General features: G+C 44.5%; 1 protein-coding gene, 1 long non-coding RNA gene and 2 gene segments (V, D, J or C); 2 read left to right on the forward strand and 2 right to left on the reverse strand.

Annotated features, from left to right (window-relative positions):
* The first annotated feature begins 3,214 nt into the window (after positions 1-3,214).
* LOC137308013 (T cell receptor alpha variable 19-like) lies at positions 3,215-4,461 on the forward strand. The segment is given in 2 exon segments: positions 3,215-3,275; positions 3,817-4,461. Coding segments are annotated over 2 exon segments (444 nt in total).
* Positions 4,462-19,026: 14,565 nt separating this feature from the next.
* Positions 19,027-26,094, reverse strand: LOC137308031 (T cell receptor alpha chain MC.7.G5-like). The gene is made up of 6 exons (XM_067976983.1): positions 25,991-26,094; positions 25,084-25,259; positions 23,184-23,504; positions 22,445-22,516; positions 22,123-22,233; positions 19,027-19,322 (listed from the first exon to the last, which is right to left on the reverse strand). The coding sequence occupies exons 1-5, from the start codon at positions 26,092-26,094 to the stop codon at positions 22,124-22,126; spliced, it is 783 nt and encodes a 260-aa protein (XP_067833084.1). The 3' UTR covers positions 19,027-19,322; position 22,123.
* A 455-nt stretch (positions 26,095-26,549) lies between these two features.
* LOC137308012 (uncharacterized) lies at positions 26,550-29,790 on the reverse strand. The gene is made up of 3 exons (XR_010959366.1): positions 29,567-29,790; positions 28,696-29,425; positions 26,550-26,634 (listed from the first exon to the last, which is right to left on the reverse strand). It is a non-coding gene; the product is annotated as an uncharacterized lncRNA (long non-coding RNA).
* Positions 29,791-70,917: 41,127 nt separating this feature from the next.
* Positions 70,918-72,089, forward strand: part of LOC137308032 (T cell receptor delta constant-like) — a 6,768-nt gene continuing 5,596 nt past the window's right edge. Inside the window, 1 exon segment of the C gene segment in view lies at positions 70,918-71,041. Coding sequence covers positions 70,918-71,041 — 124 coding nt within the window.

Below are 72,089 nucleotides of genomic sequence, written 5' to 3' on the forward strand. Positions count from 1 at the left end.
TGTTCTGGATTTACAGAGTTTCCCTCCTGATTTATACTCTGATCTGCACGGATGTCAATGGTGAAGAAGAGGTGATACAGCTCCCTCGGGCGACGGTTGTTAGTGAAGAGGGAATCGTATCCGTGAACTGCTCCGCTACCGTTGCATTTGACTTATTGCACTGGTACAGACAGCACCCCAATCAAACACTCCAACATCTGGTAATGGCAACAAGAGGGGCGGATAAAAACGGGAGGATCTCTGCTTCAATCGGGGTTGGTAATAAACTCAGTACCCTGACTGTGAGAGACGCCAGCGTGACAGATACCGCTACCTATTTCTGCGCCGTGAGGCCACAGTGTAACAAACTTACAGACAGTCCGTACAGAAACCTGCAGTGAGGGGGAGCGCCGCTCTGCTGTGTTTTGAGTAACGGGATTGGGAGGGGTCCGTGTTTCATAATCGGAGACAACAAGAACAGAACATTAGGAAATAGAGAAGAGAGAGATTTAAATAAAGTCAGAAATAAAGAGAGTTGGAAACACAGTCAGAGGAAAACAAAGAAAAATCACTGAGGAAAGGATGAGAGGGAGAAAGAGAAAGAAAGCATTGGAATAATAATCGGACTGCAGATGACAGCAAATTAAGAAAGGAGTGAAAGAGCAATAAAATAATGCCAGAAATAAAGAGAATTGGAAACCGGTAGAGGTAAAGAATGAGAAAGCATTATGGAAAGAATGTGTGTGAGAAAGAGATAGAGAAATAAAGCATTGTAATAATGAGAGGGATTGAGACCAGCAATCCAGGAAAGAAGGGAAAGATAAAAGAAAGCGAAGGAAGTCAGGAACACAAAGAGAAAGGCGAAGAGAAAGCCATGAAGAAAGAAATCCATAAGAAAACTAAGACACGCTTCCCTTCAAAATCACTCTATTTGCACAGTTTAATTGTCTCCAACACTTCTTCCAATAACCTGCAGCTGGAAACAACCCGAGAGATAAACACCTTCATTCTCCCCATTATCCTGACAGCATAAAGTTCTCAGAGTCACCGCCAGAGGGCAACGTGGTCACATGTTTCACACCGCCCCCTGGAAACTCGGTCCGAGTTTGTTGCTCCGACAAAACCACTTCCGGTTTGTGTCAATATCTGAAAACCACCTGCCTTTGTGTTTGGAGATTTCAGCGAAGTTTTTATTCATTTTCCCGCTTTTGTTGGCTACGGTTCATCGCCAAGCTGTGTCTCCCCAAGGATATCTATTATTTCCTTTCAAATGGACCAAATAAGTGTGAAACTTCTGATGGTTTTGTCAGCGACGTTTGGAAAATGTATCTTAAATATTAACTGTATAGAGTGAAGAACAGGCTAATGGAATGATATGATGTGACTGTAACCCGGATGAGGATTTTATCCCGTGTCAATAGCCATTTTCCTGACCCATGTGATAATTTCAATGCAGTTTAATGACGCCCATTGTTAGCTTCGTTAAGGCTGAATCTAACGGTTTCAAGTCACATTTGGATCCAGTGATCTCGTCGCCGCTCTCTCCAGAAATAGTGAGAAGAATTTTTCTCAAAGTGACAAAAATAGAGTGTGAATGTAGATGAAGATGTTCAGTTTATTTCACTCACTGTCACGAATCAGACTGAGGTTCTTTGTGTGGGTGGGATGGGTTCATTCATTTTCTGCTGGGGACACACAAGGGGTAGATTTGCTCTGGTCTGTGGGATAGCGACATCTCGAACGGAGAGGAAAATCTCTTTTAAAATTGTTTCAACCAAACAGTAAACTCATTATTATAGAATGAATTGATAATTTCACTAGTAATAGCGACCAGAGGAAATCTACCACATCGATTGGAACCAAAGATTCATCAAAGTGACAGATTAAGGCCTGTTAAATATGATCCGAATCAAACTAATTTTAAAATTTTCCTTCAAAGAAAATATTTGCAGGGCTATGGGGAAAGAGCAAGGGGAGTGGTAGTAACGGGATAGCACTTTCAAAGAGCCGCCACAGGCACGATGGGCTGAATGTCCTCCTTCTGTGCTCTACGATTCTATGAACCGGACAATACGCTCATTCGGAGACTGACTGCATCTTGAACATCAGCCTCTCCGACGAAACCGGTTATCAATTGCAAATTATTGAGACAAACCTTGTGGTAACACTGCCTGCGGCAGCCGTGCACACGGCTTCTGTTCGCAACTCTCGCCTTGCCTGCCCTGTGTCATTGGAAAGATTGCTGCAGCTGTTGCCTGATTGGTTGGATTAACAGTGCAGTTGTGCGGGGATCTGTATTCCTGCTCCGAAAGAGGACTTCCTGACTACAAAGCTACAAACTCGAGGAGCATCATGCAGAACGGTATTGCACGGCACCTGAACATTATATCACTTCTCAGTAAGTATTTCCTTCCCAGTTAAAATCCATTCTCCCCCTGACTATTGTAACCCCGATGCTATTTTGGTGAAATGATGATGATGATGGTTGTGATGTTGGTGATGATGGTGATGGTGATGAAGTTGATGATGATGGTGATGGTAATGACGGGGATGATAATGATGATGATAATGATGGCGATGATGGTGATGATGATGGTGATGATGATGAAAATAATTATGATGGTGAATATTAATATTATTTTTTATTAGAATGGCGCCACCAAGACGCAGTTTAACCGTCGGTTCCTGATATGATGATTGAAGAGGAAAGTAATGTCACACTAACCTGCACCTTGAGAACAGGCCATCCTAACTCTTATGTGTACTGGTACAGTCAGCACCCCAGGAAACCTCCACAGTACGTGCTTTATATTTATGCAGGGACGCATATCCGGAACCACGATTTCACTCATCGATTCGCTCCCACGTTTAATACTGTCTATATCCTCCTTTATATCGGCTGTGGGTGTTTCTAATAGTCAGTGAGCCGCTCTTTTAATGGGAGCCTCCGGCACTGAAAACAGAACAACATTAAATATTTCCCACGTTTCCCTCACCTTACAGATTGACCCTGTTAAAGGGTGAACATTGGGCTTAATCCCCGTCGAGTGCTCTGCTCCCCCTCTGACGTCATGAAATGGAGAACAAAGGAGCTGTGAGCTGATTGGTTCTCACCTGCTGACTCGTTCAGGGTTGAACCAATCGGCAGGGTGCCCGGATATTACTCACCATCTTTCCGACTCTTGACGAAAATAATTCCAGGTTCAACCCTTCTGTTCAAATCCGCCATCAACTCTCCGCAAACATGTTGGGCGTGACTTTTTATGTATTCGTCGCTGCTGCAACTCTGTTAACTGGTAAGTTCGCAAGTTACCGTGTTTCACATCTGTATCATACATTATGTTTAACCGGTCGGTTCCTGTAACACACAAATATCAATAGATCGATCCGAAATGAAAAAACAACCCGGATCCACCTTGACTCAACACTGAAGACTCTTTCGTGATCTCCACAGACTTCCACGGTGAACGACAGCGCACGAGTTGAGGTGAGAATACAGGCGAATGGCAGACTTCCCCGCCTCGCCGGGGTCAATGACTGAGTTTGACATACACACGAGTCTTAAACACACAGATCATTTGGAGTTCTCCCTTCACATCACAAGAGGTGAAGACGAGGAACTGATCCCGTTTGGAGATGCAGAAGGTTCATTAAAGGACGTTTTGTTCAGTCGATCCAAGTACCTTCCCGTTGCAGCCATGAGTTGTGGGGGAATATATTTCTGTTTAGCTGCCCTGATTTACTTCTGAGGTAAGTGTTGAGTGTGACGGGCTGATTCCGTGGACAGACAGAGTGAAATGATTTTTTTAAATTTAATATCACTCTGGGCTCTTGCAGGACATTGTCGAGGAGACTCCGTTTTCCAGTCACCAGCTGCAACCACAGTTATTGAAGGAGACGATGTTCAGTTGTTCTGTAATTACACAGCTACAAGCACCAGCAACCCTTACCTACTCTGGTACCGCCAGTATCCCAGCGGATCCATAGAGTACCTTCTGCAGAGAAACAAATACAGCCAGAACCAAGAGAAAATTCCAGGGGATCGTTTTTCTGCCAAGCTCGATGATTCGACTCAAAGCGTTCCGCTGAATGTGTTTGAAACAGAGCTGACAGACTCCGCGGTGTATTACTGCGCACTGAGCCCCACAGAGACACGGAGCTGGGCTGAGCCTGTACAAAAACTATCAGAACTTCGCTCAACATATCGGCGCTTGGGGGGAGCTTTGTGATCAGGGGCGAGCCTGAGCTGGTCCTTGTATTTCTAATCATTATTTTAATCCATTCTCGGGATATGGGCGTCGCTGACAAGGCCGACATTTATTGCCCATACCAATTGCCCTTTGAGAAGGTGGTGATGAACCTTCGTCTTGAACCACTGCAGTCCGTGTGGAGAAGATGCTCCCACAGTGCTGTTAGGTAGTTAGTTCCAGGATTGTGACCCTGCGACGATGAAGGAACGGCCGATTTATGAGCAAGTCAGGATGTTTTGCTACTTGGAGTGGAAATTTGAGGTGACGGTGTTCCCGTGCAACTGCTGCCCTTGTCCTTCCAGGTGGTGGAGTTCGCGGGTTTGCTGGGTGCTGCCGAATAAACGTTGGTGAGTGGCTGCAGTGCATCCTGAAGACAGCTCACTTTGCAGCCAAGGTGCGCCGATAATGGAGGGATTGGATATTTAATGTGGTGGAGGGTTGCACTTTGTACTTTAATTCTAATACATATTTACCTTTACCAATAATAAGTATATAATATATATAAATGCAGGTAGATAATTGAAAGCCTTTTATAGTGGTAACCAGGCTGATGGCTGACCGACAGATGGACAGTGGCCTGTCTGGACATCGGTCACTTGTTCTCCCTGAGCTGGTGCACCAGATTGTATCAAAGTTATCCCAGTTCAGCCAAATACGGAAAGGAATAATCGAAAACCGGGAAATGCAGGAGGGAAAAACAAACTGATGACCAGAATCCTGTCCACAAAGGTGACGGAAATCCGGCACCAGTCTTGCAGTACACAGGAACAGAAAGGAGAAGGTTTCGAAATCCGTTTCTCTGCTGAGATCCAGTCCTCCGACACCTTCAGCAGTTTAACCATTTCTGTTATGCAGTTGACTGAAGCTGCCGTGTAATACGGTGCTCTCGGTGAGTCTCAGTGATGATAAGCATTTTCACCCCCTCCCATAAACTGCCACTGGAGTGTAGGTGAGAGGTCCTGTCTGTTGGGGGCGGTGTAGAATCGCGGGTCGATGCAGCCACAATGTGCAGCGCGCTGCCAGGTGCTCAAACGCACACCGAGAGGAAGCCGAATTTAACTGGGATCAAACTGTCACCCAACTGTTTTCAGGAGTGGCCGAGAAAATAAACTGCAGGATATAATCGATCCGAAAGATTGATCACAGAATGAATGGAACGGTTAAGCTGTCCATTCTGCTTCTGATCATTCGTTTTTCATTTAAATACATTCAGTTGCAAAACAGAAATACCGATCGTAGTATCAGACGCACTCACTATAGAAAAGTTATTTTATTCCAGCCTGTAACAGTGTGTAAATGCAGCAGGTAGAAGGGAGAAATAAATACTGATCATTGATACCCCTCTGTCGATCAACGAACAACATTTATATTCGTGCTTTAAATAACAAAGTAATGATAATAAAAGATGGAACTTCGGTGAGAATGGAGCCGTTACTTCAAATTGGCTTCTTGTGGAGTGAAAAGAATATATTGTTTGTAAATGCTTCATTGTTTCCGATTTCCCTCCCCGTTGCTCAGTGAACATCCACCCATCCTTCCCCGCTGTTGCAACTGGTTACCAAAACTAGGGGCCATAAATATAAAGTAGTCACTATTAGGGATTTCAGGAGAAACTTCTTCACCCAGAGATCGGTGAGAATGTGGAACTCATTACCACAGGGAGAAGTTGAGTCGAATAGCATTGCTGCATTTAAGGGGAAGCTAGATACGTACATAAGGGAGAAAGGAACAGAACGTTATGCTGATAGGGTTAGATTAAGAGGGTTGGGAGGAGGCTGGTGTGGAGCATAAACACAGGCATGGACCAGCTGGGCCAAAAGGCCCATTTCTTTGCTGTATCTTCTATCAAAATCCATGTCGCGCAATGCGCTGAGCATCCAAAAGGCGGTGCAAGTGTTTCATGCAAGACCGGAAAGAGAATTTCAAATTGGAAAGTACAAACAGCAAAGGCTGGGCATGCGCAACTTGTCGATCGATCTCCGTGACCAAAAGGAAAAAGTTCACGCTTCAGATAAAGATTCGGCATTGGAATTTAATTTCCAAATAAAGAGCGGACTCAACACAATTACTTATCGAGACAATGACCACCGGGGTCTGTCGATACCTATCTTGGAATACTTATTTTGCGAAAAAAATAATAAAGTTTAATTTGCCTTCAAGTGCAGGAATATGTTATTGTCCCTTTGAAGTAAAGCGTCAATATATAATCTATAAATTAATCTGATTTTAGAGTGTAACTGGAAGAAATGAAGATGGAAGAAAGAAGAAAAGAAAGAAGAAATCATATCTTTACAGCGATTATATGAAACTGTTTTAAACTCCAACGCATTACAGCAAAAATAGAAAGAAAAGGCTTTAAATTTTGTCATCGATTCTCACAGAAACCATTCAGCGTTCTTCAGAGACAATGGTTTACTTCGGAGTGCGGTATCAGTGGAAAGAGGAGATTTACTAGAATCGTACCAGGGAAGGGGGAATTCAGGTATGTGGAGATGCTGGAGAAGCTGGCGTTGTTCTCCATAGAGCAGAGAAGGTTAAGGGAAGAGTTGATAGATATGTTCAAAGTCATGTAGGGTTTTAATAGAGCAAATAAGGAAAAATTGTTTCCGCTGACCGGAAGGTCACAGCATTTAATGCAATTGGCAAAAGAGCCCGGGTTGAGATGAGGAGCATTTTTTTACCCACCGAATTATTATGATCTGGACATGCACTGCCTGAAATGGTGGTGGAAGCAGATTGAATGGTAACTTTCAAAAGGGAAGTGGATAAATACTCGAAGGGGAGATAATTACAGTGCTATGGAGAAAAGCAGGGAGATGTGGGGCTAAATGGATCGCTCTTGAAAAGACCCGGCACAGCTACGATGGACTGAATGGCCTCTTTCTGTGCTGTAAGATTCAATGATTCTATGATATTCGGGATAAAGTATAAACATTAATTGTATTTCTATGTAACATTTGCTGTATACATCTATCAAGTTCACTGTCCCTAAATTGGCAACACAGCAATTGTTTCCTACAGCACTCAAAGATATGAAGGGGCTTGATCGAGTGGATGGGCAGAAACTGTTTCAACTGGTAGGAGGGTCGGTAGCCAGAGGACACCGATTAAAGAAAAGCGCCCAGTCTGTTCAGTCTTTGCTGATAGGTATAATCTGATCGGTTACCATCGAAATGTACAACTTGTGAAGATTCAAGTGCCCACCTCCAGAGTGAAAAATATCACTTCAGGAGAAGTTAACAAAATGCATTACATATGTACGATCTTACTTTCAAGATGCATATTGTCCATAACAATAGGCGGCCAGTAGAGGGAGCCCAACATGCATACTTTTTTTTATTCGTTCATGGGATGTGGGCGTCGCTGGCGAGGCCGGCATTTATTGCCCATCCCTAATTGCCTTTGAGAAGGTGGTGGTGAGCCGCCTTCTTTAACCGCTGCAGTCCGTGTGGTGACGGTTCTCCCACTGTGCTGTTAGGAAGGGAGTTCCAGGATTTTGACCCAGCGACGATGAAGGAACGGCGATATCTTTCCAAGTCGGGATGGTGTGTGACTTGGAGGGGAACGTGCAGGTGGTGTTGTTCCCATGTACCTGCTGCTCTTGTCCTTCTAGGTGGTAGTGTTCGCGGGTTTGGGAGGTGCTGTCGAAGAAGCCTTGGTGAGTTGCTGCAGTGCATCCTGTGGATGGTACACACTGCAGCCACTGTCCGCCGGTGGTGAAAGGATTGAATGTTTAGGGTGGTCGATGGGGTGCCAATCAAGCGGGCTGCTTTATCTTGGATGGTGTCGAGCTTCTTGAGTGTTGTTGGAGCTTCACTCCTCCTAACAAATGTGGAGAGAAATCGTACAAGAAGAGTAGAGCAATCCAGAACTGATCATATATAAAAAAAAATCTTGTTACCCATAGTTACTGATCAGTTAGTTCCCACAATTCGAGAATAAAGCTCTGACTGCTGTTCTCTACCTCCTACCCCACCCCACCCCACCACCACCCCATATACTGGATACGAAAAACAAACTGTCAATAAAAGTAACAAAATTTGGGTTATTTCTTTTATTGTTAGAAAGGAACTTTGTGTCAATAAAGGCAGATTGAGAGTTTCAGATTCTTAATATATCTGCTTGCTTCATATAAGAGTTAGGATTCAAATGCATTTGGGCTTGAACGGGGCCAAGCTTATTAAACGGATGCTCAACTTTTATAAATCACTGTTTAGGCCTCAGCTTTAGTATTGCGCCCAATACTGGGCACGACACTTTAGGAAGGATGTCAAGGCCTTGGAGATGGTGCAGAGAAGATTTCTCAAAATGGTACCAGGGATGAGGGACGTCAGTTATGTGGGCAGGCTGGAGAAGCTGGGGTTGTTCTTTGATCAAAGAACGTAAAGGGGAGAATAGACAGAGGTGTTGAAAATTACGAGAGGTAATGATGGAGTAAATACGGAGAAACTCTTCCTAGTGGCAGGAGGGTCGGTAACCAAAGGATACAGATTTAAGTAATTGACAAAAAAGTCCATGGGGGAGAGAAGCAGAATTTTTTTTTAATACAGAGAGTTATTATGACCTGGAATACATTGCCTGAAAGGGTGGTGGAAGCAGATTCAATTTTAGCTTTCAAAGGGGAATTGGATGTATACTTGTAAAGGAGAAAATTGCAGGGAGATGGGGATAGAGCAGGGTAGTGGGATTAATGGGATAGCTCATTCAAAAGCCGGCACAGTACGATAGGCTGAATGGCCTCCTTCTGTGCTTTATGATTCGAAGAAGTGAGGTGTTGATATTTTATGCTTGGCACGTCATTCTACGCTATGACTGCCAATCAATGATATTGAAGATGGGGCACCGTTGCACTAAGCTATTTGCAGCAGCTGAGCTCACTGCACACTCTGTTTTAGATTAACTCTCTATGCACTGGACCATCACATCCGATTTCAAGTCAGACTCTCCTGCTGATAAATGAACAAACAGGAGCATGAAGTTGGATTGTTTCAATTGTTCTGGAAGAAATAGCACAATACTAAATTTTGCATTTTTTCTTCCTTCTTTCTTTCATTCATTCTTTCTCTCTATCTTTTTCTTACATTATTTCTTGCTTGCTTTCTTTTTGTCTTTTTTTCTTTCCTACTTTCATAATGTTTTAGTTTCTATTTTTATTTTTTCTTTCTTTTTATTTTAAATTTAACGTTTCAATCTTGCTGTTTTCTGGATGTCTTGGTGTCCAGAAGTAAAACCAAGTCACCGTGAAATTAAAGTAGTACTTGCAGATTAGAAAAGAAAGATTGAAGCAGGAGCTATTTTTATTGGAATAAAGAAGATCAAGTGCTGAAATGATAGAGCTTTTCAAATTAATTAGAGGCTTCAATAGGCAATGGCTAATATTTAAAGAACGTGTGCAGGAATTACAACAATTATTCATTCCAGTCTGGCGCAAAAATAAAACAGGAAAGGTGGCTCAACAGTGGCTTACAAAAGAAATTGGGGACAGTATTAAATCCAAAGAGGGGACATATAAAATTGTAAGAAAAAGTGGCAAGCCTGAGGATTGGGAGCAGTTCAGAATTCAGCAAAGGAGGACAAAGAGATTGATTAAGAGGGGGAAAATAGAGTATGTGAGTAAACTAGCAGGGAACATAAAAACTGACTGTAAAAGCTTCTATAAAAATGTCAAGAGAAAAAGATTAGTGAAGACAAATGTCGGTCCCTTACAGTCAGAAATGGGGGAATTTATAATGGGGAACAAAGAAATGGCAGAAGAATTAAACACATACTTTGGTTCTGTCTTCAATAAGGAGGACACAAATAACCTGCCAGAAATGTTAGGGGACCGAGGGTCTAGTGCGAGGGAGGAACTGAAGAATACCAGTATTAGTGAGAAAATAGTGCTTGTTAAATTAATGGAGCTAAAAGCTAACAAATCCCCAAGGGCCTGATAATCGACATCCCAGAGTACTAAAAGAAGTGGCCCTGGAAATAGTGGATGCATTGGTCATCATCTTCCAAAATTCTATCGACTCTGGAACAGTTCCTACAAATTGGAAGGTGGCAAATGTAACCCCACTATTTAACAAAGGAGGGAGAGAAAGAAAAGGGAATTACATACCAGTTAGGCTAACATCAGTCGTGTGGAAATGCTAGAGTCTGTTATAAAAGATGTGATAACATAACACTTGAAGGGCATTAACGGGATTGGACAAAGTCAGCATGGGTTTATGAAAGGGAAATCATGCTTAACAAATCTACTGGAGTTTTTTGAGGATGTAACTAGTAGAATAGATAGGGGAGAACTAGTGGATGTGGTGAATTTGGATTTTCAGAAGGCTTTTGATAAGGTCCCACACAATAGGTTAGTGTGCAAAATTAAAGCACATGGGATTGGTGGATTATACTGGCATGGATTGAGAATCGGTTGACAGACAGGAAACAGAGAGTAGGAATAAACTGGCCATTTTCCGGGTGGTAGGCAGTGACTAGTGGGGTGCCGCAGGGATCAGTGCTTTGGCCCGAGCTGGTCACAATATGCATCAATGATTTGGATGAGGGAACGAAATGCAACATTTCCTAGTTTGCAGATGACACAAGGTGGAATGTGAGCTGTGAGGAGGGTGCAAAGAGACTCCAATGTGATTTCGACAAGTTGGGTGAGTGGGCAAGAACATGGCAGATGCAGTATAACGTGGGTAAATGTGAGGTTATCCACTTTGGTTGTAAAAACAGAAAGGCAGATTATTTTCTGAATGGTAGTAGATTGGGAAAAGGGGAGGTGCAAGGAGACCTGGGTGTCCTTGTACATCAATCACTGAAAGCAAGCAATCAGGTGCAGCAAGCAATTCGGAAGGCGAATGGTATGTTGGCGTTCATTGCAAGAGGATTTGAGTACAGGAGCAGGGATGTCTTACTGCAGTTATACAGGGCCTTGGTGAGACCACATCTGGAGTATTGTGTGCAGTTTTGATATCCTAATCTGAGGAAGGATGGCCTTGCCATGGAGGGGGTGCAACGATTGTTTACCAGACTGATTCCTGGGATGGCAGGACTGACGTATGAGGAGAGATTGGGTCCACTGGGCCTATATTCACTAGAGTTTAGAAGAATGAGAGGTGATTTCATTGAAACATATAAAATTCCAACAGGACTAGACAGATTAGATACAGGGAGGATATTCCCAATGGCTGGGGAGTCCAGAACCAGGGATCACAGTCTCAGGATACGGGGTATGCCCTTTAGAACCGAGATGAGGAGAAATTTCTTCACTCAGAGGGTGGTGAACCTGTGGAATTTTCTCCTACACAAGGCAGTGGAGGCCAATTCATTAGATTTATTCAATAAGGAGACAGATATATTTATGAATGTTAACGGGATCAATGGATATGGGGAAAAAGCGGGAACATGGTACTGTGTTAGGCCATCAGCCATGATCATTTTGAAAGGCGGAACAGGCCCAAAGGGCCGAATGGCCTACTCTTGGTCCTATTTACTATGTATCTATGTTTCTACGTTAATAAATTAAATAGGGGCAAAATATATTACCAATAGCCAGTCTAAAACTAAATTTAACATCGCCACAAAAAATTAAGGAGAAACCTCTTGTCCCAGATAGTGGTAAGAATACGGACCTCACTCCCACGTGGACTGTTTGAGGCGTAGATCATTGGTGCCTTTAAGGGAAGCTCGACAAGTACATGAAGGAGATAAAGCAGGGTGAGAGGATGCTCGTGTGGAGCATAAACAACGGCATGGACCTGTTAGGCTGAATAGCCTGTTTCCGTGTTGTAAATTCTTGGAACAAAAAGAATGAAGGAATTCATTAAGGCAAGATATTCTGGCAGAAACAATGATGGACGTAGAATTCATAGTTGTTTTCAAAGGAAAACAGGAATAAATGTTCAAGCTAAAAAAAAGTGGCCTGAGGAAAATACAGGATAAATGGGACTTGGAGGATAACGCTTTTAAAATTCATAGATTCATTTCAAGGGAAGCTAGAGAAGTACATGAGGGAGAAAGGAATAGGAAGTTATATGGATAGGGTGAGATTAATAGGCTCGAGTGGAGCATAAACACCGGCATAGACCAATTGGACCGAATGGTACGTTGCTGCGCTGTATATTTTAGGGGAAAAAAACAACAGAGCGGACCGAATGACCATGTTATGTGTTGTAAAATGCAATGAATTTATGAAAAACTAAGGGATTGTAACTCAGAGACGTATTATTTCTGAAAAGCCCATAACCTGAACCAAATTATGATAGCAGAAATGCAATAGGAGGCATTAAATGTCATCGTGTGTCTGTTTCAAATCTTGATATTATTGTCATGTAGGTTAGCTTTCACTTACAATTAGCCAAAATGTTTCGATACATTCGCCCTTTGATCAGAAGGCCACTCTGGAGACTTGAACACCAAATCTAAATCGACAATCGCGGTGCAATCCAAGGCGAAGTGCTCCACTGTCGGAGGCGCCGTCTTTCGGATGAGACGTTAAACGGAGGCCCCGTCTGTCCTCTCGGGTAGACGTAAAATGTACCATGGCAGTATTTGGAATAAGTGATCTCCCCGGTGTCTTGGCCAATATTTATCCCTCAAACAATACCATCAAAACAGATTCTCTGGTCATTATCACGCTTTTAATGGGATCTTGCTGTGTGCGAATTGGATGCCGGTTTCTGACATTACAACAATGACTACACTTCACAAAGTACTCCCTTGGTTGTAAAGCGCTTTGGGACGTCCTGGAATAGTGAAAGTCGAAATGTAAATGCAAGTTCTTTCTTACTTTCTATCTTTCTTTTAACTGCTACGTCGTACACGTCTGGTCTCGGGGCAAATGACTGAAACCTACTTTCGGAGTACATAATAAACCTGTCTGTTGTTCGGATGCTCACTCAGGATGTACTTTAATCGGAGGGTTATGATAGGAGTAATCAACGCAAGTGGAATAATAGTCAACATAGTCTTGGAGTCAGCGCATTTCCCATTCGCGTCCATTCACCCACTGGTGTTTAAATTGAGGTCGAAGGCCCAAAGCGCTCTCTAAGTTCCATTCCCTTTTTGAAAGGAGGTGAAGAGAAGACCCGCTTGGTGAACAATTGGTGATAAAGTGAGAACAGGTTTGGGCCTGAAAAGCTCGTAGGCTGTCAGAGGAAGGGAAGAGTGTGGAGTGGACTTGCACATCTGAAAGCTCTGGGAAAGAATGAGACAGTATACCGTGATCCTATGAACCGTGGGCGATAGAAGTATAGAACATTCCAGTACAAGAGCAGAACATTGGGTACATGAACTCTGTCCCGGTGTTGTTTTCACACGACTCGGGGTCCAGCCGATTCTTGAGGGCGAATGTAACAGGTGCAAATCTACCCTGCTAAATTTCTGCCTAAAAGCGGTTTGCTCACTGCATTCTGGGCTAGTTTTTAGCCTTTAAGCATCGCCCGGACGGGGCACAACAAAAGACATCTGCAGGATTGATTGGAACGCCTCCTCCAGAACCTACCGGATTTTGTTCCGCTAATTTCAATGGAGGGATAATCAGGCGGGCTCTCTTCCTGATGTGGCTATAATTACTGCCCATCCAGAGTTCCCCGAGGACATTCAGAGCAAACCACGTACTGTGAGATTGAAGTCACATGTATGTCATACCGAATGGGATGGGCAACCCCTATCGACCGGCGGGGCGGTCCACACCCCTGGGATCCAACTGCCTTTCTTCCTCCACAATCTAGGGCCACGGAAGCCTTCTCCCCCTTGCCAGCTTTCCATGCTTCCCTCCACCTCTGCTATTCTACTCTAACCACTGACATCTCAGGATCTACCTTTTGTTTCTTTACTTGTCCCATTGCCTTTTCCCTTGCACCATAATCCCCTTTGTCAGTAAAAGATCTAAACATCTTCTGCCGCTCCATCCAGCACAGAGATTCCCTTTTGTTCTTTCCCTGCACGCACCCCCCCCCCCCCCGCCCCGCTTTTAACCCCTGGCTTTGTACTTTCTTAAAAGCTGTTGGTCTGTAACATGCTCCAGTTCTCGTGAAAGGTCATCGACCTGAAACGTTAACTCTGTTTCTCTCTGGACAGATCATGCCTGATCTGCTGAGTGTTTCCAGCATTTTCTGTTTTTATTTCAGATTTTCAGCATCCGCAATAATCTGTTCATGCATTGGGGCAGGTGGATGCCCTGAAAGGCATTAGTGGCCCATTTCTGCTATTACCACAATCCCGTTGTTTTCATTGTAATGTTATCTGGTACTAGCTTGGAAATTAATAGATGTTTTAAAAATTCAATTTCACAATTTCCAATGGTGGGATTTGTACTCATCACGTCTATATGGATTTTTGAAGGAAGGGAAGACTAAGGGGGCTGAGAAGGAATTGCTCCTAAATATCCTTCGTGGAAGCAGACGAACATGTAACAATTAAAACGTTAAATTCGGTGATAGCTTGTGTAAAGTATACAAACATATTGATCAAACCGGTACTGTATGGTTGCATTCACAATTTACATTTTAATGTTGATCCAGCCGACAAAGTCATAGATTGTGAAGAGACTAGAGAAACTGGGATTCTTCTCCTTAGAGCAAAAAAGGTTAAGGGGAGATTTGATAGAGGTGTTCAAAATGATATGGGGTTTTCATGAAGTCAATAGGGAGAAACTGTTTCCAGTGGCAGAAGGGTAGGTAACTAGAGGACACAGATTTAAAATAATTAGCAAATACATGCAGGGAGGAAATGAGGATGATTTGTTTACGCAGCAAGTTGTTAAGAGCTGGAATGCGCTCCCTAAAATGATGGTGGATGCAGTTTCAACAGTAACTTTCAAAAGTAACTTGGAAAAATACTTGAAAAGTAAAAATTGGCAGGGCTATGGGGAAAGAGCAGTGGGGAGTGGGACTAATTGGATAAATCTTTCAAAGACCCGGCACAGACCCGATGAGCCGAATGGCCTCCTTCTGTGCTGTATGATTCTACGATTTCCGGTAACAAACAAGTGCAGTCACAGGACTGCAACCGAGCCATTTTTTTGATGGACTTTTGTTGCATCCTAAAAACAGATAAAATTTATGCTGTAAAAAACTGCCCCAATCAGTGTTGCCCAGAAAGTCACTTGCTATTATTTTATATTCTTGCTTATTGCAACATCCGCCCTCCCCTCCCCCGCCTAACTGCCACCTCGCTGCTTTAGATTCCAGCCCCAGGCGATTAAACGGCAGTTGGCCTGTATGTTTAAACTGACAGATTACACGACCGTGTTCGCTGAAACCGCACCATCAACCCATTTCCTGCTGCCCTTGGTTGCCTTGTCAACGAGGCTCCGGCTCCTCCAGTGAAGAGGCAAATCGTGAATCGTTATTTCTTAACAGGTGCGGTCGAAACACATAGCTTAAAGTCAATTATCCCTCCTGCTGCCGCTTGATTTTTAAAAAAATTTGAAAAATTAAGTCTGGTGACTGATCCAGCGGCGGAGACTTTTGTATTGTACAATAACTTCAGATCAGAGACCCAAAAAGTTGCCCTGAAATTTAAAGAGAAAGGCAACTCATTCTATATGTCGACCAAAATTAAATCCTTTATTCACATTGCGTTACAAGTGGGAAAATAGATTTGAAACCGCGCATCATTACATTTACCAAATATATTGATGATTAATGGCAGTACATCCAAATATTCACGGAGAAAACGATTACAGTAGAGAAAAACAGTATCCACTCGCTGCCAATCGAGAAGAAAGAGCATCATTAAAGCCAGAACGAGAGAACAGCTACGGGATATTTTAAATCTCGCCTTCCTGGTAACAATTCAGACACGACTCTTGAGTTGAATGCTTTGCTCCCAAAGCAGACAGATGTCTGTCAAAGAAATCCATCTGGCGCTTTTAAATGATATGAAATAAAAAAAACTAAAATAACTTTCAAAGTAAAGCAAACATTTGCAGGAGTTTGGGGAAAGAGCAGGGTGAGTGGGACTAATTGGAAAGCTCTTTTAAAGAGCCGGCACAGGCACGATGGGCCCAATGTCCTCAGTCTGTGCTGTAAGATGCCATGATTCGAAGAAAAGCATGTCAAATTGTGTATTTATTTGAATCTAAAATGCTATTTTGAAAATGTTCTTTTGACTGATTCAAGCTTAAAACATAATTGTGTGCTCTACATATTTAAATCTATGATTTTCACGCATGTAATAAATTTGTTTACCTAGTATATTTTTTTATTCGTTCACGGGATGTGGGCGTCGCTGGCAAGGCCGGCATTTATTGCCCATCCCTAATTGCCCTCGAGAAGGTGGTGGTGAGCCGCCTTCTTGAACCGCTGCAGTCCGTGTGGTGACGGTTCTCCCACAGTGCTGTTAGGAAGGGAGTTCCAGGATTTTGACCCAGCGACAATGAAGGAACGGCGATATATTTCCAAGTCGGGATGGTGTGTGACTTGGAGGGGAACGTGCAGGTGGTGTTGTTCCCATGCGCCTGCTGCCCTTGTCCTTCGAGGTGGTAGAGGTCGCGGGTTTGGGAGGTGCTGTCGAAGAAGCCTTGGCGAGTTGCTGCAGTGCATCCTGTGGATGGTGCACACTGCAGCCACAGTGCGCCGGTGGTGAAGGGAGTGAATGTTTAGGGTGGTGGATGGGGTGCCAATCAAGCGGGCTGCTTTATCTTGGATGGTGTCGAGCTTCTTGTGTGTTGTTGGAGCAACACTCATCCAGGCAAGTGGAGAGGATTCCATCACACTCCTGACTTGTGCCTTGTAGATGGTGGAAAGCCTTTGGGGAGTCAGGAGGTGAGTCACTCGCCGCAGAATACCCAGCCTCTGACCTGCTCTCGTAGCCACAGTATTTATATGGCTGGTCCAGTTAAGTTTCTGGTCAATGGTGACCCCCAGGATGTTGATGGTGGGGGATTCGGCGATGGTAATGCCGTTGAATGTCAAGGGGAGGTGGTTAGACTCTCTCGTGTTGGAGATGGTCATTGCCTGGCACTTATCTGGCGCGAATGTTACTTGCCACTTATGAGCCCAAGCCTGGATGTTGTCCAGGTCTTGCTGCATGCAGGCTCGGACTGCTTCATTATCTGAGGGGTTGCGAATGGAACTGAACACTGTGCAGTCATCAGCGAACATCCCCATTTCTGACCTTATGATGGAGGGAAGGTCATTGATGAAGCAGCTGAAGATGGTTGGGCCTAGGACACTGCCCTGAGGAACTCCTGCAGCAATGCCCTGGGGCTGAGATGATTGGCCTCCAACAACCATTACCATCTTCCTTTGTGCTAGGTATGACTCCAGCCACTGGAGAGTTTTCCCCCTGATTCCCATTGACTTCAATTTTACGAGGGCTCCTTGGTGCCACACTCGGTCAAATGCTGCCTTGATGTCAAGGGCAGTCACTCTCACCTCACGTCTGGAATTCAGCTCTTTTGTCCATGTTTGGACCAAGGCTGTAATGAGGTCTGGAGCCGAGTGGTCCTGGCGGAACCCAAACTGAGCATCGGTGAGCAGGTTATTGGTGAGTAAGTGCCGCTTGATAGCACTGTCGACGACACCTTCCATCACTTTGCTGATGATTAAGAGTAGACTGATGGGGCGGTAATTGGCCGGATTGGATTTGTCCTGCTTTTTGTGGACAGGACATACCTGGGCAATTTTCCACATTGTCGGGTGCATGCCAGTGTTGTAGCTGTACTGGAACAGCTTGGCTAGAGGCGCAGCTAGTTCTGGAGCACAAGTCTTCAGCACTACAGCTGGGATGTTGTCGGGGCCCATAGCCTTTGCTGTATCCAGTGCACTCAGCCGTTTCTTGATATCACGTGGAGTTAATCGAATTGGCCGAAGAATGGCTTCCGTGATGGTGGGGATATCGGGAGGAGGCTGAGATGGATTATCCACTCGGCACTTCTGGCTGAAGATGGTTGCTAACGCTTCAGCCTTGTCTTTTGCACTCAAGTGCTGGACTCCGCCATCATTGAGAATGTGGATGTTTGCAGAGCCTCCTCCTCCTGTTAGTTGTTTAATTGTCCACCACCATTCACGACTGGATGTGGCAGGACTGCAGAGCTTTGATCTGATCCGTTGGTTGTGGAATCGCTTAGCTCTGTCTATAGCATGTTGCTTCCGCTGTTTAGCATGCATGTAGTCCTGAGTTGTAGCTTCACCAGGTTGGCACCTCATTTTTAGGTACGCCTGGTGCTGCTCCTGGCATGCTCTTCTACACTCCTCATTGAACCAGAGTTGATCCCCTGGCTTGTTGGTAATGGTAGAGTGAGGAATATGCCGGGCCATGAGTTTACAGATTGTGGTGGAATACAATTCTGCTGCTGCTGATGGCCCACAGCGCTTCATGGATGCCCAGTTTTGAGCTGCTAGATCTGTTCTGAATCTATCCCATTTAGCACGGTGGTAGTGCCACACAACACGTTGGATGGTGTCCTCAGTGCGAAGACGGGATTTCATCTCCACGAGGACTGTGCGGTGGTCACTCCTACCAATACTGTCATGGACAGATGCATTTGCGACAGGTAGATTGGTGAGGACGAGGTCAAGTAAGTTTTTCCCTCGTGTTGGTTCGCTCACCACCTGCCGCAGGCCCAGTCTAGCAGCTATGTCCTTCAGGACTTGGCCAGCTCGGTCAGTAGTGGTGCTACCGAGCCACTCTTGGTGATGGATATTGAAGTCCCCCACCCAGAGTACATTTTGTGCCCTTGCTACCCTCAGTGCTTCCTCCAAGTGGTGTTCAACATGGAGGAGGACTGATTCATCAGCTGAGGGAGGACGGTAGGTGGTAATCAGCAGGAGGTTTCCTTGCCCATGTATGACCTGATGCCATGAGATTTCATGGGGTCCAGAGTCAATGTTGAGGACTCCCAGGGCCACTCCCTCCTGACTGTATATCACTGTACCGCAATGAGACCTCCACAAAACTATGAGTATAAAATCAATATGTCACAGCAATTGGACAAAAGTTTCCTAAAGGAGAAAGTTTAACAGTGGCAGCAGCAGAGAATTAGTCATTTAACACATGCTATATTGAATTAAAGTAAGGTGAGTCAGCTGAACTCGATGTCTCGGGCTCTGAATTCCCAGTGGGTTGTGGTCACGCTGGAATCCATTTCTTCTGAGACAATTCCTGTTTGATTGAAAACACCAGTTGCAATGAGTGGAGTACAAGAAGTGACATCGAACAGTGTGCGAGCAAAGCGCAAGATTAATCTTCATTCAACTTTAAGATGATGAATGCATTTCTGCTTCTAACTCTCCACCTTGAAAAATTGTGCTGTGCAAATTCTGAATCACTGAACGCATCCATACGGCTTGCCTATGTTCTTCTATCTATATTACTTGGCATTACATAGAATGTACAGCAAAGATACAGGCCATTTGGCCCAACTAGTCGGTGCCGGTGTTTATGCTCCACATTAACATCTTCCCACACCTCTTCATCTCATCCGATCAACATATCCTTCTATTCCTTACTCCCTTATGTACTTATCTAGTTTCCCCTTAAATACATCTATGCTATTTGCCTAAACTATTTCATGTGATAGCGAGATCCACATCTAACCACTCTTTGGTGACAATCTTTAATTGATGGCCCCTAGATTTGTTTTAAATCAAGACTGGAAACATCGTCTCTACATCGAGCCTATCAACCACTTTCATAATCCTAAAGACCTCGATCAAGTCACTCCTCAGACCTCTGTTTCCTCGAGAAAAGAGCCCCAGCCTGTTTCGCCTTTCCTGATGGATTTCCAGTTACCATTGTAAGTTGCAATGTGAACATTTCCTGTTCATTTTTTTTCGTTCAATTGTAACAATGCAGTTATTTTTTAAAAAACAATTTCGGGATATGGGCGTCGCTGGCAAGGACGGCATTTATTGTCCTCCTTAGTTGCCCTTGAGAAGGTGGTAATGGGCCTTCTTATTGAACCGCTGCAGTCCACGCGGTGAAGGGGCCCCCATAATGGTCTCGCTGCCTAACAGCGACAATGAAGTTATCGAGTTTCAGTCTCTTTCAATTCATTTCATGTTAAAGCCTTTAAATATAGATGGCACCGGAATTCCGTACCAGGGCCTTGTGGGCCAGTACCGAACATAGGAAAAATAGAAACAGGAGGAGGCCATTCAGCCCCTCGAGCCTGCACCGCCATTCAATGAGATGGCTGATCTGTGCCTCAACGTCATTTTCCCATGTCAGCTCCATATCCCCTTAATACCCTTATCTAACAAAATCTATCTGTCTCAGGCTTGAAAGCTCAATTGTTCCCCAGCATTCACAGCCTTTTGGGAGAGACAATTTCAGATTTCTACCACCCTTCTTGTGAAAAGAAATGCTTCCTGATTTACCTTTTAAATGGCCCAGCTCTAATTGACATATTATGCCGCCTCGTTGTTGATTCCCCCACAAGAGGAAATAGTTTCTCTGTATCTACACTATCGCTTGCTTTTAACATTTTAAACAGCTCCATCAGATCACCACTCAATCTTCTATACTCAAGGGAATACAAGCCGTGTTTATGCAACCCAACCTCAGAAATGTGCAAAGATTAGAAATTAACAGAGTGAAAGTAGCTAATGGTTTTTTTCAGTTTAGCAAAATGTGGCTAGTGGGCTGTGAGTACATTCTGTGTTTGTACCTGTTTTGTTATTCATAGATATGCGTGATTTGGACCAAGGCGTGGAGGAGATATCAGTTTTGCTGACACTATAATTTTGGTAGTGGGGACATGGCTGAAAGAATGGAGCAGATTGCAGGAGGACATGCGCCGTTTCGAAGAGTGGGAGATATATGGCAAAGGAGACTTATCGTGGACCTGTGTGAGTTCGAAAATTTTTTGGGGAAAAGAATCGAGAATGGAAATATAAGCCGAATTGGAATCAAGCAGACAAACCGTGAGATCCAGGGGCTAGAGATAGACAGATATTTTAAAGTAGAGTCAAAGACATTAATTTTGCTGCAACAGCAACAATAGCAACTTGCATTCATGCAGCGCCTTTAACAAAGTAAAACGTCCAAAGGCCCTTCACAGCAGAGTTTACGAACAAAATTTGACACATATGGAGATATAAGGTCAGGTGATCACAAGCTTGGTCAAAGTGGCAGGTTTTGAGGACTATCTTCATGGAGTGGAGATGTGGAGAGGCGGTGAGCTTTATGGAGGTTTTAGGCAGCTGAAGGCACGGCCGCCAGTGGTGAGGCGAAAGATATGTTGGATGCACAAGAGGCCGGAATTGGAGGAATACAGAGTTCCCGGAGGCTTGTAGGGCTGGAGGAGGTTATAGAGATAAGGAGGGGCGAGGTGATGGAGAGATTTGAGCACAAGGTTATGCTAAACAAGAGGGCTCATCATACCAAGTGGCTGATGATGCACTTGTACAAATCGTTAGCTGGGTCACAATTCTAGTACTGTGTGCACCTGTGGGTATCTTATTTTAAAAATAAATGTTCAAGCAATGAAGAGGTGCAACAGAAAATAAATAGATTGACAAATGCATGAGCAGATTTATTGATGAGGGGTTTGGCATAACTAAGGCTTTATTCAAGGGGCACAGAAATGCATTTGACATGTTCCAAATCTGGACAAGTTTCAGAAGACAAAGGGGTTAAAATTCAACTTCGATGGGTTGTAAAATGGGCATTAGATAGATCGAGTGATAATTATAATATAAGGCAAAGGAAAATCGGACAGGGTGTATCAGAGGAGGCCGATACTTGACAGGTTGTTTTGCGCCCCCGCCGAAGTTGGATTTTACTCCCAAATAGTGCAAGACTATTTTCAGTGTCTTGTGTAAGAGTGGCGTTGCGAATCGGCCAACGGTTATAAGAATGGGAATACAGAGATTTATTTTATTGATTGGCAAGTTCATTGCTAACAATATTGTTGAAAACAAATTATATTCAGCATGTCCATTGGGGTAATCAGTCTCACCTTAAAATAGCCACACTCTGGCCGTCAGCAGGACATTGAAAGCAACGCACTTCAAAAAGAGAACTCTCAATCCCAACACGGTCAAAGACAGAAAATTCAGCCTCGGTAGATCTGTGTTAATTATTAAATTAAAGAGTTGATTTAGTGAAACAAACCTACGGAATTTCACTAAAATAAATATACCTGTACCACAAAATTGGAATGTATTGCTCGATCTAGCTGGCTGGTTATTATACATCTATCTATGTATCTATCCATCTCTCTTTTTTTTCTGTCTGTCTGTTTGTCTTTTCTCGAAACATATTTAACATGAGGCACTGACCTGTTTGGGTGTCCTTTATTCCTGCTCTGGAATTATTTGAACGTTTTCCACAATCAGGCTTTCTGCCGGGGCCTGCAAACAAACATGTAAAGGATTTATTGAGTAAATTGCTTTGTTGTTGCTTTGTGGTTATTATTATCACTGTTACTATTATTGTTACTGGTAGTAATAATGGAGAAAGTAATAATAAAGTAGTAATATTGATTATTCATCCTATTATTGATCACAGTCGGACTTCGATGATTGTGTCAGCCGTGGCTCAATGGTACCAATATGGCTTTTGTATCAGAAGCTTGTGAGTTCTGATCCCACTCCAGAGACTTGAGACCATAATACTAGGCCGACACTACGAGTGGCAGTATTGTGGGAGCGCTGCAATGTAGGAGGTACCGTCTTTCGTTTGATACGTTTAACAGAGGCCTCGTCTGTCCTCTCCAGTGGATGCAGAAGATCCCACGGGACCATTTCGAAGAAGAGCAGGGAAGATCTCCTCGGTGTCCTGGTCAATATTTATCCATCAACCAACATCACTCAAACAGATTAGCTGGTCATTTATCACATTGCTTTGTTTGTGGGATCTCCCTGTGCACATATTGGCTGCTGCGTTTCCCTACATTACAACAAAGTTTACACGTCAAACAGTACTTCATTGAATGTAAAGCGCTTTGGGAATTCCTGAGACTGTCGAAGGCACATTATAAATGTAAGTTCTTTATTTATGAAACATTTTATTACTCACGGGCTGCATAATCCTGGCTGTCGCTTTTTGCATAGAAAGATCGAGCCCTGTGTTTTGCCTCACACGTGACATTTACTGAATGTTTGGATGAATTGAAAGAGAGGAACCCTGAGCTCCTGTAATACCCGTTGTTTAATAAGTGATTGGATCTCGTGACATTGGTCTTTGGGACAGTGATTGTATCCATGAAGAGCCCAATCTCTTTGGGGGAGAATTCCGACACCAGACATACCGCCGCCGTATCGGCACTGTCCCCGTCCCCATCTTTTATCACGGGCGGGTAAAAGACCGACACGGTAGGCTCTTTGGGAGTTTTGTCCTCTGAAAATTAAAGAATAGAACGGAGAAATTATTCAGAATCCACCAATGTGAGCACAGTGGTAGATTAATAAATGACTAATAATGAAATTCGATTATGAAATAATAGTCCACACATTTTTTTCAAAAAGCAGCCGCTCGAATCTGTTCTGCTGTTCAATTAGATCATGACTTATCTGTATCTGAACTCCATTTAGCCGCCTTGGTACTGTACCCCTTAATATCCTTGCCTAACAAAATCTATCAATCTCAGTTTTGAGATTTTCAATTGACCCCCAGCCTCAACATAGTTCCAGATTTCCACTTCCCTTTGTGTGAAGAATTGCTTCCTGATATCACCCCTGAAAGACCTAGCTCGAACTTTAAGGTTATGACCCATTACTCTGGACTCCCCCACCAGAGGAATAAATATTTCTCTGTCTACCCTGTCAAATCCTTTAATCATTGAAAAACCCTCAACCATCCCTGTTCAGAAACATCCCATTTTCCAATAACTCTGTTCACAGAAATTTCTCTCATCTCCCTCCCCTCAATGGATATTTTAAATTAATGATGCCTCGCAAAAATGTTAGTTGCTCAAATCCTTAGATAATGAGGCAAAAGTATCTGAACCCATTGACTCCAGTTCCCTCCATAAAAATGCGATTTATTTTTTTCCCAGCAAATATAGATTACTGGTTCAATTCCATGAAACAACACAATTCACGGGATCAGACAATTGGGGTTTTATGGATTAGTTGTGCTTGTGTAAGATTGGCTTTTGCGAGAGAAATCCAACCCATACTATCGAAACGTACATTGATCGCAAAATAGCGGCACACAATGATTTGTGAATCTAGATTACTGTTATTTGCAATTCATGAGTATGCGACAGGGGCTATTTGAACCAAGTCAAGTCTACACTGAAATAGGTTCAATTTCCAAACGTAAGAACATCTGTATATCCACCACCGAACACGATGTTAAATTTCAAAAAATGGTCTATCTGTGCACATCTTCAAATTTCTTCATGTCCTGCACCAAATAAATAGGAACACAACACAACGTCTCAAATATGCAATGTGTATGCAATGATTTAAGGCCCCCTATATTAATCCTGGAGCAATGATTCAACAAGCAACATCAGGAATGATTCGGCAGACACTGAAGCCACCGCTGGTTTCCTTTCCCTCGCGGATATGCGGATAGTGAAAACCTCTCAATTGTATCCAATTTATTATCTTTATTGAAGTCATGTATCCTCGCGCATAATCGCTGGAAAATTGCGTCTGATATTGAAGGGGAAAGCATCAGATTATCTGATCATTATCACTTCGCTGTTTGTGAAGCCTTGCTGTGAGCAAATTGCCTGCCGCGTTTCTTACATTACAAAAGTGAGCACACTTTTAAAGTACTTCATTGGTTATAAAGCGCCTTCGGACGTCCTGAGGGAGCGAAAGGCGCTATATCAATGGAAATCTTTCATTCTTTGTTCATTTCTTTCTAAAAATCGTTACACGTCCGCCCATATTTAGCCGATACCACATGCCATGCGTCTTCTATTGTCACAAAAGGACTAGTAATGTGTTTAAATGTTACATACTTGGCTCTACAATCACTTCAGTTCCGTCTCCAAATGTGAGTTCAGCAGCATCCCCTAATCCACACAGTGATAAGTACCCAGCGAAAAACCCACACAGCGCCACCAGGTCTAATTCCACCTCATCGCAGCAAAAAGTGGACACGTTGTTGGAAAAGCGAACTGGGTACCGCAAACCCCTGTTAATGGGGCAAATTATTTTAACCGCGATTTAATAATAGATACCTGGTCCCTCTACCAATATTCACCAGAATGCAAATACCAGTCTACAAGGGGGAGAACGAGAAAATATCCTAACATTTTACTTAACCGTTTCTAAAATAATTCTGGTCCCACTTCCGGATATTAGTTTAGTGGTAGTTTGCCAACTTCCTGCGCATCAACAGCTGAACAGACAAAAACCTGTTCCAGGAGAGCTGTAAACTGTCTGGACTGTAGCTTAATAGAAGCACCAGGGGCTTAGACCGTGGCCTCATCTTGCTGAATTACCTCCTGGATATATTTAGAAGTGTTGCTTAATTGTCTTTCGCCGTTACACACGCAGGTCAGTGAAAGGTCTCCCTCTAGTGCATACTTGTGTGTTCGTGCTTAGGACTGGATATTAGTTTAAGGGAAAGACCCTAACTTTACATCATACACTAAACCGCCCTGAATTGAGATAAAGAAGACCCAAATCTACTTACCCCGTTGCACAATCAATCAGGTCGCCAGTTCCCAATGTCAGCTTATCACCCAACCAATACTGTTATGTAAAATATAACGGTTATGTATAAATATAACTAAAATAAGGCGCCAAATAGTAAAAGGAGAAGTTCTTGAGAGAGAGACCAAATTGAGGAGTAGATACTGGGATCCAAAATCAGCCTGTTTCCATTCCAAAACGTGAGCTTTTATTGTCGCGGTATGTTACATTTCGTTGAATCTTGTAATAAGATCACTTGGACTCTCCCCCACATCTCCCAGTGACTGATTCGCTTGTTCCTGAAGCATAGGATCGATAAGATTACGAGTCATATCTTTATGCACTGGCGGTCTTGGAGCGTTCCCGCAATGTGATCACAGCAATAAATATCCAGGGGAAATAAAATTGCAAAATGAACAACATGTAAAACCTTAACGGTCAGGGGATAACCGTTGCTAGATTGTAACCAAGCCTTCCTGGGGGTGTTGAGAATGTTGTTGTACCGTTCTGTGTAGGTGGAAGGTTATTGTACGACCACTTAAGCAGACTCAAACTACTGTGTGTATCGGTGCGCGGACTCAGTGCACAATGATACACAGCGGAGTCACTCGGTTGTAGTTTGGAGATGCTTAACCGGCTGGTTTTCTCGGCAGGATCGATAGAAGCAGAAATTCGGCCCGCGGCAGCGTTTTCATTATTCCCTTCTCCTGAAGTGTGTCTCTGTAGGAGGTATTTCGGAGCCTGCCCTGGGCACTGACTGTACAAGTATAGTGTGTACGGACAGAAGCTTGAAAATTCGCAGCTTAAAGCAACGGTGTCACCGGCAGCAGAGGTTTGTAGAGGCGGACTCTGGGACACCGATAATCTGGAATCTGCAGGATAAAAATTGGGAGATTAGTCTGTCTTTAAAGGCTGTTTAGACACTTGTCAATCGTATGAACAGTTCTGCCTCTAGCGGTAATGTTGTTCTTCATTTGAAGCCGATTCGGACTTTATTCACTTTCATTGGAAAAAAGTACCCGAGGGGAGAAGAGGAGAATGTTGTTTTACGCAGCGAGTTGTTATGATCTGGAATGCGGTGCCTGAAAGGGCGGTGGGAGCAGATTCTATCGTAACTTTCATTTTATTTCTACACCGTGGTCGCTCACTCTCTGCTGTTTGAGGTTTCCCGCCATACTGAGAACTTGCCCCAGAGTCTCTCATTTATCCGTGGGATCAGTCTGTGCAGTTTCCGCAGTTGTTTTACTGTTACTCACTGGGAACTGTTTCTTCCTAGTTTCTAATAATGTCAATTCCTTCAGACCATTGGTTGAATCTCTCCGGGCGGCGTTTTCTCTGAGTTTTAAAATATATAGAATCTGCAGAACGCCATTCGGCCCTGCTGGTCTGTGCCGGTGTTTAGATTCCAAACGAGCCTCCACCAACTCTAATTACCACTTTCCACCCTGACCCCCCAACCCGTATTTCTCTATTCCTTTCGCCCTCATGTATGTCTCAATACTCCCCTTAAATATATCAATGTTATCAGCTTCAACCACTCCGTGTGGCAACACGTTCCACATTCTCACCACTCTCTGCGTAAGTAAATTCCTCCTAAATTCTTTACTTTTACTGTTAGTGACTATCTTTTATTTATGACCCCTTGTTCTGGATTCACCCACAAGTGGAAATCGTTTCCCCACATCCACCCTATTGAACACCTTCATAATTTTAAAGACCTCTTATCAGGTCTCCTCGTACTCTTCTCATTTCCAGAGAACGAAGCCCCGGCCTGTTCAACTTTTCCAGAAAGGTGTGGATTGCTGCTGATGTCTTTTCTCAGGAGTATAAGAAATGCAAAGCCGAGAAAAGTCTTTGAGTCCGATCGAAACCCATCCCTCCGGTAAATGTATTTCCACCGGTGCCGGATTGCACTTTGAACGGCCCAGGGGTCGGTGTCTCCACATTCCCGCTTGGCCGGCAATGGGCGATATTTCACTCCCTTTCAGTGAATTATTTCTTGATGATTCTAAATGGACTTTTCTCCAGCCTGTGCTTATTCCCTCGGGTGTTCCTGTTCTCCTTTATGAGAACATTTGCGCCTCGCACTCACTCTCTCACTGCCCAATGTTGTTTCAATTAACATTAACCAAGGCTCCAGGTAAATTAATGCAAACCGATCTCTCAAATACTGAAATTAAATATGGAAAACTGTCTGTAGTTCGATGCTTTCACATTTCGACTTAAACGCGGAGCATGGAGATAAATGACTGTTCATTTGAAGGCAATTGAAATAAATATTAGATAAAATGCAATTAATCTCAGTCACCGGATGTCCGATCGTGATGTGCCATCGGTCTATTGTATCTGAAGCCCCGCCGTGTTTTGCTGCAGTTTTTCTGCCACTGGAGTTATCGGAGGGTCCGATGTAGTATTGGGTTTACTCGACCGGTACCTCATTCACACTGCCCGGCACGGACTGCCAGCTCCTGACCAGGAGAGAGCTCTGAAACTCCCGCCTTGCTCAGAGGGACAGGCAGAGCTCCCTCAGTCACAGTTAACACCGAAAGTGGAGGCCGGAGTGTCGACAATCTGCGGTCATTTACACCAACAAGGGATCAAAATGAGAGATTCCTGGATTTTTATGGGATCTCCTGGATCCCCGTTAAACCAAAGATGGTCCTGATGGGGTCAAACCCTCGACTGCCTGTTCCGTGGAGGTGTGTGTGTGTGTGTGTCGGGGGAGGGGGGGTGTTTCACTCATCTTCTCTACGGAATCACACCCAATCCCGACTCACGGATCATATTCTGGTCCTGAATTTAAAAATGAAATGGAAATAACCCCTTAGAAAGTCGCTATATTTTACTTTGAGGAGATAACAATCACAATAATAAGCTGACAGTGAATATTAACCGGGACAGTCTGTAACACGGCGGGGTTTGGAGTCACTTACCGGCTGTGACGGTCACCACGGTCCCGGGTCCATCCACATCATAATATTTCCAACCATCTTCACCACAGTCACACCGCTCTCAGTCACCCTGGTACAAGAACCACCGACATCTCAATCTGCCGCACACCTCACCAGACAGTCCCCGCTCCCCAATTATTCCAGGGATTTTACATCAATGAACAACATTCCATGTTTCATAGTCCCAGTCGGTTCAAACTGTTCTTTCTGTGACTCTCAGCTCTTTGTAAAATGGACCAGGTACATAAACGGACAAAAAAATGTCAAAGAAAGATCACTGAAAGCAAGAAATTACAATAAAAATAATCCAGAATACAGCGATAATGACATCAAACCTACAATTCAGGATCCCGCCGTGAGAATTGATATTTTCATTGTATAGAGGTATTTGCTGAGGTCTTTTCCACTGTGATTGCCCGGGAATAGTACTTGTAGTTTGCTTTACAGTAATAGGTGGCGCTATCTTCAACTCTCGCATCTCTAATTTCCAGCGAAAACGTCTTTTCTGCATTATTCGTTGACGCAACAAATCGTTCTCCGCCGTAGATCAGCTCCCACTCTGCCCCAGTCCGGCTTTGTCGGAAGAAATCGCCACTCTCGAAACGATAGTCATAGTAAAAATGCCGTTTGAAAACGCAGGTGATCGTGAGAGACTGACACTCCTTCCTGGTCACCACACGCGGGGTCTGTGTCACTGACTGGCCGAAAGAGCCTGGAAATTAAATAAAGAGTTTAATGAGCCATTAAAGCCGAACCACACAACAGGGCTAAAACCGAATCAGTGCAATTCGAATGGACTCGGGCTGCTTTGTATTAAATTCGCACAACGTCCGTTTGGTTGAACGGCACTCACGGGGTAAACAGACACACAGGATGAAAACAAGGAGGATTCCCATCGTTCTGCTGCCTGGATCTGACGGTTTATATGACGGAGAGCAGGAGACTGCAAAACTGGACTGCCCTGGGAGACAGTACCTGAGAGCTATACTTAAATACTTTAGGGGATCAAGTTCATTTGCAGAGGGCATTGTCCCGTTGATCATTGGTGGTCCTCGCGGCTCCCGGATCTCTGGCTGTGCGTTGTGTGAATAAGCGACAGGTTCAAAGACGGACCTGCAATTTTATGACGCATCATCTGGACTCTGAGCCGATCTGAAAGCCCCTCCCACATTAGTCTGACGTACAAGGGGGAGTTCTGTCAGCAGTGGCGACCGCCTCCTTTGCCTCACAGGAGTGAGCTGGGTGGTCTGTCCATATATTTTTATTGGGTGGTGTTTGTTGAGGGTGGAATGTTGGCCCAGAACACCGGGAGAATCCCCCGCTCTTATTCCAATAGTGCTGGGTGATTCTTTAACATCTCCCTGAACAGGCTGACGGGAACTCGGTTAAACCTTTCATCCATAGGACCATGTAGAACTCCCTCAGTCCAGCAACTGTGCGTCAGGTTACAATATGAGACAGTCCAGTGCCACTTTCAATATACAGGCAGATATACACAATATACTTGGAGAATAGACTGTCACTGTAATTGAACCAAACGCTTCGTGCATCGTCCACTTCTGTGGTTTGAACACCTTCTCTCGCTGCCCTCTGGTGGCGACGATATGTAACTACAAGTTTAACAGCTGTTCGAATCTGCCCCCGGGGCTGCTCTGCTGGGACAACCAACGTTAAAGTCAGCTATGTGCTGCACTTGTGCAGGAGCTGACACTGGGACACACACATGCCGTTCAGTGCCAGACGGGAGTGAATCGTTCCCTTTTACTCACTGTGTACTGCACATGTTAAGGAGCTGAAACTGAGACACACACGGGCCGTACAGTACCAGACGTGAGTGAATCGTTCCCCTTTACCTGCAATTTGCTGTACATGTACAAGTGCTGAACCAGAAAAACACATACGGGCCGCATAGTACCAGACGGAAGCGTATCGTTCCCTTTTACCCACTGTGTACTGTACATGTTAAGGAGCTGAAACTGAGTCGCACACGGGCCGTACAGTACCAGACTATAGTGAAATGTTACATCTTGCCCGCTGTCTGCTGTACATGTACAGGAGCTCACACAAATTCATTGTTTCTCTCTCTCCATCTCTGTCTCTCTCTCTCTCCCCCTTTCCCTTTCTCTCCTTCTCACGCTATCACCTCTTTCTTCCTCTCTCTTTCTCTTTTCTGCTCAACCATTGCTGCTTCTGTCTCTCACGACCTCCCTGTCCCTATCTCTGTCTCTCTTTTTCCCCCTCCATCTCTCTATGCCCCATCTCGCTCGTCTTTCGCCATCTCTCTCTCTCTCTCTCTCCCTCGCTCTCTCTTTGCTTCTGTCTCTCCCTCTCCATCTCTGCGTCTCCCTTTCCCTCTTTCTCTCTCTTTCTCTTTTCTGATGATCAAGTACTGCTTCTGTCTCTCTCTTCCCCTGTCCCTATTTCTGTCCCCTCTCTCTTTCTTTCTCGTTCCCTCATTGCTCTTATCTTCCCCGGCTTTCACCATCTTTCTCTCGCTTTCTCTCTCCCTGCTTTTATCTCTCAACCGCTCTCCCGTCTCTCTCTCTCTCTCTCTTTCTTTGTCTCCTTCTCTCACTACTCCTATCTCTCACCCTGTCTCTCCCTCTCTCTATCGATCTTTCTATCTCCCACTCTACTCCTATCTCTTCACCGGCATCTCCCTTTCTCTATCTTCCTTTCGCTTTCCCTCTCTCTCTGCTGTTTCGCTGAATGTTTCTTGATTGAAAAACGTCGTGAAATATTTCAGTTTCATCGCATAAAACACACAAAAAAAATCACATTTCTGTAGCATTTTAGATATATGAAAGATTCAATTAGGGGATAGAAATCTGTCAGGTAGATCTCAACCTAAAAGATGTGAGTGACCTCTCAACCTCAAAGATTTTCTGATGCGATCAGAGACTTTACCCAATAAACCATCAGAGAATCAGCAAAGACCAGGGAATCGGGGCCTTTTAAATATCCCATAAAATTAATTTGCATAGTCACAAACGTTAAATCTTGAATGGTCCAGCAGAATTCGAGAGCATTATAGAACGCAATCGCGGGTGGCTGCTGAGTTTCACTGGGGGAGGTGGAGGGATGTTTCAGTTGGGATGTTTCATTGTGGGAAGGGGTGGTTTCACTGGGGGGGGGGGAGGATTACACGGGGGGAATACATGGGGGAATACACGGTGGGGGAATTACAAGTGGGCAATTACACTGCAGGGGATTACATAGATGGGGATTACACAGGAGTTAATACACAACAGAGATTACATAAGGGGGGATTGCAGAGGGGGGTTACACGGGGGGTTTGAAGAGGGGTATTACACGGGGATTACACGGGAGAGATAACACAGGGGGTATTACACAGGTGGAGATTACACAGGGGGATTAAACAGGTTGGAATTAGACAGGGGGATTACACGTGGCGGATTACTTGGGGGGTATTACACGGGGGTGATAACACAGAGGGATTACCCGGGGTGAATACACAGGGAGGATTAACGAGGGGGATAACACAGTGGGGATTATACGGTGGAGGGTGGACAAGAGGATTACTCAGGAAATTACACAGAGGGGATAATACAGGGGGGAAACAGGGGACAAAGGAAAGAAAAGAAAACAGCGTGAATGGAAGGAGAGGGAAAGAATGGAATGAGAGAGAAAGAAAGGAGGAGAGAGAAAGAAAATAACGATGCGATACTCACGTCTGCTCCCACTCGACAAAATATCGCCTCACAGATCACAGATCGTCGTCCAACGAGCTCTGCAAATTCTCCTTTGACCCACGGCTTTGTCTGGAGGGGAAAGATCTTGAGCAGGGTCGGCAAACTGGTGCAAGGAAGGGAGGAAGGAAAGGCCGGAGCTGGATCGAGTCTCACACACACACTCACAGGATGAAGCACGTTCATTGTAGGGAGTCTCACACACACCGTACGACAATCATACTCAGAACATTTTTAATACATGCACTGAGACAGAGACAGAGCTTTTAAAGATATACAGACACCCACACTGTCCTACAAGATATTTTAATTACCTGTGCAGTGAGAAAGGCGTTTAAGGATACACAGATACCCACACCGCCTTACAATACACTTTAGATACCTGTGCAGTGAGGCAGAATATTTAGAGATGGAGGAACATTGACCAACCTGACTGCAGCAGCACATCCCAGGAGCAGGAGCGAGACGTCGGTGGGTCTGACCTCCCAAAATATAGCAGAGACTTGTCACTCAAAATCCACCCTCCACCCAGTCCAAAGCCCCTCACCTATCAGGTAACTGCACCCCACGCCTGAGACCCCGCCCTCCCAGGTGTGGGAAAGCCCAACGTGAGACTGTTTGTATCCGGGGGTGGGGGAGAGGATTGAGTCTTCTGCCATGTGCCAATGTCCCAAATGGTTCCTGTGTGAGGCCTCTCCCGCCTGGGATCTGGGTCTCAGGGCTGCTACCTGGGAATAACATTTTAACCATTGACCACAGGCAGACACTAGGCTGGTGGACTAAGCGGAACGTCACTCATCTACGCAGGTACATTGCTCAGATCTTTAACCATAGGCAGGCATTGAACTAATCCACCGTGGAGGCGGATGGTGGGGGGTGGTATGCGGGTAAGGTGGGCTCACTGTCCTGCTCAGGAACATTGCTGGCATCTTCCTTTCATTCACTCACTTCCATTGCCATATTTCATAAGTTTCTTTGCTTTATTTTAATCTTCTGTTAATTTTCCTGTTACCTATCTGTTTTTTAACCTCTCTTTCCGATGATTTTTCCCTAACTGTTCTGCTTTCCCTCTGCTCTTTTATCCCTATCTCCCCATTCCCTATAAAAGCCCAATTTCCCCACCCATTCCCCTGCCACCTTGTGACAAAGTGCAGTCTGCAGTCTGTGTTTACATGTCCCTGAACTGCAGACAGCGTTAACCTCTCTCTCTCTCTCTCAGTGCCCGTGTGAGTCACTGTACCTCAGATTGTTTTTAATCCGCCCTCTCGCTGTCCATTTATATTACACAGAACATTGCGGATCCCTTTAACTCACTGCACGGCATGAGAGGGTCATTCCACAGTGTGGAATAGTCAGCACAACAGTGATCAAACTGCCCCCTTTCTGTGTCCAATATGTTTACAAATACTCACCTAAATCTATGCCCCACTTTGCTGGCGTCTCTCTGTATCACACACTGTGCTCAGTCTCACCTTTCTCTGTGTCCCTCATTTGGTTTCTGTCTTTATCACTCACTGTACTCAGAATCACCTTTATCAACCTCCCTCTGTCGGTGTTTCTCTGTATCACTCATTGTACTCAGTCTCACCTTTATCAATCTCCCTCTTTTGGTGTCTCTCTATCACTGTATTCAGTCTCACCTTTATCAATCTCCATCTGTTGGTGTGTCTCTCTCTCTCTCTGTATCACTGTATTCAGTCTCACCTTTATCTATCTCCCTCTTTTGGTGTCTCTCTGCATCGCTGTACTCAGTCTCATCGTTATTAATCTCCGTCTCTTAGGTCGCTCGCTCAAAGAGTAAGACAGACACTGGCCTGATCCTCCGATGGGAGCCTCACTCATCTGCACAGGTATATTGCTCAGATGTTTAACCATTGAGTACAGACAGGGAATGGGGTAATTCACCGTGGGGAGCCTCACTCACCTGCATCGTTCTCCTTTAAAAATTCTGATCCGACTGTACAATGTTACTTGTAGGAAATTATCTTTACTTATTAGCCGACATAAACAGTTGCTGTTGATCAACCTTTCTGAATAAATATGAAAATACTTAAATTTCCTTTTCTTCCCATCCTTATTCAAAAAGCCACCGACCTCTGTTTTCCCCTACACCCCTCCGCACGCCCCCACCGAAGTACTAAAAATATGAAAAACCGGTTAGGTCTCTTTAAGAGGCTCCATGCTGATCCCCTGGGTCACGGGTCAAAGACTGCACAAACTCGGGCTTTTTGTCTCTGAGCTGTTGCTGAAGACGGCCGGTGAGCCCTGACCCTGAATCAATTGGAAAAACAGCCAATCACGGGGCTGTGACGTCACAGAAAAGAATAAAGACGTCATCCACTGCAGGGCAAACGCTATCGGCCATATTTGTGTGACGTACAGTCGGCCATGTTTGCGTGACGTACAGTCGGTATATTTGCGTGACGTTTAGTCGGCCATGTTCGCGTGATGTATAGTTGGCCATGTTTGCGTGACGTACTGTTGGCCATCATTGCGTGACGTACATTCAGCCATGTTTGCGTGACGTTCAGTCGGCCATGTATATGTGACTTTTCTGTATCATTTTATTCCAGGGTCAAATTGAAACATTTCCAGTCCCCTATTAGCACAGACCTGCAGATCTCTGGGGTTAATAACAGGATCAATCTGTACAAGGAAAAGTCCGGGATCTGGTTCAGATCTGACAGGTCACAATTTTCAAAAGTTCCCTCACCCGGTGCAGAGCAGTGTCCAATTATCTTGTCCCTCGTGGGCTTAAGGCCGTGACTATTGATGGAGCTCATTGAGTGTAGAGAGAACTCAGTGATACTGGGGATTGAGACTAAGTTAGAATTTGTTCACTTTTCACCTCAATAACGGAGAGAGAGCGAGTGAGAGAGAGAGAGGGAGAAAGTCACTGAGATAAACAGAGAGAGAGACTGAGTTGGAGAGTGAAAGAGAGAGAAGCAGAAACACAGATAGATTTTGAAAGAGACCGAGTTGGAGAGAGACAGAGACACACACAGACAGAAAGAAAGTGAGGGAGTGAAGGAGAATCCAAGTCAAACAGAGACAGAGAAAAGCAGAGAAAGAGAGACTTACATAGATGGATCAGCAAAGGGTTTGGATTGAACCAGAAACTCTCGCGACCAAACGCAACAATTGTTCCCCGACTAACCGTGATTGGTGTACCGCCGGTGTCCTTGCTGATAGACCAGCCAATCCTATCCCTGCGAAACGCCCCTCAGTTTCCCAATAAGTGAATCTTGCCCCTGATCCGAGTGTACACTTTAATATCAGACTGGAAGGGCCAACATATTGAACACATTCTGCTATTTTCTATCGAACCCTATACAGGACACCATGTGCTCCCTGTGTTCCTTACTGATAATAATTGTTTTGCTGCCTGGTGAGTCGATGGTAAAATGGTCAGTGAGTGTTTCTTGGCTTATATTTACTCACAGAGTTTTGACACATTCTATATTTTGTTGCAGGAACCAGTGGCGAAAAATCACTGTCCCAGGATCCGCCTGAATTAACGGTTCAAGAAGGACAGATCATAATACTGAACTGCAGTTACTCCACAAGCAATACATTTCCCTACCACTTCTGGTACATCCAGTATCCCGGGGAAGCTCCGAGATATTTACTGAGGAGATATGGTTCGGGAAAGGGAGAGATGTCTCCAGATTTCTCAGACCGGTTCTCTGCTGATTTGGACGAACGCGAGAAAACGGTTCCTTTAAATGTCACCGGGGCTCTTGTCTCAGACTCTGCCGTGTATCACTGTGCACTGAGCCACACACTGTTATATGGGCGCATTTAGATCGTACAAAAACCAGCAAACGCCTCTCACTGAATAAGGCCTGTGACCTGGATTGTAATCCGATAACACAACAGAAACCAAATTAGAAAAATGAACAGATGGATCAGTAAATGCAGTCCGGAAAATTTAATTCTCGGTTGGAGCAGAAATGCAGATCAACTGCACTGCTGATCCAACCAATGCCAAACAGGGAGCAGCTGCAGCAATCTCTCCATTAACACAGGGAAGGAAAGGCGGCTCAGAGAGAGAGCAGCAAACTAAAGGTGTGGGCGGGGCTGCCGCAGCCTCAGAACTGAGGGAATTCAAGATTCTGTTTAAACAGAAAGTGCGCGGCACCGTTCAGCTGCAATCGGAGCTGATGGAGCGGAAGGGCGTTGGTTGGGTTTGGAGAGGTTAGTTGACAAACTGCTCCTGCCCACTGAGCAAATGATGGGGACAAATAGAGTGGGAGAGAAAAGAAGGGATTACACAGCAGCAGAAATAATAAGTGGGTTTAATCATCTTTAATCCAGATCGTTGAGAGACAATTGAGTACACGTGATTTTTATATATGATCCATAAACCCTAAATCCATTCAATAACCTCGTTCTAAATCGGATTGAACCGAATCCGCCAGCAGGGGGAGCCAAACTCATGCATGGTAATTAGACCGTCACGTGATGTAAATACCAAAACCAATTGTGATGGGAGCACGGGATAACGTCACAATCGGGCCGGGCCCCTGCAGTTTGTGGATGGAACAATAAGCTGAACAGGTCCCGGGTTAACCCTCCCCTTCTCACTCTCCGGCTCGTTCAATTCCCAGTCCCTGTGAGGGATTCAGTCAGACACGTTTCTAAAAATACTGGCGCCAGTGCTGGACCGTAACTACTGGATTATATTAAACTACACAGGTTAGCAGATTGATGCAAAGGACTTGCGCAGGGACTTCATAGAATTACCGATCAGACATATCTATCGTAGACAGTTGGGGAGATGGATGGTTACACACACAGACAGACACAAATTAAGATTGATCCCGTTAAACCTTCTATTCTTTTATTTCCCTCTCTTCACGGGCAGACTATGTGCAAATCCATTGGGGTTAATCCCCGTCCAGTTCTCTGTTCTTTTCTTTCACGCAGTCGTTGCCTTCTGTTATCCCTGATGATGACGATTGCCCAGCCGATCCGTGGGAGGAGCTTTTTTTATGTCACGTGGTCTCTTGTCCACGCCTTCTCTTGAACGTGAAGATGACGTTTCCCCAGTTTTTAATTCCAGCTGCACCTTGTGTTTTGCAGTGGGTTATAGACCGACACTTTCTCTCTCATATCAAAGGACGGCTTTTGACAAGAAAGCGGCGACACAGCTCAGCTCAGGCAATGGCTTTCATGTTAGTGGGTATATATTCGCTGTGCACGCGTTTCCTTTTGTTGCCGGGTGAGTATTTTACTTTCGTGGTATGAAAAAATGCACCTTAATCTTTTATTTTCCTACGATTTTATTATTCCATTGATTTGGCTATTGCAGTGGTCCTTGTTAATGGAAACAGCGTGACACAGACGGTGCCGATATTAAAGCACAAGGAAGGAGAGACAGTGACATTAAACTGCACTTATTCCACAAGCTACGGAAGCTATTACTTGGATTGGTACCGACAACATCCACAGAAAGGGCCGGAGTATCTCCTGCAGAGACACAGTAACGGTCAACAATATAAAGCAGATAATCTCGGAGAACGGTTCTCTTCAGAGCTGAAAGCAACGGACGGATTCACCAGTCTGACCATCTCTGCCTTGGAGCTGACTGATAATGCTGTGTATTACTGTGCCCTGGAACCTCACAGTGACTCAAACTGCAGGCAGCCTCGAACAAAAACCAGCTTCCTGTTTCTACTCAAATGGCACAGCTTCCTCGGGCTGATCCTGACCTCAACGAATTCAAAACAATTTGTTGCTGAAGCCTTGGTCATAATCATCTTAGAGAGAGAACCAAAAAACATTATTTACACCAGAACTGAGCAGATCTATTGATTGGAAAAGTGAGAGAGCGCAGGATGAGTTAGAGAGACTGGTGTCCAGATTAATTCCAATGCATTTTGTCACATCATCCAAGGCAGACGCGAATATAATGTTGAGGAATGGAGTGTTTCTGGTGAAACATTTAAAAGCTTGTTGTTGTGATCTAGAATGCACTGCCTGACAGGGTGGTGGAACATGATTCAATTGTAGCTTTCGAAAGGAAGTTGGAAATATACTTGAAAGGGAAAAACATTGCAGGGCCATTGGCAGAGTGGGGTAATTGGATAGTTCTTTCAAAAAGCTGGAACTGGCATGATGGGCCAAAGTCACAAAAACAGCCATAACCCTTTGCTTCCTTCCACTGAGCCAATTATGGATCCAACTCTCCCTTGGATCCCATAAGCTTTTACGTTCGTGATGAGTTTGCCATGTCAAAAGCCTTGCACCAATCCATGTAGACTACATCAAAAGCACAACCCTCATCGACTCTCCTTGCTATCTCCTTAAAAAATTCAATCAAGTTAGTCAGACACGACCTTCCATTCACAAATCCATGCTGACTGTCCTTGATTAATCTATACCTTTCTAAATCACGATTTATGCTGTCCCTCAGGTTTTCTTTTCCAATAATTTGCCCACCACCGAGGTTAGTCTGACAGGCCTGCAATTATTCGACCTCTCCCTTTCTCCATTTTTCAACAACGGCAGCTGTCCTCCAGCACCACGCCTGTCGTCAGAGAGGATTAGAAAATGATGGTCAGAGCCTCCGCTATTTCCTCCCTTGCTTCTTTGAACAGCCTGGGATACGTTTCATCCGGGCATGGAGATTTATCTACTTTCAAAAATGCTAAACCACTTAATACTCCCTCTCTCACTATATTTATTCCATCTAATATTTCACACTCCTCGTTAACTACAATGTTATTTCCCGGGAGATAAACACTAAATTGTAGCTCAGTTTCATGTCGGATCCTATCGACTTGTGCACAGTAACTGCTGGCAGTTGCAGGCCGAAAGAGGCTCCTGGAGAAGGCAGCGCTGTTGTGTATCAATCTGAGCCGAACACCACGACAGTGTGCCCGTCACACACAGATCTCTGTGAATTGTGATCATAAAGTGAACCTGTGAAGGGATGTCCGGGCTCAGCATTCATGGGGGATAGGGGGAGGGGGAGGGGCGAGACAGCTTATGCGCCAGGGGATCTGCGCGTCATCCTGAATCAGCCCCTGAAATAGGAACAGAGAATACAAAAAGAGAACAATGTTCTGTGAGATTGGCTCAAATAAGATACTTTAAACCCAGCCAACAGGTGGCGCTGACAGACCGCTGTTTCCCACCGCCAGTCGTGTTGCGCGAACCATTCGTGTCTGGCATTTTTTTAACATGATGTTTTAAAAAAAATATTTTCGACTTCTCATATTTAAGTTCATTAATATTATATGGTTAACTTACAGTGTAATAATTTTACACATTAGTTGATTGTAAATGAGCTGGGCACTTCCAGTTGACACTGTTTAGAATTCGTGAAGTAACTCATCGTTATGACAATTAACTTGGAATGGGTTGGGATTTTCTTATGCTTTCCAGCATCCGCTTTTACCTCCGTATTTGTATCGCAGCTCAGTGATGAAGATTTTTGCAGCTGATCTAACAAATCTGCCCTCCCTTTCGTGAGCCTGGGAGTAACAAGGTTTTTCTCTTGATGCAGAGTTATACACATTCCATGGGGTACATTACTATTGTAGCAATTTCCTTACACATATATTGTATGTGTGTGGTACAGGTGCTAAAGTTAAATAAATGGCATCAACAGGCATTCAATCCGTTTGACACTGTCAATGTGAGCATCCATTGTAAATGGACTCCACACCCTGGCGGGCATCCCACGTGTTCTCCACTGCATTCCCGGTACATGTTGGGCGTTTACACTCACAACTCTCGTTCAAATTCACCTGCAGCTATTTCAACACCACTCATGAAGTATGTATGTTGCCATTTTCCGACCTTATGCACAATACTTTACACTTTTCAAGATTAACTTTCATCTGCAACAATCGTCTGTTTTATTTTCTCTCTCTCGGGCGGGTGAGTCTACTCAACGGGACCGCGAATGTTTATTTCTCCCATGTATTAGTTAGGCCCGGGTGCCTTATACTGTAATATATCTCGCACACTGCACGCCCCAGTCCCCCATCAGAAAGGGAGAGCTCCATCCCCTTTATCTGGGGCTCGATTTGAACACAGAGTCCCAGGGGCTGAAAGGATTATTTCGGACCTATTGCAAGGACTCGATTCCCCACCGGAGTGAACAGATACCAAGCGCTTTTCACCGTTTATAAAGTCAAACCAGGCCGAATATCCGGCATATCGGTGAGAAACACATCAGTCGCCTGATTATTGGATGCTGAAGAACAAAGATGACAGACGGCCGCCTTTGCCAGGAGCTGGAAAATTAAAACACCGATTACCGAAGCGATCGATGATACAGAACTCACTACCTAGCAGCATTGTGGGAGCACCTTCAGCACTCGGACTGCAGCGATTCAAGGCGAAGGCTCACCACCACCTTCTCAAGAGTAACTAGTGATGGGTAATAAATGGCGACCTTGCTATCGACGCCCATATCGCGAGAATGGGTACAAAAAGCTAAGAGAAACAGCTGGTACAGTATGACAATCAGCACGTGAAATCTTTCTTTGTTTCTGTTATTCGTTCTTTCTTTCACTCTTTCTTTCATTTTTACTCCATCGATTCTCGTTCTTTCTGTATTTCATTATTTCTCTCCTCTCTCCCACTTTTTCTTTCTCGTTTTCTCGTCTTCATCACTTCCGTTCTTCTTTTTGCAATATGAAAAGAAAAATCAATATTTATATTGCACCGCCCGAATATTTCATTTTAACAAGCGGGGTGGAGAAGTGGGGAGGGAGGGGTGCATAACCAAATAGAAATCCCGCCCAGTGCAATGTCCCTCCTTAATTTGTACCTCTCCTCCTTTAATCTACTGAGCGACATTCTGAATGATGCGGAGAGGAAGTAGACGAAATACATCTGACGAATCAGCGCTCCTGTTAAAATGTTCTTACCCAATTAATACATTCGGTACATTTTACCAGGAACAGAATTGCAAGCGATACTTTGTCACCTTCTGTTATATCTTCCTGGCGAACACTTTCTTACTTTACTCAGTGTAACCTGTTGCAACAGGAAATAGAACTGATATTCCAAAGGGTTGCTGGTGAACATATAATAGAACCCATGTCGTACTGTCATCTCGTTATATTGTGGTTTATGCTCGGTAGGTATGAACATGCCTTATATCTTCTTGTATAAATGTGGCGTACATAGATTTTCTAACTCAGTATTGTATTCAACCCAAAGTTAACTTATATTTCAGGGGAGATTCAGGCAAATTCGGTTTCGCAACCTCAGACCGCGCTCTATGTCACTGAAGGAGATGATGTGAAAATAGACTGCAGCTATACTACAGGCGCCAGTAACCCCGATCTGTACTGGTACCGGTCGCACGCGAACCAGGCTCCACGTTTTATTTTATACCGAGATAACAGCAGAAAAGAAGAGGCTGATTTTGCCAAGGGAAGATTCGAGGCCGGCCAAACCAATGCAGGAAAGATGTTTCCTTTAAGGATCACTCGAACGGAAATCCAGGACACCGCCGTATATTTCTGCGGGCTGAGCAGCACAGTGTTTTAAAACTCATCTGCCGCTGTACAAAAACCCCAGTGTTATAAAACTGCTGCAGACGGCGCCTCCAGTTCTTGGGAGCGCACACTTCTCAATTGGTGTCAGCCGTTGTTCAGTGGTAGCATTTCCGCCTCTGAGTCAGAAGGATGTGGATTCAACTCCCTCCCCAGAGACTTGAGACCTATAATCGAGGCTGACGCACCCAGTGCAGTACTGAGGGAGCGCTTCACTGTCAGAGGTGCCGTCTTCCGGATGAGACGTGAAACCGAGACCCCTTCTTCCCTCTCAGCTGGATGTAAATGATACCACGGTCACTATTTCAAAGATTAGCAGGGGAGTTCTGCCCGTTGTCGTGGGCCAATATTTATTCTTCAACCACCACCTCGAAAATGGATTATCACAATGCCGTTTGTGGGAGATTGCAGTGCACATATTGGCGACCGCGTTTCCTACATTACAACAGTGTCTACAATTCAAAAGTACTTCATTTGGGCGTTTGGGACGTACTGGGATCGTAATAGGCGCAATATAAATGCAAGCCTGTCTTTCTAATTCTCAGTCAATGTGATGATCAAATTCAAGTTTATTTAATGCCCAGACCCTTAAAGGCTATCTGCTTCTGAGTATACATTACCCATTCGGTAGAACTGATCCCAGAACAGTTCGCCCTCCCCTTTTAGTTTATTTAGCTTCATTAAAATGCTTCATCTCTCTGCTCCATCTTCTCTTTAACCACATCCGTCAAAACAAGCCTTTCGATGACCTCGATTCTTCTTTTTTGAAACAAAGGAAAACCGCAGGTTGTCACTGTATTAATTTCCATGATTAAATATGTGAATACAACGGAGTTCCTTTTGTTGCTCGTTCATTCAAGGGAAATACGGCAGCATTAGCCTCTTAGGTACCAGTTATTATTATAAGACGACAAAAGATGCAGGAAAATATCATTCACACAGAAGGAGGTGCGAATGTGGAATTATCTGCCAGAGATTGTTGTTTACTCAGACTCAATAAGCAGTGTAGATGAAAACATAAAATTACAAAGGGATATTGATAGATTAGGTGAATGGGCAAAACTGTTGCAAATGGAATTCAATGTAGATAAATGTGAGGTCATCCACTTTGGATCAAAAAGGGATGGAACAGGTTACTTTCTAAATGGTAAAAAGTTAAAAACAGTGGATGTCCAAAGGGACTCAGGGTTTCAGGTATATAGATCATTGAAGTGCCTTGAACAGGTGCAGAAAATAATCAATAAAGCGAATGGAATGCTGGCCTTTATATCGAGAGGACTAGAGTACAAGGGGGCAGAAAATATGCTGCAGCTATACAAAACCCTGGTTAGACCGCACCTGGAGTACTGTGAGCAGTTCTGGGCACCGCACCTTCGGAAGGACAAATTGGCCTTGGAGGGATTGCAGTGTAGGTTTACTAGAATGATACCCGACTTCAAGGGTTACGTTACGAGGAGCAATTACACAAATTGCGGTTGTAAACTCTAGAGTTTAGAAGGTTAAGGGGTGATCTGATCGAAGTTTATAAGACATTGAGGGGAACAAATAGGGTGGATAGAGAGAAACTATTTCCGCTGGTTGGGGATTCTAGGAGTAGTGGGCACAGTCTAAAAATTGGAGCCAGACCTTTCAGGAGTGAGATTAGAAAACATTTCTACACGCAAAGGGTGGTAGAAGTTTGGAATTCTCTTCCGCAAACGGCAATTGATACTAGCTCAATTGCTAAATTTAAATGTGAGATAGATAGCTGTTTGGCAACCAAAGGTATTAAGGGATATGGGCCAAAGGCAATTATATGGAGTTAGATCACAGATCAGCCATGATCTTATCAAATGGCGGAGCAGGCACGAGGGGCTGAATGGCCTCCTCCTGTTCCGATGTTCCTATGTTTCCTATGTTTTCTATGGCTCCTGTAAGGGAGTAAAGTGATTTGGGCACAAATCACGAGAAGCTAGTGCACAGGTACAAACAGATTTCCTGAGGTGTATTCTTTCTTGTTCTGGACCCGAGATAATGCCAGCAGATGTTTTCTCACAGCTAACCCGGAACTGCCTTATCAAAAAGAGCCCGGCCCCTGCCTCGTGTAACTGATTGTACAACTAAACATATCCAATTAATTGGTTCTGCAGGATATTTCCCTGAGTCTCACGGAATCAATTGCTTTTGAGCCCCATCACACAAGCAGCTGCCCCTTGGATTCATATCATTGTGTGTCTGCTCACAGGAGCGGCATTGGGCACCGTGTCAGCATCTGACCGCCGTTATATTCGGCTTCAACAGGCTGATCGACACAGTGGTAGGAGTTTCAGTACGAGGGTTTAACAGCTGTCCATCACTATGCGTCTCACGACGCAGCAATAAACTGCAGTGTGGCTGAACTTCAGCCCCGAGATGGTTAAAGTGGGTGAATCGGTTCGAGGTCTGGAGTTCTGCAGATAAACGTATGTTAAATAAATCTGTTTGAACTTTTGAACCTCTCGAATATTTCCACAATATAAACTCGGACTGTTGTCTGGGTGTTGCCAATACCAGTATAAATAATAGCCGCCACTCCGTGTAGTCTCATAGGTACAGTTTAAAGTCACCGTTTCTCCTTCTGTCTTAATTACTGAGGACAGCGTCTGGGTGACAGAATCTCCATGACTCAGATCTGAAAAACATGATCAAACAGGAAAAGAGCGGAAGGGAGGGTGTTTAAAAATTAGACTCAAACCATGTTAGAAATGGGAGAAAAGAATGATATGTGTTTGGTCCACAATTACCCGTTAGAAATGCCCCAGGCACGATGGACCGAATGACCTCGATCTGAGCTGTATGATTCTACGTTTCCATGACAATGAATGGGTTTCTCTCCGCTTGCAACTTCTTCAGAAACTCTTAGATGGAATAGCACGCCAGTGGCGTAAAGTGCTCACACATCAAGTCCATAATGAATAACAGTTGGACCGGTAGTCCAATCGCAGTCTCCAGGAAAGGGAGAGGGTATCGGTTCAATCCGTCATTCACCGGTTGGGCTGATGACTGGTCACCGCCTCCTGTGATTTCCTGGATTAGGTGTCCAATCTGCTCAGAGATTTTCTCCGCTCAACAGGACACCAGCAGTCTGTCGGGATCGACAACACAGGCAGCTCTTGGCTGGAAGGCGGTTGTGAGCAGATTCACTTGGTGCATGATTCGGCCTTGGAGGGCCGCGGCTCCCACAATTCACAGCGGTTGAGAAAAGCCTCCATCTGTGACGCACGCCGCGCTGCACACTGGGAGAGCTGTTTGCACATGCGCACCCCACCAACCGTTTTAACAGATCCCTTTTTTATATCTCTCGGAAGCCAGACTTTCAATTTTATCGATTAAGACTGAGCGTTTACATTTCTGGAAACTGAATTCAATTTTCTTTTCAATTGAGCTGATTTATTTAAATAAATGGAACAGATGTGCAGCGTGTTACGTCACACAACATTGCCGTCAGGACATCACACAAACATGGACGACCAAACGTAACACAAATATGGCCGACAGCACGTCACACAAACATGGCCGCCAGCGCATCGCATAATAATGCTCTGTACCACAGTGTGTCTGTAATCCTCACAATGTTCAGGTTTTTGTACTCTCTCGCAGTGCTCATTATCACTGTGTGTCTGTAATCCCCGCTGTGATCAGGTTTTGTGCTCACTCCCTGCGCTCTGGAGCACTCTATGTCTGTAATGTTTGGAATTCTCTGCCCCAGAAGGTTATGGATGCTGAGTTATTGAATATGTTAAACTCTGTTTTTGATAGATTTTTGGACTCGAGGGGAATCAAGGGATATGGGGAACGTGCGGGAAAGTGGATTTGAAGCCAAAGATCAGCCAGGATCTTATTGAATGGCGGTGCAGACTCGAGGGGCCTTATGGCCTACTCCTGCTCCTACTTCTTACGTACTTATGTTCTTATATAAACCCACCATGGTCATGTATCAGCACTATCTCCCTCTGGTCTCTATCACTTGTTATCTGTAATCCCCACTGTGGTCAGGTTTTGTAATCTCTCTCTGTGCCCTGCATCACCGCGTCTGTAATCCTCACCATGTTGAAGTTTTCATATTCTCTCCCTGTGAATCTGTAACACTGTGTGTCTGCAACACCCACCTTGTTCTGATTTTTGCACTCTCTCTCTCCCTGTACTCTGTATCACCGTGTCTGTAAACCCCACCATTTTCAGGGCCTTCTACTCCCTGTCCCAGTGCCCGACATCTTTGTCTGTAATCCCCACCGTGTTCAGGATTCTGTTCTCTCTCCCTGTGCTCTGTATCACTGTGTCTGTAAATCCCACCATGTTCAGGTTTTGTATTCTCTTTCTCCCAGTGTTCTGTATCACTGTGTCTGTAATCCCCACCTTCTTCAGCTTTTTGTACTCCCTCCTTGTGTTCTGGATTACTGTGTGTTTGTAAGCTCCGCCATGTTCAAGATTTTGTACTCTCCCTCCCTGTGTTCTATATCACCGTACGCCTGTAATCATCAACATGTGCTCTCTTTCTCAGTTTTTCTGTCTGTCTGGGCTTCATAAATAGAGTAGAACATTGGAACAACAATACAGAAAATAGTGGGCAAATAAACAAGTATTTGCTCTCAGGAAACCCTTGGTCCCTGCTGAAGAAGGTAATGAAACGAATATTGTGGCACCATAACCTTCCTTTGCTGTTTTTACACTAAAATTCCTGGGAGTAATTTTCATCTTGATCGCTGGGATCCTTTCCCAGGATCAATGAATTGTAATTTGGAAAAGTTCCGGGACATTTTTAAAGGTCTGAATGGGACTCAGGGCTACTCGCAATTTTCAGTTCTCTCCCGCGCCTTTAGTTTTTACACTCGACCTCGCTTCTGTTGTTATCGCTTCGCTGTTATTCTTCAACTCGATTCCATTTCCACTCTTGTAACAGTAAAACCATCCCTGTTAGTTTTACACCAACCACACATCTATTGTTATTGGACAAAAAGAAGGAAAGACTTACATTTATATAGCGCCTTTCACAACCTCAGAACCTTTACAGCCAGTGAAGTACTTTTAAAGTGTCGTCACTGTTACAATGTAGGAAATGCGGCAATTAATCTCCGCAAGGCAAGATCCCTCAATAAGCAATACGCTAATGACCAGATCGTCTGTTTTTAGTGATGTTGGTTAAGGGCTAAACATTGTCCAGGACACCGTGGAGAACTCCCGTGGTCCTCTTCGAAATAGTGACATGGGATCTTTTATATATATCGGAAAGGGCAGGTTTAACGTCTCATCTGAAAGGTGGCATCTCCAGCAATGCAGTAATCCCTCAGTACTGGACCTGGAGTATCGGCCTCGATTGCAGGCTTAAGTCTCTGCACTGGGACGTGAAACCATGACTTTCCGATTCAAGAGCGAGAGTAATACCCGCCGCCCCCTCATTTCATTACACCATACCGTGCTTGTGTTATTACACTAAACCTACCCTATTAATAGTGCAGTGGTCCTTGACTCTGACATTCGATATTAGTCAATGCCTTTGCTTTTATATCATTCGGCCCTGACTGGCACACACTGCCTCTGTTATGATTATAATCATCCCAATCTTTGCTTCGGTTCCACAAGTTACTCCCTTTTTATCATCAGACCCAGCATTGTGTTTAGTATTACACTAGAGTCTACTTCTGTTATTGTCACACCAAACGCATGTCCCTGTTTATATTATTCTAGGCCCTGTCTCAGTTATGATTGTACTTGACCATGTCTCGGTCTATATTACACGAGACCATGGTTCTCTTTATATTATTCCAGATCCTGTCTCTGTTTATATTACACTAGATTTTGTTTCTGTTTATATTACATTAGACTCCGTCTCAGTTATTACCGCGCTAAGCCGTGTCTCTGCTAATATTACAGTAGGTCATGTCTCAGCAGATACTGCACTAGACCATTTTTGTATTCGTTCATGGGATGTGGGCGTTGCTGGCGAGGCCATCATTTATTGCCCTTACCTAATTGCCCTTGAGAAGGTCGTGGTGAGTCGCCTTCTTGAACCGCTGAAGTCCGTGTGGTGAAGATTCTCCCACAGTGCTGTTAGGAACGGAGTTCCAGCATTTTGACCCAGCGACGATGAAGGAACGGCGATATATTTCCTGGTCGGGATGGTGTGTGACTTTCAGGGGAACGTGCAGTTGGTGTTGTTCCTATGTGCCTGCTGCTTTTGTCCTTCAAAGTGGTAGAGGTCGCGGGTTTGGGAGATGCTGTCGAAGAAGCCTTGGCGTGTTGCTGCAGTTCATCCCGTAGATGGCACACACTGCAGTCACACCGGTGGTGAAGGGAATTAATGTTTAGGGTGGTGGATGGGGTGCCAATCAAGCGGGCTGCATTGTCCTGGATGGTGTCGAGCTTCTTGAGTGTTGTTGGAGCTGCACTCAACCAGGCAAGTGGAGAGTATTCCATCACACTCCTGACTTGTGCCTTGTCGATGATGGAAAGGCGTTGGGGAGCCAGGACGTGTATCGCTCGCCGCAGAATACCCAGCCTCTGACCTGCTATTGTAGACACAGTATTTATAGGCTGGTCCGGTAAAGTTTCTGGTCAATGGTGACCCCCAGGATATTGATGGTGGGGGTTCTATGATGGTAATGTCGTTGAATGTCAAGGAGTGGTGGTTAGAATCGCACTTCTTGGCACTGCCTGGCACTTGTCTGGCGCGAATGTTACTTGCCACTTATCAGCCCAAGCCTGAATGTTGTCCAGGTCTTGCTGCATGCGGGCACGGACTGCTTCATTATCTGAGGGTTGTGAATGGAACTGAACACTGTGCAATCATCAGCGACCATTCCCATTTCTGACCTTAAGATGGAGGGAAGGTCATTGATGAAGCAGCTGAAGATGGTTGGGCCAAGGACACTGCCCTGAGGAACTCCTGCAGCAATGTCCTGTGGCTGAGATGATTGGCCTCCAACAACCACTCCCATCCTCCTTTGTGCTAGTTATGACTCCAGCCATTGGAGAGGTTTCCCCCTGATTCCCATTGCTTCAATTTTACTAGAGCTCTTTAGTGCCACACTCGTTCAAATGCAGCCTTGATGTTAAGGGCAGTCACTCTCACTTCACCTCTGGAATTCAGCTCTTTTGTCCATGTTTGGACCAAGGCTGTAATGAGGTCTGGAGCCGAGTGGTCCTGGCGGAACCCAAACTGAGCATCGGTGAGCAGGTTATTTGTGAGTAAGTGTCGCTTGATAGCACTGTCGACTACACCTTCCATCACTTTGCTGATGATTGAGTCTAGACTGATGGGATGGTAATTGGCCGGATTGGATTTGTCCTGCTTTTTGTGGACAGGATATACCTGGGCAATTGTCCACATTGTCGGGTAGATGCCAGTGTTGTAGCTGTACTCCAACAGTTTGGCTAGATGCGCGGCCAATGCTGGAGCACAAGTCTTCAGCACTACAGCCGGGATGTTGTCAGGGCTTTGCTGTATCCAGTGTACTCAGCTGTCTCTTGATATCACGTGGAGTGAATCGAATTGGCTGAAGACTGGCTTCTGTGATGATGGGGATATCGGGAGGAGGCAGAGATGGATCATCCACTCGGCACTTCTGGCTGAAGATGGTTGCAAACGCTTCAGTCTTGTCTTGCACTTATGTGCTGGACTCCGCCATCATTGAGGACGCAGATGTTTACAGAGCCTCCTCCTCCCGTTAGTTGTTCAACTTGATAAACTGGATTCTTTACCCCTCAGTCTGGTTCAGCAAACACTGAGTCGAATACACCTTTAAAGTTCAACACGACTTTATTAGCAGGACTTGATCTGCAGCTTCGATTTTGACTCCCGATTGAGTCTTGTCGATTCTGACAGAGTAAGACAACTTACGTACAAAAGTTCGCATTTTTATGCAGAATCCGTAGAGGTTGGAACATCCTTAACGAGGGTCGACACCAATCATAAGCTGGCCATAGGTTGGCCATGCAGGGTTACACCAATCATAGGTAGTCCATAGGTTGTCCATGTGCTGATCATGCCGCAATGACCTCAGCAGAGGCGATACATCCTTATCTTCTCACTCGGAATGTTCTCCCCTGTCCCTCCTGTTCCTTATCTCCTTGCTTGGAATGTCTTTTGGCCTTGCTAAGCTCGTTAACGATATTGATTAGCCCGTTGCATGGAGACACCCAGACCAGACCTGAATCATATCAAGGATTCCCACATTGATGAGACAATGCAGGCCTGCTGACTACGCAATCATGTGGCCTAGAAATGGGGCCCACTGTTCCAACCTCAGCTACCAATTAATTAACCCTTGCCTAACCATATTGCATTCTGCTACTTTGCCACGTAGGCATTTTAATACTTTACTGGACACTGACCACATAAGGATTCTCAAACTGACCACCACAATTCACGACTGGATGTGGCAGGACTGCAGAGCTTTGATCTGATCCTTTGGTTGTGGAATCGCTTAGCTCTGTCTGTAGCATGTTGCTTCCGCTGTTGAGCATGCTTGTAGTTCTGAGTTGTAGCTTCACCAGGTTGGCACCTCATTGTCGTAAAAACCCATCGGGTTCACGAATGTCCTTTCGGGAAGGAAATCTGCCGGCCTTATCCGGTCTGGCCTATATGTGACCCAAGACCCACAGCAAAGTGGTTGATTCTTGATTGCCCTATGAAATTGCCTAGCAAGCCACTCAATTGTACAATCTCTCCAAAAAAACAAGTCATAACAAGAATAAAACCGGACGGACCGTGGATAGAGAATTGGCTAATTGATAGGAAACAGAGAGCAGTGGTGAACTTTTGTTTGTCGGACTGGAGGGAGGCAACACACTTCAGGAATTGTGTCAAGCCCTTGGAGAGGGTGCAGCAGAGATTTTCTAGTGAGTTTCCTCCTCATGACGATGAAGATGGAGACAAGGCGGATGAATAATGTTCTGATTTCCAGATTAGAACTTGCTGACGTGTCCAAGACTTTCAAATGGTTGGGAGGGGGAGGAGAGCGGAGAGCTTTACATTCTCCCCGTATTGTTTGAGACTGATGGGCGAAAGTCTCACCAATCGGCCTGACATGGGATATTGCACCTGACATCATTCACAGTCCCACTCAGGAATTGGATGGTTTTCAAACCAAAGAAATCTTGAATCATCACTCGGAACGGAGTTGTCTGGTCGCAGTGTGTAGCGACATAGCAAATAATCCAGGAAGATTTGGCCTCTTTTGCATTTCTAATTTAAGTTGTCATCGTGTCTTAAAATCATAGAACTGTACAGCACAGAGATGGGCCATTCTCACAACCACTCCTGCGCTGGCTCTCCGAAAGAACTCTCCGCTTAGTCCCAATCCCCTGCCTTTTTCCGATATAACTTTTATTCAAGTTCTCTTTTTCAAATATCTTTTCATTTGGATCTTAAACGCAATCATAGATTATGTTGCCATCAACGTTTCTGGTGTGAAATCGCTAACAGTACTCTGGAAAAATACTGAAATCTTCTAACCTCTCCCTCCGTTAAGTTAGTGATGAACTGAAACGACGCCATCTGGTTACTCACTCTATGACTGTCGGATTAAACAAGTCTCTTTTTATCCTTTTCCAAACCTTATGTATTTAGGAGACCCTCTGTCAGATAGCTCCTTATCTTCGCCATTCTGGTGAAAAGATCCCCAGTTGCTCAAGTCTTCCCGCAGAACTAACGTCTCTCACCCCTGGTTCATCTTTCCCAATCTCTTCTTCACCTTGTCCTTCATTGTAACGTCATCCTCCAGCAGGGTCGTCAAAACTGGGCCAAATGTTCTAACGAAAGTTCTTGAATCTGAAATGTGAACTCTGTTTCTTTCTCCACAGATGCTGACTGACTTGCTGAGTATTTCCAGCATTTTCTGTTTTAATTCCAAATATTCCAACTGTGGCCTCACCAATAATTTGTGCAGGTTTAGCATTAACTCTTTGTGTTTTGCAATCCATGCCCCTGTTTATAAACTTCGTATTGTTTAACCCTTTTACAGCATCATCAGCTTGTTTCCCAATTTCTGTTTCTGTACCCTTAAATCGTTCAAAAATGATTATTTATTTTATATTTTCCTTTCGTTATTCGTCTGCTTTGTAATTCAAAATGGCGTCCGTATGGTCTCTGCTCTGTATGCTTCCGTTGTATAAGACAAACAGAAACGGCAATTTCTGTTTTCCGTTTTGACCCTGTATCTGTGTTACAGGTTTGGCAATTTCCGATAGTCCTTTCGGTCATGTGTCAGTGTGAAAACTCCGAATGGGTCGGGCGCGCCACCTAGTGGCGGATTCTGGTAAATGTTTGCCTGTCGAATGTGTCAAACTGAGCATTCTGTCCCTGAATTATTTGTATTATTTCCATTTAGTTTGCTGTGAAGAGGATGTTCACTGCGGGGAGAAATGAACGCACCACGGATGTAAATGTTGTGTAAACATCCATTTGTATTTATTTCATTTGAAGTGACAATGAATAAAAATGAAAACGCCATGTTCACATTGACTGGGGCCAACGGCGTTGACGCCGTTTGTCTAACTGCAGCATTCAGCACAGCAACCCACATAAAATATATGTGTAAGGAAATTACTTCAATAATAATGTACCCTTTGGAAATCATATAACTCTATTTCTCTATAAGAACCGTGTTCCTCCCAGACTTGTGAAAGAAATTGCAGGCGTTGTTATATTAGCTCCAAAAATCATCACTGAGCTGGGATAAAACTATGGGGGTGAAAGCAGATGTTGGAAAATATGACAAAATTCCAAACCATTCGGAAGTTTATTGTAACTCATGAGGAGAAACGTATTTGATTTTAAACTGTGTCAATTGAAGGTGATCATCTGGTTTACAGTCATCGAATGTGTGAAATTATTAAACTATAAGGGAACGATATAATATTAGTGAGCAGAAATATGAGAGTTGAAAAGGAGTTTCTTATTAATTTATATTAAAACAACAGTCAGTCAGAATTGGTTGATGCAACGTGATCGGTGGTGAGGAACAGCGCTCAGTCAGCGTCACCTGGTGGCCGGGTTTGAAGTATGTTCTTGAAGCTGATCGCGATTTGGGTTCTCTGTTCCCAGTTCCGAGTCTGATTCTGGATGACGCGCTATTGCTTCGGCGCCTGCGCTCTCCACCCCACCCCCAATCAATGCTGAGCCGGGACCAACCCTGACAGATTCACTTTGTGACACCAAGAGGCCCGAGTGTGACGGGCAGTGTCGTCGTGTAACGCTCACACTGATACACAACAGCGCTGCCTTCTCCAGAAGCCTCTTTCGGCCTGGATCTACCGACAAGTCGATAGGATCCGACAAGAAGCTGCGCTTCGCGTTCTTGTTTATCTCTCTGCATTTAAAGAGGAGACTATTCAGGGACATGAATCTTCAGTCCCCGCCTCCCACCTTCCGCAGAATACCAAGGCACGAATACTTAGCGGTTCGTGTGAAATCGCCTTATTTGCTATTTGAACAGAAGCTTTCTATCCCAGACCGTGGGTCATTACTTCAGGTCCTGGCGTTTCGTTGAAATTCCTCCTTCCTTAATATAGCTGAGCAATTTCTCAAACTAAAATTAATCGCCGAGTGCCTCCTTCTATATCTCTCCCTCATTCTTTCTCGCACACTATTTCTCTCTAACTCTTTCCATTCCTAAATTACACGAAATCGCGCTCTCTATAAAGCTCTAACTTTCTAAATCTTTCTATGAAAACGTATCTAATTCTCTCCACAACTCTGTTTCCGTAATTCTCTATAACTTGCAATCTATTTATCTTAATCTTACCCGAAATATATATGTGTATACATATATATAGTACATGAGGGAGAAAGGAATAGAAAGAGGTGCTGATGGGGTGAGATGAAGTAGGGTGGGAGGAGTCTCGTGTGGACCATAAACACCAGCATAGATCACTAGATATATATTTCCAACATATATTATTGTATATATAGGAATATCGGCATAGACCAGTTGGGCCGAATGGACTGCTTTTGTGCTGTAATTTCTGTTTCATAGGTAACTATAAACATGCATTCTCAGTTTCAGTGGGGGCCATTCTTTAACTGAACCGCTGCCTCTAGTAACTAAAATGAAAGAAGAAGCTTTGACTGTAACCGGTACCTACCCCAATACCAACAGTGACTATTGGTTTATTATCATTACTATTATTATTGTTGTTATTAATAATTCTATTATCATTATTATTGCTATTTTATCACTTATTATTGTTAATAAAATTGTTATTGCTACTATTATTACGATTGTCACTAGTATCATTATTAATATTGCTATTATTGCAACTACTTTAATTATTATTACTATTATCATTATTATTGCCATTATTGCTGATAATTTTAATTATTATTACTATTGTCATTATTATTACTATTGCTACTATTATTAGTTATATTTCCTGCAATCCCAGACTAACAGCTCGAGTCTGCAATTCCAGGATACTTGGGATTTGATCAGAAACATCAAGTAGATTTCGTTGACGCTTCTGTGCTTCGACTAAAATCAATACTTCCCGCAGATTAACCATCTCGCTGCTGCTGCCGTCGAATTCTGCCATGTTTTACTGGGCAGTCGGCCTCACAGTGATCAAATAAACCGACAGCCTCTCCTGCCTGGTGAGCAGCGGCGGAGACAGCACGCCGTGCCCAGTGTGAGTCCGAGCACTGACTGGTAGGAAATTACATCCACCAGCAGCAAGTCCGCCGGTCGGAATGGTCCTTCTAATTGTACAAAGTAAAATTGGTTTTGAAGTGTTATGTCGGAGTTTTCACTGAGATTTTCGGAATATTTTTCTCTCCCACTCACTGTAACCTTTACAATTCTATTTCAAATGATAGGACTTCATTCTCAAATGGTTTGCCACATTTGCGGACTGGGACTTTGATAATCTCATTAAAACGCGCTGGTCCAGGATCACTTCTTAAACGTGTAACCATTTTGCCTTTGGACACGAAGCACATCGTATCGTCCACTGTGCTATGAAATATTTCTCAGGAAAGATACAATTTATTGTTGTAACCGCCGCAGCCAGTTTGCGCACAGCAAGAACCCACAAACAGCAATGTGCCAATGACCAGATAATCTGTTGCTTGCGGGATACATACTGGCCAGGGCACCAGGAAGAATTCCGCTGCTCTTCTTCCAATAGTGGCCGATGTATATTTTACGTCCAGCTGAGAGGGCAGACGGGAGCTCCTTTTACCATCTCATCCGAAAACGGTATCACCGACAATGCAGCACTCCTTCAATACTGACACCGGGGGTGTCAGCCTAGATTCTGTGTTTAAGTCTTTGGAATGGTGCTTGAAACCACGACCTTTCGACTCAAAGGCGAGAGTTATACCACTGAGCCACGCCTGAGACCTTGTCATGTGTGCAGAATTATTTTGATCAATTATGGACAAAACACTTGGATTAAATTGAATCCTTCACGTAACTTGAAAAAATTGAGTGGAAAGCTATGGTTATATTTTGTAAATAAAGCAACAATAACACGGTTTCTTTAAAACCCAATAGCGGTGAATATCATATGTCTAAATAGTCATACAAAGGGCCCAGGTAATGAAAACCTCTCAGTATTTCGGGAGCAGGATCTTAAGATCACCCTGTTCGGATAGATACAAGATTCTGATCTTTGTGCGAGGCTGCCTGCAGTTTGAGTCACTGTGAGGTTCCAGTAATACACAGCGCTATCAACCAGTTGCAAGGCAGAGGTGGTCAGGCTGGTGAAACCGTCAGTTAATTTCAGCTCTGAAGAGAACCGTTCTCCGATATTTGCTAATTTATTTTGGTAACCATTAATGTGTCTCTTCAGGAGATACTTCGGCCCTTTCTGTGGATGTTGTCGGAACCAATCCAGCTCATCGGTTATGTAGCTTGTGGAAAAAGGTACATTTTAATGTCAGTGTCTCTCCTTCTGTATGCTGTAGTAACGTTTCCGTCTGTGTCAAACTCTCCTCATTAATTGGACCTCTGGAATAGTGAAAAGAAATGGATACATGAAATCATAGGAACATAAAAGATTATGATTCATATCACTGAAGTAAAATGCTCAGCCGGTAACGAAAAGTAACGCGTGCACAGCAAATATAGCCCCGCTAACGTGGGAGCCATTGCCTGAGCTGAACTGTATCGACTCGTTCTTGCGAAAAACTGCCCTTGGATATTGGATGGAAAGTGTCGGTCCAACCCAGGGCAAAGCACCTGGTGCAGCTGGAATTAAAAGCTGGTGAAACGTCATCTTCAGGGACAAGTGAAGGCGTGGGCAAGGGACTGCGTGATGGAAGGAAGCTCCTCCCACCGATCTTCTTGACAAACGTCCTTATCAGGGACAACGGAAGGCAGAGATGACGTGGCAGAAGAAAGCTCCGCCCACTGATCAGAGAGGTTTGACATTTATCCAAACGTGAGCAACGAAACCCGAACACACACCTTATAAGGAAATAGCTGGTAAAACGTCAGTGTTCCCCACAATGTGCTGAGGAGCGGAATAACGGGGATCTGATTCTCGGCCGTTCTTGTCAATCATTTAGGGGTCTTGCAGCAGACCAAACCAATACCGAATGTGTTCCCTCCGTTCAGCTCATTTCCTGCCGACTGGAACAAAAGGTCTGCGACAGAGAATGAGAACTGGTTTCATATTAGTTTCCCTAATGTTGAAAGTTAAGGTGCCCGTTAAATGAACAGGAATTGGAAGCATCGTCCCATCAAACCTCTTATTATGAAGTTAACAGCACGGTTATTATTAACAACAATCAACATGATTATTCCTGTGCTGTATTGTTAACCGTATTGTTGTTGACTTGCCTGTTGTTGCACCGACATTGTCCTGTGAAAAGTATTGACAGTTCCTCTCTCTCTCCCCATATTGCCCGCTATCCCATTCAAGTTGTCACATTCTGGCAGTGTTTTTGTACGAGGCCCCCTTTGGTTCCTGTCACTGTGGTTCTCAGCCCGCAGTAATACACAACGTTGTCAGTCAGCCGCAGGCCGCTGATGGTGAAATTCCCCTCGCTTTTCGAAGTGTCGAGCGATGCGGAAAATCGAGCACCCACGCCATCTGCTCTGAAAACATCCCCGTAGGAAGGGCTGTCGATCAGGAATGTGGGAGCTTTGTCCCTGTCCTGACGGTACAGTTGTAAGGAATACGAAGAATCAGTGGTTGAATAGCTGTAAGTAATGGTCACTGTGTCTCCTTCAAAGTGCATCGCTGCAACCGGCCACTGTGAGACCGAGTCTACACAATTAACACCTGAAAAAATTTATAAATGCTATTATCATCATCTTATTATATCAAATGTCATAAAGGTGAAGGCATGCATTGAAATAGAGAGAGAATACCAGTAAAATAAAAGTTATCTCAATGGCACCCGCAAGGCGAAGATTGTGTAAATTGTAAACTTTACCAGTGAGTCGAGCTGCAGCTGCGACGAATAAATAAAAAGTAACACTCAACATGTTTGCAGAGAGTTGATGGTGGATTTAAACAGAACGGGTTGAACCTGGAATTATTTTAGTCAAGAGTTTTGGAATATGTTGTGTAATATCCGGGCTCTCTGCCGATTGGTTCATTCCTAATATTCAGCAGGTGACATCAAATCAGTTCACTGCTCCTTTTTTCTTCAATTCATCCAATCAGCTCACAGCTCCTTTGTTCTCCAATTCATCCAATTAGCTCACAGGTTCATTGTTCTCCAACTCATAACGTCATAGGGGGAGCAGAGAACTTCTTGTCGTCTCACAGAAACGACATAGGGCCCGTCTGTAAGATGGGGGCAGTGAAGGGAAATAGTTAACTGGAGTAAGCTGCTCAGTAAAATACTTACAACATCTTGTCCTTAATAATCCTTTAATAATGTTTAAAATACCACACAACTTCCATTTGAAATTAATACCTCTAATTCCGAACCTCTTTCTTTAATCCCTTTTCTTAAATAAAGTAACTGAACAATGTTCTCAGTCTATACTCGGCCCTGCACGGAAATCAACTCAGTGAACACAGACTCCCACTCTCCTCTGGTGGCGGCTACATGTAACTGCAAAGTACAATTCCAAGAGGCAACTGCTGCCTCGCTGCAGTTCACAAGATCACAGGATAATTCCGGATGGGAGAGAGAATTCGGACCCTCTTAGTTCATCCATCCAGAGAGATGCTAACTTCCTCTCCCCCATTGTAACATCCATCATTTTCTGAGATGATTCCCGAGTTTTTCCCTCCGCTGTTCCACCTGGAACCTGATTCTACACATCGATCGCTTTCTGTGTCTGAAGAATTTCCTGATAGCAGTTCCTTAAATGACCAGTCCTAGTTGGAACCCATGAAACCAGGCGCTACTTCCATAGTTCAATTTGCAATAATATTCCGAGTTAAATTGTTTAGCCTATTCGCCATCTGATCTAACTCTTGAGGTCATTGCAGTTGGGCACTCGGGGTGATAATTGAAACAACTCTGGTGTCCAACTATCCCATAATTCAGCTCCCAAACTAACGGGAACAAGCCGGTTACTGAGCTGTGAAACACACCGCCTCTTACACTCGCATTCTCCGCAGCCGGAATTCACACGGGCTGGGTTTATTTTGCGTGGGATGGATACTTTTCAACAAAGGAGGTTGGATTCATTGGGAGAGAAAGTGAGGAGAGGGAGAGTTTAATTATCTCCCTCTCTGGCTATCTTATTAATTATCTATCCATCTATTTGTTGACCCTTCTGTTTTTTTTATGGTTTGGTTTCTGTTCTATTATCAGATCACAATCGAGGCTATAGATCTGATTCAGCGAGAGGAGGTGAGAGACCTTTGCTGGTTTTTGTACGGTCTGATTGTGCCCCTGTAACAATGTGGAGTGCCATGGCACAGAGATACACGGCAGAATCAGAGACAAGAGCACCGCTGATATTTAGAGGAACATTTTTCTCGTTGTTGTCCAAATCAGCAGAGAATCGGTCTGGGAAAGCTGAAGATTTACCTCCCCGCCCCGAGCTATATCTTTTCAGTAAATATCTCGGAGCTTCCCCGGGATACTGGATGTACCAGAAGAGAGTTGGGTTATTGATTGCTGCCGAGTAACTACAGTCCAGTATTACGGTCTGTCCATCCTGAACCGTTAATTCAGGCGGATCCTGGGTCACTGAGTCTTTGCCACTCGTTCCTGTAACAAAATACAGAATATATCAAAAGCCTGAGAGTAAATATAATCCATGAAACACACAATGACCATATAAACATAGACTCACTGGGCAGCACGATCATTATTATCAATAAGGAACATGAGCCGTACATGGTGTCTGGTTTAGAGTTCGACAGAAAATAGCGGAATGTTTTCAATATGTTGACCTTTCTGCTCTGATATTAAAGAGTAAACTCAGATCAGGGGCAGGCTCCACACACTGGCAAACTGAGGGGCGTTTCCCAGAGGCAGGATTGGCTGGTCTATCAGAATGGACACCGGCGGTACACCAATCACCGTTAGTCGTGGAAAAATTGCTGTGTTTGGTTGAGACAGTTGCTGGTTCACTCCAAAGCTTTCCTGGCCCATTTATGTAATTATCTCGCTCTCCCTCTCTGTCTCTCTCTTTGTCTATCTCTCTCTCTCTGTCTCTCTCTCTCTGTTTCGATCTCTCTCCGTTTAACAGTCTCTATCTTTGTGATTGCCCCTCTCTGTTTAACTGGGTGACTTTCTCATTCCCTTTCTCTCACTCTCTTTGTATAACTCAGTGACTTTCTCACTCCCTCACTCTTACTCTCTGTTTAACCCAATGACGTTGTCACTCCCTCTCTCTCAGGCTCTCTCTCTCTGTTTATCTCAGTAACTTTCTCACTCCCTCTCTCAGTCTCCCTCTCTCTGTTATTGAGGTGTAAAGTGAACAAACTCTAAATCAGCCACAATCCCTGAGTTCTCTCCATACTCAATGTGCTCCATTAATGGTATCAATATTAGCCCCACGACGGACATGATAATTCGACACAGCTCTGCACTGGGTGAGGGAGCTTTTGAAAATTGTGACCTGGTGGATCTGGTCCAGTTCCCGGACTCTTCCTTGTTCAGATTGATTCTGTTATAAACCCCAGAGATCTGCAGATATGTGCTGATAGGGGACTGGAAATGTTTAAATGTGACGGTGGATTAAAATTTGACAGAGATGTCGCAGAAACATGTCCGACGCACGTCACACAAGCATGGCCCACCGTACGTCAAACAAATGTGGCCGACCGCATGTCACATTAACATGGACGACTGTACGTCACACGAACTTGGACGCCGGAGGTCCGCTTGGAGCTAAAGAGTCCCAGTTATTCAGCATGTGACCGCTGACCGATGGCCGTGACCCTGGGGCTCAGCACAGGGCCTATTGAAGGGATCAAGCACGGCCTAAACTGCTTCTCTTAGTTTTAGTGCTTAAGAATGGGGGGAGCGGGTGGGAGTTTCAATAAGGATGAGAAGAAAAGCAAATGTAACTCTTTTCATATTAGTTTATTCAGTGAGATTGATAAACAGCAAGTGTTTATGTTGGCTAATAACTAAAGATATTTTCCCCCAATTAACATTGTAAAGTAGAACCTGTTCTTTTAAAGTAATTTTAAAGGCGAACTGTGTAGGTGAGTGAGGCTCCCCTCGGTGGATCAGCCCAGTCCCTGTCGACTCTTTGAGAGAGCTGTCAAACAGAGGGAAACAGATTCGGGCGAGATTGAGCAAGGGGAGTTAAACAGAGATAAACCAACAGATGGCGATAGATAAAAATGAGTCTGAGTACAGTGATACAGAGAGAAACCAACAGAGGGCGATAGATAAAAATGAGTCTGAGTACTGTGATACAGAGAGAAACCAACAGAGGGAGCTGGAGAAAGGTGAAACTGAGTACATTGTCTGATCCAGAGAGACACCATCAAAGTGGGCCACAGATCCATTGCGTATTTATAAATATGAAGAAACAGAAGCGGACAGTTTAATAACAGTGGTGCTGATTGTTCCACCCAGTAGAATGAATTCCTCATGCCGTGCACTGAGGTAAAGGGATCCTCACTGTTCTGTGTAACATAAATGGACAGTGAGAGGGTTGATTAAAAACAGCCTGAGGTACAGTAGCTCACACAGGCACACAAAGAGAGAGAGAGAGAGAGAGAGAGAGATTAACGCTGTCTGAAGATCAGGCATATCAAAACGCAGCATGCAGATTTCACGTTGTCACAAGGTGTCATGGGAATGGATGGGAATCTGGGACTTGTAAAGGGAATGCGGGATAAAAGAGCAGAGGGAAAAGCAGAACCGCTGAGGAATAAATCATCGGAAACCGAGGTTATAAACAGGCAAGTAACAGGAAAAGAAACAAAAGTCAAAATAAAGCAAAGAAACTTATGAAATCGGACAATAGAAGTGACTGAATGAAAGGAAGATGCGAGCAATCTACCTGTGCTGGTGAGTAAGGCCTCCCACAGTGGATCAGCACGGTGGTCTGCCTATACTCATTGGTTAAGGATGTGAGCAATGTACATGTGCAGGCAAGTGACTCTTCACTCAGTCCACCAGCACATTGCAGGTCTAAGCTCAATGGTCAAAATGTTATCCCAAGGTAGCAGCCCTGAGATCCGGATCCCAGCTCGGAGAAGCCTCATACAGGCCCAGGAAACAACCATTTGGGACCTTGGCAAAAGGCAGAAGGCCCTACCGCCCTCCCCCCTCCCCCGGATACAAACAGACTCACCTTGGACTCTCCCACAGTTGGGAGGGCAGGTTCTCAGGCACAGGATGCATTTACTGGTGAGTGGTTTTGTACTGGGCAGAGGGCGGATTTTGAGTGATAATTCTGTGCTATTCAGGGGAGGTCAGACCCACCAATCTCTCTCTTTTGCTCCTGGGATGTGCTGCTGAAGTCATATTGGTGAATGTTCCTGTATCTATATTTTCTCTGTCTCACTGCACAGGTATATAAAGTGTATTGTAGGACAATGTGGGTGTCTGTGCAGGTTTGAACTCTGTGTTTCACTGCAAAGGTAATGAAAATGTATTGTTGGACAATGTGCGTGTTTGTATAACTTTCAACCCTCTGTCTCTGTCTCAATGCAGCATTTAAAATGTGTCGAGGATGATTGTAGGACGGTGTGTGTGAGAATCCCTGTTGTGAACGTGGGTGATTACAAGTGTAATCCACCCCGTGTCATCCCCTCATGTAATCCCCCCTGTTTAATTCCCCGTCTAATCCCCACATGTAATCCACTTGTGTATTTACCTCGTGCAATCGCTCTCGTTTAATTCCCCCATGTAAACCCCCCAAGAGAAACATCCACCTCCCCCAGTGAAAGAAATTCCTTCACCCCAATTAAACAACCCCCACTTCCCCCAGTGAAACAATCGCCCCCACCGAGCCCAATAATTTTCTATTACGCTGCCCAATTGCGCTGGTTCATTGAAGATTTTACGTTTGTGATAATGCAAATGAATTTCATCAGAAATTTGAAAGGCCTTGATCCATGGTCCGTGCTGGTTTACGTGATGGTTTACTGGGTAAAGGTCCTGATCCCTAGTCTGTGCTGATTCGACTGATGGTTTACTGGGTAAAGGCCCTGATCCTTCGTCTGTGCTGATTCGCATGATGGTTTACTGCGTAAACGTCCTGATCCCTGGTCTGTGCTGATTGACCTGATGGTTCACTGGATAAAGGCCATTATCCTTGGTCTGTGCTGATTCGCCTGATAGTTTACTGGATAAAGGCCCTGATCCTTGGTCTGTGCTGATTCGCCTGATAGTTTACTGGATAAAGGCCCTGATCCTTGGTCTGTGCTGATTCGCCTGATGGTTTACTAGGTAAAGGCCCTGATCCCTAGTCTGTGCTGATTCACCTGATGCTTTACTGGGTAAAGGTCCTGATCCCTGGTCTGTGCTGATTCACCTGATGGCTTACTGGGTAAAGGCCCTGATCCTTGGTCTGTGCTGATTCACCTGATGGGGTACTGGGTAAAGGCCCTGCTCGTTGGTCTGCGCAGATTCGCCTGATGGTTTACTGGGTAAAGGCCCTGATCCTTGGTCTGTGCTGATTCGCCTGATAGTTTACTGTGTAAACGTCCTGATCCCTGGTCTGAGTTGATTCGCCTGATAGTTTACTGTGTAAACGTCCTGATCCCTGGTCTGTGTTGATTCACCTGATGGTTTACTGGGTAAAGGCCACGATCCCTGGTCTGTGCTGATTCACCTGATAGTGTACTGGGTAAAGGCCCTGGTCCTTGGTGTGCGTTGATTCGACTGATGGTTTACTGGGTAAAGGCCCTGATCCTTGGTCTGTGCTGATTCGCATGATGGTTTACTGCGTAAACGTCCTGATCCCTGGTCTGTGCTGATTGACCTAATGGTTTACTGGATAAAGGCCATTATCTTTGGTCTGTGCTGGTTCGCCTCATGGTTTACTGGTTAAAGGCCCTGTTCCTTGGTCTGTCCTGATTCGCCTGATAGTTTACTGGATAAAGGCCCTGATCCTTGGTCTGTGCTGATTCGCCTGATGGTTTACTGGGTTAACGTCTTGATCCCTGGTCTGTGCTGATTGACTTGATGGTTTACTGGATAAAGGCCCGTATCCTTGGTCTGTGCTGATTCGCCTCATGGTTTACTGGGTTAAGGCCCTGATCCCTTGTCTGTGTTGATTCACCTGATGTTTCATTGGGTAAAGGCCCTGATTTCTGATCTGTACTGATTAGCCTGATGGTGTACTTGGTAAATGCCCTGATCCTTTGTCTGTGCTGATTCACCTGATGGTTTACTGGGTAAAGACCATGATCCCTGGTCTGTGCTTATTCACCTGATTGTTCATTGGGTAAACCCCTGATCTATGGTCTGTGCTGATTCCTCACTCGTTTACTGGGTAAAGGCCCTGATCTCATCATCAGAGAATCAGGTCTCAACACAATTTTGAACACTGACATCTTTCAGGATGAGATCTACCGGACAGATTTCCATCTTCTAGTTGAACCTTTCATATATATAAAATGCTACAGAATGAGATTTGCAGTTGTATTATACAACGAAACTGAAATAATTCAGGGTGTGTTTCAGAGACATATCAAAGAGAGAGGGAGAGATAAAGGAAGAGAGAGAAGGGAGATACCGGTGAAGAAATAGGAGCAGAGTGGGAGATAGAAGGAGAGATCGAGTGTGGGAACGATAGGGTGTTAGATAGGAGGAGTGAGAGAGGGAGTGAAAGAAAGAGAGAAAGATGGGGCAGAGGATGAGAGTTAAGAGCAGAGAGAGAAAGCGAGGAGGAGAGAGATGGGGAAAGACAGGCGAGATAAGAGCAGAGGGGGAGGGAGACGGAGAGAGAAAGAGAGCGGGGACAGAGATAGGGACAGGGAGGAAGAGAAATACAGAAGCAGCAATGGTTGAGCAGGAAAGACACAGGAAGAAAGGGGTAGTGGTGAGAGATTGAGAGAAAGGGAGGGATGTGAGAGAGTGACAGAGATGGAGAAAGAGAAAAAATGAATGTGTGTCAGCTGCTGTACATATACAGCAACAGCGGGTAAAAGGGAACGATTCACTTCCGTCTGGTATTGTGACTCAGTGTCAGCTCCTGTGCACGTACGGCACACGGCTAACTTTATTGCCGGTTGTCGCAGCAGAGCAGCTCCCGGGCAGATTTCAACTCTGGTTAAACTTGTACTTATATATAGTCAGTGGGAGGATGTGTTCACTGTGTTGGCTTCAGTGTGGGGGCGAGTTGCAATCTGTGAACAATGTTCAGTTATTTATTTAAGAAAATCGATTAAAGAACCAGGTTTGGAAATAAAGACATTAATTCCAAATGGAAGTTGTGTTTTAATTGTATTTAGAATTATGAATGTAATTTAAATTGAAAATTGAAAATCTGAGATTCGGGACCTTGAAATAAATCATACAGACAAAATCAAGGTCAGAATTCATCAGAAATAACGTAAACAGAATTTTTAATGCAAAGCACAGAAGGGGACGGTGCACGAAGCGTTTGTTTGAATTACAGTGACAGTTTATTCTCGATATGCATTGTGTATATATCTGCCTGTATATTGAAAATGGCACTGGACTGTCTCATATTATAACCTGCACTCATTTGCTGGACTGAGGGAGCTCCGCATGGTCCTACGGATGAGAGGTTTGACCGAGGTCCCGTCAGCCGGTTCCGAGAGATGTTAGTGAAACCCCCGGCACTATTGGAATAAGAGCGGGGGATTCTCCCGGTGTCCTGGGCCAACATTTCACCCTCAACAAACATCACCCAATAAAAAACATATGAAACGACCGCCCAGTTCATTACTGTGGGGCAAAGGAGGCGGCAGCCTCTGCTGAAGAACAACTCCCCCCTCCTGTACATCAGACTAATGTGGGAGGGGCTTTCAGATAGGGCTCAGAGACCGAATGAAATGCCATAAAACTGCAGGTCAGTCTTTAAACCTGCCGCTTATTCACACAACACAAGCCAAATCTCCGGGAACCGTGCGGACCGTTAATGAACTCCTGGACACTGCCCTGTTGCAAATGAACTCGATCCCCTAAAGTATTTCAGTACAGCTCTGAGGTACAGTCTCCCAGGGCAGTCCCGGGCTGCAGTTTCCAGTTCCCCGTCATATAAACCACCAGCTGCGGGCAGCAGAACGATGGGAATCTTCCTTGTTTTCATCCTGTTTATCTGTTTGCCCCGTGAGTACCGTTCAACCAAACGGACAATGTGTGAATTTAAAACATAGCTGCCCGAGTCCATTGAAATTGGAGACACGGTTTCTCTTTTAGCCCCGTTGTGTGGTTTGGCTCTGATGTCTCATCAAACTCTCTCTCTGTTTAATTTCCAGGCTCTTTCGGTCAGTCAGTGACACAGGACCCGAGAGCGGTGACCAAGAAGGAGTGTCAGTCTCTCACCATCACCTGCGCTTTCAAAGCGGGTGCTTCGTATCATTATTTCCAGAGTGGAGAATTCTTCAAACAAACTCAGAGCGGGACAGAGCGGAAGCGGATCGACGGCGGAGGACGATTTGCTGTGTCAACGAATAATGCAGAAAAGACATTTTCCCTGGAAATTAGGGATACGAGAGTTGAAGATAGCGCCACCTATTACTGTAAAGCAAAGTATGAAGATCACAGTGATAGGTCTCGACTGCCCGTGATACAAAAACTCTCAATGCAGATTGACCGAGAAACAAATGAAAAAACGGAGTTAATCTGCGATTAAACCCAACAGATCCGCCTCTCACCTTCTGCCCCACAATCTAGTTAATAATGAGTTTGGATTATTGCAGTTAACATCTTGTGTTTTATAAATGGGGACTCTGTGCGGATGATGTCTTTCCTGGGATTGGTGTCAATGAACGGAGATTGGGAATGACTGATTCCCATTTACAAGTTTCAAACACCAGATGGGATCCTGTTCGAACAGTTGGAACCGAGATCCGCAATCCCAGCCGTTTAACTAATGTGCCCAACATATCACCAAGCACCGGGGGATTTTATGCTGACTTGAAGTACTGTGTTTATGGGACAATCACAGTGGAAGAGTCCTCAGCAAATACCTCTGTACAATTAATATATCAATTCTCCTGGTCCGGATCCTGAATTGTAGGTTTGATGTCATTATCACTGTAATGTGGATTAATTTTATTGCAAGTTCCTGCTTTCAGTGATCTTTCTTTGACATTTTTCTCCGTTTATATTAAGCGCCCATCTCCGGCCCGTGCACCCGGGCCATTTTACAAAGAGCTGAGAGTCTCAGAAAGAAGAGTTTGAACCGACTGGGACTGTGAAACATGGAATATTTTTAATTGATCTAAAATCCCTGTAATAATTGGGCAGCGTGGACTCTACGGTGATGTGTGACCAGCAGATTGAGGTGTCGGTGGTTCTTGTACAGGGGTGACTGAGAGCGGTGTCACGGTGTTACTGTGGTGCTGGGTATAGACAAGGGGGATATTGTTATTTGGATGGACCCGGGACAGTGGTGACCGTCACAGCCGGTAAGTGACTCCAAACCGCGCCGTGTTACAAACTGTCCAGGTTAATATTCAACTTCAATTTATTATTGTGATCGGTATCACCTCAATCCCCTTCAACGTAAAACACAGCGGTTTTATAAGGGGACATTTCCATTGCAGTTTTCTATTGGGGACTAGAATATGAACCGGGGGAAGAGGTGTGAGAGCCCCACGGAACAGGCTTGACCCCATCTGGACCATCACTGGTTTAACGGGGGCTTTGGGGATCCCATGAACATCCCGGACTCTTTCTCACTCTGATCCCCAGTAGGTGTTGTAAATGAGCACAGATTGTCGACACTCCGGCCTCTGCTCTCGGTGTGAACTGTAACTGAGGGAGCTCTGCCTGTCCCCGTGAACACGTGAGAGGCTACAGAGCTCTCTCCTGGGCAGCAGATTGCAGTCCGAGCTGGGCAGTGTGAATGAGGTACCGGTCGAGTAAACCCAACACTACAGCGGCCCATCCGATAACTGCAGCGGCAGAAAAGCTGGAGCATAACACAGACAGAAGAGATCCGCTGTCGGTCGAGATGGCATTTCATGATTGGACACCCAGTGATTGAAATTAATTGCATTTTAGCGAATATTTATTTCAATTCCCTTCAAATAAACAGTCATTTTTCTCCATGTTCCAGGTTTAAGTCGAAATTTGAAAGCCTCGAACTACAGACACTTTTCTATTTTTAATATCAGTGTTTGAGAGATCGGTTTGCATTAATTTACCTGGAGCCTTGGTTAATGTTCATTGAAACAACATTGGGCAGTGAGAGAGTGAGTGCGAGGCGCAAATGTTCTTATAAAGGAGAACAGGAAGAACCGAGGGAACAAATACAGGCTGGAGAAAAGTCCATTTAGAACCACCAAGAAATAACTCACTGAAAGGGAGTGAAATATCGCCCATTGGGGGCAAGTGGGAATGTGGAGACACCGACCCCTGGGCCGTTCAAAGTACAATCCGGCACCGGTGGACTTAGATTTACCAGAGGGATGGGTTTCGATTGGGATCCGGTACTTTTCTCAGCTTTGCATTTCTTATACTCCTGAGAAAAGACATCAGCAGCAATCCACACCTATCTGGAAAGATTGAACAGGCCGGGGCTCTTTTCTCTGGAAAAGAGAAGAGTACGAAGAGACCTGATAAGAGGTCTTTAAAATTATGAAAATATTCGATAGGGTGGATGTGGAGAGGTCGTTTCCACTGGTGGGTGAGGCCAGAACAAGGGGCCAAAAATGTAACATAGTCGCTAACAGCTAAAATAAAGTATTAGCAGAAATGTATTTGCACAGAGAGCGATGAGAATGTGGAACGTGCTGCCACATTGAATAGTTGAAGCAGATAAGATTGACCCACTTAAGTTGAGGCATGATGTGTACATGAGGGAGAAAGGAATAGAGAGATAGCTGGGGAGAGAGGGTGGCGGGGTTCAGCGGGGAAGCCATAATTCGAGTTGGTGGAGGCTCTTTTGGAATATAAACACCGGCATAGACCAGCTGGGCCGAATGGCGTGTTTCTATTCTGCAGATTCTGTACAGTGTGAAACTCAGAGAAACTCAGTCCAGAGAACCGGGGACAGAATCAACCAATGGTTTGAAGGAATTGACATTGTTAGAGTTCAGGAAGAGACAGTTCCCAGTGAGTAAAACCAAAGCGGAAACTGCACAGACTGATCCCACCAATAAATGAGAGAATTTGGGACAAGCTCTCGGGATGGCGGGAAAACACAAACAGGAGAAAGTGAGTGACCCCGATGTAGAAATAAAATTAAACTAATTGGAAATAACTCCCATTAAAGTGAAATTGACAAATGGGCCCCATTGAGGGAAGAAATTAGGCAAATAGAGCGAGCAGCGGACAAGAGCTCCCGTGAAGTACGAAACTGCAGTTCAATTCTGACCTGTGACCCAAAGATGGTCAGTGCCAGTTTGGCTCAATCGGTGCCGATGTTCTGTCCAAGTTCAAAGATTTGTGTCGGACATGCTCCGGCCCACATTCCTCTCACAACAAAGTCCACCGATAAAGAATCTCACTGCTTTCATTTGGATCTTGCTGTGCGCAGTGAAACAGAACACAGTCGGGCTCCTCTCGGTACAACATTATTGTAAAATAATTGTCTCAGGGTGGAGGAGAATGGATTGTTCAAATGTCTCTTCGGGTTCGTCATTCACCAAGAAAAATAGAAGCAGAAATTTAATAGAAATCATTGAATCATACAGCATAGAAGGAGGCAATTGGGCCCATCATGTATGTACCGGTTCTTTGAAAGAGGTTTCCAATTAGTCCCACTCCCCTGCGCTTTCACCCACAGCAGAGCACATTTTTCCTTTTCAAATATTTATCCAATTCTCCGTTGAAAGATACCATCGAATCTGCTCCCACCACCCTTTCAGGCACTGCATTCCAGATCATAACAACTCGCTGCGTAAACCAAATTCTCCTCTGGTACTTTTCCCAATGAAAGTGAATAAATTTCGAACAGGCTTCAAATGAAGAACAACATTCCCGCTAGAGGCAGAACTAATCATGTGATTAACAAGTGTCTAAACAGCAGCTAAAGAAATACTAATCCCCCAATTTTTATCCTGCAGATTCCAGTTTATCGATGTCCCAGAGCCCGCCTCGACAAACCTCTGCTGCCGGTGACACCGTTACTTTAAGCTGCGAATTTTCAGGGGTCTGTCCGTACACAGTACACTGGTACAGTCAGTCCCCAGGGCAGGCTCCGAAATACCTCCTACAGAGACACACTTCAGGAGCGGGGAATAATGAAAACGCTGCCGGGGGCCGAATTTCTGCTACTATCGATTCTGTCAAGAAAATCAGCCGGTTAAGCATCTCCAAACTACAACCGAGTGACTCCGCTGTGTATCACTGTGCTGTGAGTGTGCGCACCGATACACACAGTAGTTTGAGTCTGCTTAAGTGCTCGTACAATAACCTCCCACCAACTCAGAACGGTACAACAACATTCTCAACAAGCCCCGGGGAAGGCCCAGTTACAATCAAGCAACGGTTACCCCCGGAGCGTTACCGTTTTACATTCTGTTCATTTTGCAATTTTATTTCCCCTGGATATTTATTGCTGTGTTCACATTGCGGGAACGCCCCAAGACCGCTGGTGAATAAAGATATGCCATTAAGCTTACCAATCCTATCCTTTTTGAACAAGATGATCAGTTGCTGGGAGATGTGGAGGAGAATCCAAGCGATCTTGTTATTGGGTTCAACTGTGATTAACATACGGAGACAAAGAAAACCTCACGTTTTGGAATGGAGACAGGCTGATTGTGGAACCCAGTAAGTACCTACTCCCGACTTGGATTTCTCAACTTTTTCCCTATTTTACATGTAATGGTTTCAAATTGGACTCAATCAAGACTCAGAGTCGCACAGTTATATTTTTATATAATAGAGTATGGGCGGGGTGATAAGCTAACATTTGGAACCGGGGACCATATTGATTGTGCAACGGAATGTGGAGATTTGGGTCTTCTTTATCTCAATTCAGGGCGATTTAGTAGATGATGCAAAGTTAGGGTCAATTCCATAAACTGATATCCAGTCCTTAGCACGAACACACAAGTATGTGCTGGAGGGAGATGTTTCACTGAACTCTGTGTGTAATGGCGAAAGGCAATTAAGCCACACTTCTAAAGATATCCAATTAGTAATTCAGCAAGATGAGGCCACAGTTGAAGCCTCTGGTGCTTCTTTTAAGCTGCAGTCCAGACAGTTACAGCGCTTCTGGAACAGGTTTCTGCCTGTTCAGCTGTTAATGGGCAGGATATTGGAATACCACCACTAAACTAATATTCGTAAGTGAGGCCAGAATTATTTTACAACAGGGTAAGTAAAATATAAGGACATTGTATCGTTCTTCCCTCTTGGTGAATATTGTTGGAGAGACCAGGTACCTATTATTAAATCGCGGTTAAGATAATTTTCCCCATTAACGTGGGTCTGCGGTACCCAGTTCGCTTTTCCAACAACCTGTCCTCTTTCTGGAGCAATGCGCATGAATCAGACCTCGTGGCGCAGAAAGGGTTTTACAGCTGGGTACTTATCACTGTGTGGATTAGTGTATGCTGCTAAACTAACATTCGGAGACGGAACTGAAGTGCTTGTAAAGCCAAGTAAGTCACATTTAATCAAATTACACTTCCTTTTGAAACAGTAAAAGATTCATGGCATCAGGTATCTGCTAACCTTTGGTGGACGAGCTCGGTCGCGATTTTTAGAAAGAAATAAAGAATTCCATTGATATAGCGCCTTTCGCGACCTCAGGACGTCTGAAGCTGCTTTACTGTTGTAACGTACGAAATGCGGCAGACATTTTGAGCACAGAAAGCTTTCCAAAGAGCAAAGTGATAACGACCAGATAATCAGATAGTTTACCCTTCGATATCAGATGCAATTTTCCAGCGATTGTGCGCGAGTATACATTATTTCCATAAAGATAACAAATTGGATGCAATTTGACAGGTTTACTCGTTCCGTATTACCGCGAGGGAAAGGAAACCAGCGGTGGCTTCAGTGTCTGCCGAATCATTCCAGAAGTTGCTTGTTGAATCATTATTCCAGGATTAATAAAGGGGGCTTAAATCATTGCATGCAGCAATCATATTTGAGACGTTGTGTTGTGTTCCCATTCATTTGGTGCAGGGTATGCAGAAACTTGCACCTGTTCACAGATAGGCTCTTGTTTTGAAATTTAACACTGTGTTTAGCGATGGGTGTACAGATGTTCTGATGATGGAATATAAAGTTGAGTAAGTTGAAATAGCCCATGTCTTATACACATTAATTGCAAAAGAACCAATAATCTGGATTCACAGATCATTGTGTGCCGATATATTGCGATCAATGTACGTTTAGATATTATGGGGTGCATTTTTCTCGCAAAAGCCAACCTTACACAAGCACAACTAATCCGCAAAAGACAAATTGTTCGATCCCGAGAATTATGGTGGTCCATGAAATTAAACCAGTAATCTACATTTGCTGAAAGAAAACTGGAAGTCATATTTTCAAGTTAGGGAACTAGAGTCAGTGGATTAAGAAATAACGTTTGCCACGTTATATAAGGATTTGAGCAACTAAAATCCATTTAAGGCGAGTAAGAGTCATCAATTTAAAATAGCCCCTAAGGGGTAGGAGATGAGAGACATTTCTGAACACGGA

This window comes from Heptranchias perlo, unplaced genomic scaffold (assembly GCF_035084215.1).
Source record: "Heptranchias perlo isolate sHepPer1 unplaced genomic scaffold, sHepPer1.hap1 HAP1_SCAFFOLD_118, whole genome shotgun sequence".
Taxonomy (NCBI): Eukaryota; Metazoa; Chordata; class Chondrichthyes; order Hexanchiformes; family Hexanchidae; genus Heptranchias; species Heptranchias perlo.

Excerpts from the sequence above, each read along its gene's own strand:
- LOC137308031 (XM_067976983.1), bottom strand. The coding sequence starts at position 26,094 with ATGACTCGTAATCTTATCGATCCTATGCTTCAGGAACAAGCGAATCAG. Across the intron at positions 25,260-25,990 it reads ATTACAAGATTCAACGAAAT|GGGTTTGCGGTACCCAGTTC; the intron begins GTAACATACCGC and ends CCCCATTAACAG. Across the intron at positions 22,234-22,444 it reads AATAAAGGACACCCAAACAG|ATCTACCGAGGCTGAATTTT; the intron begins GTCAGTGCCTCA and ends TAATTAACACAG.